The sequence below is a fragment of the Thalassophryne amazonica genome, chromosome 17 (genome assembly GCF_902500255.1).
Source record: "Thalassophryne amazonica chromosome 17, fThaAma1.1, whole genome shotgun sequence".
NCBI lineage: Eukaryota > Metazoa > Chordata > Actinopteri > Batrachoidiformes > Batrachoididae > Thalassophryne > Thalassophryne amazonica.
Window position 1 is genome coordinate 26,289,678 of NC_047119.1, and position 59,042 is coordinate 26,348,719.

At 40.3% G+C, this 59,042-nt stretch overlaps 4 protein-coding genes and 2 non-coding genes across 7 annotated transcripts in view; 1 reads left to right on the forward strand and 5 right to left on the reverse strand.

The window, feature by feature from the left end:
• rgs3a (regulator of G protein signaling 3a) overlaps positions 1-4,036 on the reverse strand; it is a 288,184-nt gene extending 284,148 nt beyond the window's left edge. For both annotated transcript variants that reach the window (XM_034192752.1, XM_034192750.1), the window contains exon 1: positions 3,991-4,036. The gene's annotated coding sequence lies outside the window, so the exon portion shown is untranslated. The remainder of the gene's footprint in view (positions 1-3,990) is intronic.
• Positions 4,037-29,306: 25,270 nt separating this feature from the next.
• On the reverse strand, positions 29,307-29,380 carry trnan-guu. Its single transcript has one exon. It is a non-coding gene; the product is annotated as a tRNA-Asn (tRNA).
• Positions 29,381-31,196: 1,816 nt separating this feature from the next.
• Positions 31,197-31,270, reverse strand: trnan-guu. The gene has a single exon. It is a non-coding gene; the product is annotated as a tRNA-Asn (tRNA).
• A 4,299-nt stretch (positions 31,271-35,569) lies between these two features.
• LOC117529938 lies at positions 35,570-38,528 on the reverse strand. The gene is made up of 2 exons (XM_034192844.1): positions 38,134-38,528; positions 35,570-36,154 (listed from the first exon to the last, which is right to left on the reverse strand). Exons 1-2 carry the CDS (start codon positions 38,441-38,443, stop codon positions 35,574-35,576), a joined length of 891 nt encoding a protein of 296 aa, XP_034048735.1. The 5' UTR covers positions 38,444-38,528; the 3' UTR covers positions 35,570-35,573.
• A 1,356-nt stretch (positions 38,529-39,884) lies between these two features.
• On the forward strand, positions 39,885-48,042 carry rabepk (Rab9 effector protein with kelch motifs). Its single transcript, XM_034193046.1, has 8 exons — positions 39,885-39,950; positions 44,747-44,801; positions 44,886-45,040; positions 46,191-46,346; positions 46,744-46,908; positions 47,318-47,467; positions 47,582-47,731; positions 47,812-48,042. The coding sequence occupies exons 2-8, from the start codon at positions 44,749-44,751 to the stop codon at positions 48,033-48,035; spliced, it is 1,053 nt and encodes a 350-aa protein (XP_034048937.1). The 5' UTR covers positions 39,885-39,950; positions 44,747-44,748; the 3' UTR covers positions 48,036-48,042.
• Positions 48,043-48,645: 603 nt separating this feature from the next.
• hspa5 (heat shock protein 5) lies at positions 48,646-52,853 on the reverse strand. Its single transcript, XM_034193045.1, has 9 exons — positions 52,698-52,853; positions 52,116-52,264; positions 51,798-52,029; positions 51,583-51,717; positions 50,734-50,846; positions 50,259-50,649; positions 49,952-50,189; positions 49,706-49,873; positions 48,646-49,585 (listed from the first exon to the last, which is right to left on the reverse strand). The coding sequence occupies exons 2-9, from the start codon at positions 52,229-52,231 to the stop codon at positions 49,023-49,025; spliced, it is 1,956 nt and encodes a 651-aa protein (XP_034048936.1). The 5' UTR covers positions 52,232-52,264; positions 52,698-52,853; the 3' UTR covers positions 48,646-49,022.
• Between the last annotated feature and the right edge of the window lie 6,189 nt (positions 52,854-59,042).

The following is a 59,042-nucleotide window of genomic DNA, read 5'->3' on the forward strand; positions in this document are numbered from 1 at the left end:
ACTTGCAAAGCTATTAAACACTGACGGTGGCTCAGACATATCTTTTATATACAATACCTACAATAATTTTTGTTTGGTCCATTACATTAGAGTGTCAAAAAGCCAAATTGTCATAAACTCTTCCACATATAGGGCCCCTTCACACATAGTACGAATTTGGTCAAACTGCGCATAAAGCAGGAATCGTATGCAATACGTGTAAAATTGTAGCTGCCTCTAATGCCTCGTACACCTGTTGCTACAACTATTTGCGCACACCAGTGGCTGAAAGACAGTGTGCGCGCTGTGAGAGCCTATCGAACCCTCTTGCGGCAGGTGTCAGCCAAATTCCAGCTGACACACACAAACATCTAACACCCCTTGCTTGGCACTTAGAAAATGTGTGGCCATTCACACTATTAGCACGACAACAGTCAGCATACGGTCACTGTCAAGCTGGATGTGAAATCTGTCTAAGTGCCCCACGAGTGTGGCTTTTCAAACAGACACAGTAACACGTTAGTGTGTGCACTGAACTGACAGGGTGTGTCTGCTGACAGGAGCAGCTCTGGAGATCTGTGGTTTGAATACATACTGTGTTTGGACGGACATGAACTAACAACTGCCCACTGTGACGCACGTGTGTCTGCCTGCTGTCCTCATGTGGACATACATAAAAGATATATCGCTGTTGCATTCGGATGCAGCGAGCGCATGCATGGCGCACACATTGACAGGCTACCCCGGGTGAAACAGACCATCAGATCATAACATGCAGGGGTGAGCTAAATGTCACGTCACCCACGTGAGCTCTGTTCCACGATACAAAGACTGTCCTGCGATGCACCATCCACAAGACACGCATTGGGCAGGACACGTACGCGGGGCCGGCTGAACATGCCGCCAGCAGATGTGGACATAAGAGCACACTGCTCCATTCATGTCATTTCATGACGGTATGTCTGTGACCATGGGTCATCTACAGAGAAACAGACGGATCATACTTGTATTGCCTGCTTAATAAGAGGGATTCAATAAAATGTGGTGTTTTTATATGGTGTGTGGTTTTATTTTTTCTTAAATACATCCATGTCCTTCTTGATAGCAGGCTTTTTCCTGCACCTTTAACAGGACAGCGATGGTAGCTCAGTGGTAAAGTTTCTGGCTGGCAATCAGAGCTTTTGGAAAGTGCAGGTTCGAATCCCATGGGTGGCATGTATTTTTTTGTGTGTGTGTTCCCGCGTGCACAAACCCGTCGCAGCATGTATTTTTTATTTATTTTACCTTCTATTTATCTTTTCTTTATTTTATTTTCACAGGTGCTCGCACTGTGTTCCCCACACCGTTGCAGCGGTATCATTCACGCATGCCCGTCGGCTCGATGTTTTACAAGCTGTTCTGCCATGATTCACCCGGAGTTGCACTTATTCGAACTATGTGTGAAGAGGCCCTCATGTTTGTTGCTAAAGTCTGTAGAAGAAACTAGGAGAGGGTACAACTGTAGAAATAAGCTGTGAAAACTATTTGAAAGAAACCACAGAATGTCTAATAAATATGAAACCAAAAGGGAAATCTGCACATTTCACAGAAACAGCTATCCAAACAATGTGAGTAAATCAACATTTGCTCCATCCCCCCCACCACCACCACCACCACCACCACCACCACCACTTCCTAACATCACTGCCAACAAAACAATTTTACTCTGGGTACTGCATTGTGTTGCAGTCTGCAGATCTTTGATGGGAAATATGATTAAACCTCACCTTAAAGATAAGATAAGATAACATAAGATAAGACAACATAAGATAAGATAGGATAAGATAAGCTTTATTTATGCTGAAGCAAAATATTTTCATTTATTTTCAAATTATTTTTCATTTATTTTTTCACAATAAGTACAACAGATTTATGCAAAATGACTGGAAGACATTTGCACAAAATGTTTGACAATATTACACATAACTCTGAATAAATCATCATTCATTATGTATTCATCCTGCAGAAGGGGGAGGAATTACGAGGTCTGTTAGAAAAGTATCCAACCTTATTATTTTTTTCAAAAAACATATGGATTTGAATCACGTGTGATTGCATCAGCCAAGCTTGAACCCTCATGCGCATGCGTGAGTTTTTCATGCCTGTCGGTTGCTTCATTCGCCTGTGAGCAGGCTTTGAGTGAGGTGTGGTCTACCCCTCTCGTCTATTTTTTATTGCGAATAAATGTCTGAACGATTTGGATCTTTGCTGCATCAATTTGCTGCATCAATTTTTTTCCAGTAACTGTAAGAGACCTCCAGGTGGACACCGTTCGAAAAATTAATATGGCTTTCAGGGACGATTTTATGGGGATTAAACAGATTACAGGGTGTTACTGCCCCTTTAAGGACGGCCCACAACTGCTGAGCGCAGCGCGCTTCCAGCGCCGATGGACAGGCTGACACCCCACACAAACAACCAGATCATTTCCAACATGAAAGCTTTGTTGATCCGGGACCTCGTCTGACTTTCACAAAAAGGCAGAAGATGTGGACATCAGCACTTTTTCCGGCACATTCCACCGTTACAGGAGTTGTTTTTTTTTCAAGAAGCCGAGGGACGCGCCACGGAGCCGTTCATTACGCGGGACAAAACCACCTCGGTGTTGGTCTCACAGGACAGCTTAAAGGTGGATTTCAGACGGATTCCGGTTGCTTTCCAGTCGTGTGAATATCCGATTGTGATTGTGCATGAGCTGGACATGCCAGAACATGTCCTGTGAGGCTTCATCACGGCGTTTCTTTTCGCCATGCAGCTCCGCCGCGACGCGCGGAACTCCTCCGCCTTTGTTCCTCTTTCCATGACAAAAACTCCTGTAACAGTGAAATGTGCCGTTCATTTTTAAACTGGACGCTGTTTTGATCCGGTATGTCCTCTGACTAGCACAGGAATTGTGAAAAGACGTGGACATCAGCACGTTTTCCGGCACATTCCACCGTTACAGGAGTTTTTTTTCATGGAAAAAGAAGCCGAGGGACGCGGCACAAAACCACCTTGGTGTTGGTCTCTCAGGACGGCTTTCAGACAGATTCCGGTTGCTTTTCTGTCGTGTGAATAGCCGAGAAATTGAGCTTGAGCTGGACAAGCCCCAACATGTCCTGTGAGGCTTCCTCACGGCGTTTCTTTGCGCCGAGCGGCTGCACCACGACGCGCCGAACTCCTCCGCACGTCTGTCTTAATGTGCCGAAAAAGTGCTGATGTCCACGTCTTTTCACAATTCCTGTGCTAGTCAGAGGACATACCGGATCAAGACAAGACAAGTGAATACGCGAAGGGAAATTAAATCATGACCAATGATGGCGTAATGCAATTCACAACCTCACCACTAGATGACACTAAATCCTACACATTGAAGCTTTAATATTTTGAAATGATGTTCCTTTCACACTGGAAAGACAAAAATATCCTCATATAGAAAATTCTTGAATTACATTTCCCAGTGGATTATCAATGTGAAGGTCACAGTGTGTTCAGCTTGTGAGAGACCAACAAAACAAGTACTGACAACAACAACAAAAAAGTCTAGATTGGCATCTGATGAGTAAACAGCAAATAATACACAAATGACTGGGGCACAATAGATGCTCAGAGTGAAAATAAAGAAATGCAAACAAAAGAAGGCAGTTGCATAAGCATATTTTTTCATTATTATTTATTTTTTATTATTATTATTTGAATGCATAATGTACCCACCTCTGTATCTCTATTCTCAGCGTTGGTGATCTGTAATTTGCCATATGTCATGATGACCATTTGGATTATGCAAATGATGTTGCCTGCCATAATTACTTTGTCCATAGTGTGTTATTTTTAGATGTATTAATTATTTTATATGAGTTACTTCAATATTATTTTGCCAATACTTCAGTAAATAGTCATATCTCAGGGTTTCATTCAGCTCCACAAATTCACTGAACAAATATTCCTCTATTACAGCATCCCTTTGAATAAAAGCACATAAAAGGGACTCACCACTAACAGCAAGCAGTTCATGTTCTTGGAGGATTGACAACTTCAGCTGGCCTATTGAAAATGAGAGAAAAGCGATGACATTGTGCCATGCATTGGCATTTATAGAACACTAAATTGTACACAGGGCCTTCTTCATCTGTATTTCTGGTCGCCATCTTGTGGCCGTAGATGACTCATTTCATTCATTCATTCATTTTCTATACCTGCTTACTCCAACAAGGGTCACGATGACTCATTTCTGTAGGCCTGTTTTTTTAGTGTTGCTGTCACCGGCTCTTCGGACATAATTGTAATGCTCTGATATACTATAAGTGAGAGTAACAAAGAGTTTTGGTACATGGCTGAATAAATTATACAAAAAGAATCATGTACAACACAACATTCGGTGAAACTAAAGTGCATCTCCCGTAACATGCACGTATGCACGTGCACACAAAAGTTTTTTTAAAGGGATTTTTCTGCTCCTTCAAATAAATTCACATTTGCTCAGGACATTTCTGCAAAATTTGCTGGCAAGCATCTTTGCAGTCATAAACTAATGTCAATATTTGGATAAAAATGGTTATTTCATGCCTTAAAATGTCTTGGAGAGTATCTTGTACCTGCTTTATAATTCATTTGTACTCATTTCATTAATGAACAATGAAAGGTTTTTACTGTTTTCTAAATTTAAATTGCATTTAAAGATAAAAATGCTATTTTTACTAATAACAATAAATTATTAATATTGCCATCATAACTGTATTATTTGCATTTTTCTTTGCAATATACTGGTTCACTGGTTTACTTTTAAAAGGTCAAAGTAAACATAATTATGATCTTAAATTCTTTTTTTTTTCACAACATATCCAGAAGCCTCTGCCATACATCATTCTAACACATGATTTATTTGATGCAATTTTCCCAACATAAACTGTTGCAACATCAGATCTATATACTTTATAGCCACTTGTGGCTATCAGATAGAACAAATACACGTGGCTTATGTGTTTGTACAAAGTATTATCGGATAGACTAATATAACAGGCAGTGCTACACCTTTGCTACTTTGGCCTACAATCATTCGCCATGCTAGCTTATGACAGTGGTTAGTATATTTTCTAGCTACTCCTCACAATCCAATCATAGAAACTGTTAGAAAGCCAGATCACGTTTTAAATAAGTTTTATCTACACTAGATAGTATAAATACACTACCTTCACATAGTTGTTAATTAATTATTGGACTGTAGCTATGCTAACTAGCTAACTACCATGTCCCACAATGGTTATCCACACCATGGAAATATAGACCTGGAATGGACGTGCATCCCTGAATCTATTAGCGTCGCTCAAAACAGGGCAGCGCCATTGCTAAGGGTGGAGATCTGCAGATCATAAATAATAAACTGACCGCTTTTTTCGCACTAGCGTCACTATTTCCTAACAAATTTTAATAAATGTAGGCTTGTTTTAATGCCCTTTGAAAGCTCTTTCCAATGAACCTATGCATGAGTGGGTGAAAAAAAAAAAAACTTTTATGTAAAATGCAGAAATTTGGGGGAAATTATGACAAACTGTGCTGCTTTTCTCACTCTATTGTCGCTATTTGTTTACATATTTTAATTAAAGTAGGCTTGTTTTAAAGCCCTTTAATTGCTCTTTCCAATGAACCCATACATGCCTGGGTCGAAAAAAATGTTTTATGTAAAGTGTGGAAATTAGGGGAAAAATATACCATTCTTTTCATTTACCGTGATGTTGTTTTTTCTCTCATCAAAATTCTTGATGGATTTTTATAAATGAAGCCTTGTAAGTTGTATTCAAGCTGGTTAAAAGCTCTAATGAACCCATACATGCCTGGATAAAAAATCCTTATGTATTACAATATAAATCTGAAGTATGCCTTGCCATTACGGTCATTTACCTTGCTACTTTTTCCACTGTAATATTATTGCTAGTCTTTTAATGACAACAACATATATATGATTTTTACTAACATTTTATCAAAAGTAGATATAAAGCCATTCTGAATTTATGACTTTTGACCCTCAGAGTAAAAAGTACCTCCTCCATCCACTCCAACCACACTGTTAAAATTTAAATGCCGCCTGTGACCACCATGTACATATCATATTAAACAACAATGCAAGTATATATACATAAATATATTTAAATATTTTTGTTTCCGTATTTGTATGCATATGAATGCAGCTAAATGAAAAGAACTTATGGCGTTGAGTTATAATCTCAGTATATCTATATTAAATTGCGACATGACAACTTTAAAATAGACATTTATCTTACATAATTACATTAAGGCTCTTGTACAGTTCATTTTAGTATTTGAGAATTTGTTTTTGTAGTTGGTGCAGTTGATGGTAAAGCACTGGCTGCCTTTTTTCCCCTCATTTCGCTTCTGTTTAACAGGTGCCTTAACTGGCTTAAGGCGCTCTCTCCACCCTTAGTAATGAGTAATGATCCACACTAGTTTATTATGAGTATGGTTATCACATTAGTTATCGATGACACATAAGTAAGAGAACTGTCTAAAAACAGATGGATATAGTTTGTAGTCAGGTGTAAGACAATGCTGAATAACTATCTTCAGTGAGTTGCTAAATCATTTTTGGATACTGATCTAGCATGGCATGTAACAGCTCATCGGGCTAGCTTGTGACAGTGGATATCATTAGCTAGCCATGTCACGTAATGCATTCCTATAAAATTCTGCCTACCTGTACATGAAATGTTGTCAAAATCTCAATCTATTAATATAGTTTGCAGTCCATTTTCAATATTTTGTAGTCAGTTTGCAGATGAAAATTTGGTACATAAATCAAATCTGTTCAGAGATTGTCTCCCACGTAAGGGCATAACACCCTTTCCTCAAGGTTACATTTACTTTAGAGATGAGATTGGGTTTAAAGTCAAAGTACAAATGTGTCTGTAAATTATGCAAGTATGTTCGCTTTGTCACTTCTGTCACTTTTCCCCCTCATTTGCACTTTATTTCTGGCAGCTTCTCTCATTCTCTCCTTCTGTTAACAGCTCCAGGAGACTTGTTAGCCGTGTTGACACAGCCACTGCTAACATTGGCTTTGTGCAATCTTAAATTAATCCTGTTCAGTCTCCTAAAATGTGGGAGTCTCATTGTGTGATAATGTTTGCTGGCACTTCAGACCTTGGGCACAAGGAATGTTTGTCATTCCCACACTGAACTTGGCACACTTTCAACTGCAAGAGGCCGTGGAGGAAGAATAACGGGTTTGAAATCTTGCTGTACTTCTGAACCTGCCTGATAAGAATGTGATTACAGAGCTGTCCCAAACCTACCTGTCTCCGTCGATATCACACTGCAAGTAAATCAAGTGGAGTGCGTACAAGAAGGAGTACTGATGACTGCCAATCCAATGTTTCAGGAGAATTCCTCAAATTCCGTTGGTTTATTATTGGAAGAGAGGTGATATAGATTCAAAGCCTTGGGTCGCCATCCTCTCTTCAAAGGATCCTTGGGTACCATTGGAATGACTGTTTCAAACAAACTGCTGCTTTGGGAGACTAGATCAGGTGTGCCACTTGCACTGTCAGGCAAGGTCGGTTTGGCCACATGAATGTGTTAGTTAAGCAGTGGTAACACAGAAAAAAGATACCCAATTTGACTGTTTATACATCATTGCCTTCTCTCTAGGTCTACTTATTCTTAGACCGACAGATGAATAAATGCATTTAAAAGGAGGGAGACATCAATGGCCAGTGGTTTACATGGCCAGTGAGTCAGGTAGGACAACCCCTTAGCAGACTGCCTACTATAGTAGTGACACCAACACCAAGATCCACAACTCAAGTCGGTAAAACCCACCACCTGGTGGTTGTGGTAAATACTACAAAAACCTGAATCACAGGTTACATAAGTTGTTTGCTCGTGATCCCAGAACAAATGTAGAGAAACAGTTTTCCACAAGTGAGATGGTATTTAAGTCTGGAGCCCATAGACATACCTACACATCCAACTATGTTTTTTTTTTTGTTTTTTTTTGGTCATATTTCTATTATGAGATCAGCAACAGAATGTTACAGAGATTTCATTCAACCACTCCCTGAGAGAATCCTCAAGGCTGGAGAAGGTCACATGGGTTTGTGTGTGTCTCTCTCTCTCTGCCTGCTAGAGTGTGTAGGCTCTCTCCATGGAGGATTCACACACCACGAAATGCTCATGAATGTTAAAAGATAAGTCCTGCCATCCTGAAAATACTATTTCATTTAATTAATTTTAATTTAATCTTACAGACAAAGAAAACTGTTGTGGTCAAACATGTATAGGGATTTTGTGAGGGATTTTCCATATTTATGGATAGTCCTCGATAGACTTTAGACTAAAATCTAGCTGGAGCTGGAGACTGATTTCATTTAAAATATATATATATATCTCATTTTGAGCATGGTGACTTAGTGGTTAGCACTGTTGCCTCACAGCGAGAGGTCATGGGTTCAATTCCCGCCTGTGGCCTTTCTGTGTGGAGTTTACGTGTTCTCCCCGTGTTTGCGTGGGTTTCCTCCCACATCCAAAGACATGCGGGTTAGGTGGATTGGAGTCTATAAGTTATCCGTAGGTGTGCGAGTGGGTGTGAATGTGTTTGTTTGTCTGTTTGTGGCCCTGTAACAGACTGGCGTCCTGTCCTGGGTGTACCAAACCTCGCGCTCTATGATTGCTGGGATTGACTCCAGCCCCCCGCGACCCTTAATTGGACTAAGCAGTTGAAGATGAGTATGTGTGTATGTGTGTGTGTGTGTGTGTGTGTGTGTGTATAATTTTGAATGTGTTTCTTCCACTGAGAATTCCCTGTGGGTGGAGCTGCTGTACTGCACCAGACATATTTTTTGTAATTTATTTATGCATCATTTTAAGATTGTTTTCATATTTTACACTACTTTTGTGACGTAAAGATGTGGGAAACCCATTTCTAACACCAAAACTGTTCATCCATATGAATAAAAATGTACATTCACTGAAATTTAAAGAATCTTGACAGAAATTTCATATTTTCAGCTGTAGAACTAAATTATTTCTCTTTACCAGCCAGTCTGCTCTGTGTATGCCTGATCCCATCATATCTCAGAAGCTAAGCACAGTGGGTCCTGATTAGTACTTGGATGGGAGACCTCTTAGGAAGTCCAGGTAAAACTGGAATTGCATCATGATGGGCATGTGGTGAAAAACTTGTGCCAAATCTCAATGCAGACCTGTACTGGATCCGGTTTGTGCTGGTCAAGAGGTGGGGATGGACTGGTTATCTGCCTGGGTGGTTGCCATCTAGAACCCAAAGTGGTTCCATAGTGTGGTGGATGCACAGTAGCCATGTATGCTCATAGTGCTGACATGGTATTGTGTCATGGCCCACTGCAGTAATTTGTGCACTTAATGAACAGTAATAAGTGTACGATGTGCACTTAGCAGTTATTTTGTACTTAATAAAACTCTTTGACACACTTGTCTTAAATGGTTTAACAGCAGAGGAAAAAGCAAACGGCTTAGTTATAATGACAAATGAAGTCAAAGCCTTTGTGATATTGCTTGGAAATTAATTTTACTGAACATGACAGGGGGTGGGGGTTCTCTCTGTCTTTCAAAGGAAAGATGGCTAAGCAGCAAAAAGCAGAAGTTCTATTTATCCAAAGGGAATTTTCTTGCATTTTTTGAAAACACTGGAAACAATAATGGGTACCTGGAATTATGCATGTCACAGATTGCTTTAAATTATGAGGTGCATAAACTTTATAACAAGCTTATACAGTAAACAGTGTTGCTGCCAGGTAAATACTGCAGTATTTGGAAGTGTGAACTATGGAGAGCAAACAAGCAAATTCACTTAACGAGAACAGAAAAATAAGGAAAGTGTTGTAAGCATGTGACCTGTAAATATGGAATGTATTCCAGCGATGTGAAACAGAAAATGAGTGCACATACAATCTGTGAACAGATGCTTGCTTGGCTACAATGCACCAATCAAATTAACACCGCCTGCTAGAAAGTACATCACATGCATCTAATGTGAACTGGTACTGGTTTTCTGAGAAAACATCGCTGCATTCTGCACTAAACAAAACTGTCAGGGAGCACAAGAACAGACTGATTTGATTAGTATGTTAGTTTCAGCAAAATACTTTAAAAAGGTACAAACCTTTAAAAAGAAACAAAATGCAAAAGAAAGCCAAAAAATAATTACTTAACAGAATGCACGTCTGTTTTCAGTCATTACCACAACATAATGTGTTCATCTTCTCGATTATTTCACTTCATTACACCCATGTGAACAATAAAGAAGTTTGATCTGACTTGGATAAAACTTGGTGGAATGCTTGCGAGTCAGTCAAGGACAAACTGATTTAATTTTAAGGTAAACCAGTTCAATCAGTTAAGGTCATAAGCCAAGAGAATGGGTGAAAAATACTATTAAACACCAATATGAAGCCATACATCACATTTCTCTTGGTCACATGACCTTTGACCTTGAATGGTCAAACTAAGAATGGTTACTTCAAGGACTTGGTTGAAGATACGCCTATGGTTAGCAGGAAACATCAATATGAAGTTCCATATCGACTTGCTCTTACTCACGTGACCTTTGATGTTGCATGAACATGAAAGGTCAAACTCAAGCTCAGCTGTTTACCTCAAACAGTTTGGGGCCCATACAGATTAAACACAGTGGATGGATTTGTCTTATAGTCAACAATAAATTGGTTTGATTTTGGAAACAACTGATCAAATGTCAAGGACAAATAGAACCATGTCCTATAGTGTCACTGAATTACAAAGAAATAATGTTCAAGAATTAGTGTAAAACATGTAAGGCATGGATGCTGAACAATTTCAGTTTGTAATGTCCAAAAGACTGGAGTCCCAAAAAATATGCACAGTACTATTTTGAAAACCAAGTAATTGCTGAATTCAATTATCTTTTTTTTTTATGTTACATTTTCACTCTCCCATTTGAACATCCTTAATTTTTCAAGCAACATGCAGGTTAAAAACATAACTCATGTTTCAGACGCATATTGTAACTACTTATATTTTATGACTGAAACTAGACGGATGAACCTGAAATCTAATCTGTTACTAATTCTCCATACATGGAAACATAATTCATGAATTTTAAATTCAGTTCTTGTGTCCAATCAGTCTAAAAGTAGCTCTGTTGTGCCAGACAAGAAAAAGTTTTACATGTTGCCTTGAGCATCATATCGCTGTACCAGTGTCCCTGTCAATGAGGCTGTCAATCAACATGATGCTGCGCTGTCATGTACCACTGAGACTGTTAGAGTGCTGATAATACTGAGGGACATCGCCAACCTGACACGTCCTTGCAGTTTACCACACAAAGACACTATTCAGGAATGAGATGAATGCTCTTTAATGTTTTCTCAGAAGTGAGGTTGACAAAGAGGTAAAGCCCTTCTGCAGTGTGCAACCAGAATACCAAATTAAAAAAAAAAAAAAAATCTTGCAGGGCAGCTGAGACACACCAAACCCACCTCAGCTTGCTCTGGGCTTTATCTTCAACTGGTTACACTGACTGCAGTGGTCTCAAAGCACTGGCCTGGGGGGCTAGATGTGGCCCACAAGCCAAGCTTGTAGTGTAGCATAGCTATAGTACAGTGCAGCTTACAACATGCCGTATTTATTGTTTAACCTTTTAGTATCCACCAAATGTTCCATTCATTGTTTTATTCTGGTTTTACATTCCCAATCTGTTGAGTAATTTCATCCCATATTTGGTTGCGTAATTTCTCCGCATGGTTGCCATCTTTAATGGCAAACAGGTGAAGGCGGGTAGGTTGCAGACATCTATGGGATATTACATAGGCAGAATGAAAGGCATGAGGGGGCTAATGCAAACATAATATGAACAAATACGACTTCCTTTTATAACGTCATCATGACACCACTTACGCCAATCAAGCACATATATTTTGTTCATCAGTATAAATACGAGGTCTATTAGAAAAGTATCCGACCTTATTAAGGACGGCCCCCAGCGGCTGTCGGGTGTGCCGCGCTCCGAAGCCGCCATCGACAGGCTGAACGACCATTTCATTTCTAAACGGATGGCTCTGTGGAGCCGGGACCGTCGTGTGCACTTTCTCTGGTTATCACAAGAACTGGACATCAACCATTTTCCGGCAGATTTCACTTTTAACAAGAGATTTTGTCATGGAAAGTCGAGCGAAGGCTTCGCACGTCATGACCGATTCGCTGATCAAGCAACACAAAACCACCTCCGTTTTGGTCTCACAGGACGACTTTGAGATGGCGTTCAGACAGCTGTCGGTGGCTTTTCCATCGAGTGATTATCCGAGAAATTGTGGATGTGCCTGGACATGCCAGAACATGTCCCGTGAAGCTTCATCATGGCGTTGCTGTGCACCATGCGGCACCGCCGCGACGCGTGAAGCCTCCGCTCCTCTTTCCATGACACAAACTCCTGTAACAGTGGAATGTGCCGTTCATTTCCAAACTGGACGCTGTGTTTTATCCGGGACGTCATCTGACTAGCACAGGAATTGTGAAAAGACGTGGACATCAGCACGTTTTCAGCACATTGAGACAGACGTGCGGAGGAATTCCGCACGTCGCAGCGGTGCCGCATGGCGCACAGCAACGCCGTGATGAAGCCTCACGGGACATGTTCTGGCATGTCCAGGCACATCTACAATTTCTCGGATAATCACTCGATGGAAAAACCACCTGTCTGAACGCCATCTCAAAGCTGTCCTGTGAGACCAAAACAGAGGTGGTTTTGTCTCGCTCCAGTAGCGAATCCATCGTGACACGCGAAGCCTCCGCTCGGCTTTCCATGACAAAATCTCTTGTTAAAAGTGAAATCTGCCAGAAAATGGTTGATGTCCAGCTCTTGTGATAACCAGAGAAATGGCACACGATGGTCATGGATCCAGACAGCCATCCGTTTAGAAATGAAATGGTCGTTCAGCCTGTCGATGGCGGCTTCGGAGCGCGGCACACCCGACAGCCGCTGGGGGCCGTCCTTAAAGTGACAGTAACACTCCTTATTCTCTACCAAGCCCGTAACATTTTCACCGAAAGCCAGATAAATTTTTCTAATGGTTTCCAGCTGCCAGTCTCTAACAGTTTCTGAAAACATTCTGATGGGAAAAAAAGCCCAAATCATTCCGCCATTTCCTGACAGTGAAAATCCGCAGAGGGGGTGGACCACTCCTCACTCAAAGCCTGCTCACAGGCGAATAACGCAACCGACAGGCGTGGAAAAACTCACGCATGCGCACGAGGGTTCAAGCTTGTCTGACGCAATCACACGTGATTCAAATCCATATGGTTTTTGAAAAAAAATAATAAGGTCGGATACTTTTCTAATAGACCTCGTATGCCCAAAGATAGGTGCACCAAGCTTGTGGCATCATATACAAGAAGACTTGAGGCTGTAATTGCTGCCAAAGGTGCATCAACAAAGTATTGAACAAAGGGTGTGAATATTTATGTACATGTGATTTCTTAGTTCTTTTTTATTTTAATAAATTTGCAAAAATTTCAATAAAAACCTTTTTCACATTGTCATTATGGGGTGTTATGAGTAAAATCTGAGGGAAAAAATCAATTTATTCCATTTTGGAATAAGGCTGTAACACAAAATGTGGAAAAAGTGAAGTGCTGTGAATACTTTCTGGATGCACTGTAGTACCTACTTAGTGTCTCTCTCGCACTATTGTTTTTTTTTTAATGTTTTTCCACCATGTTTTTGTTGACCTTGACAGTTGTCCAATCCCTTCCAAATGTAAAAAAATTAAACCCCCCACTATATCATTACAAGACCTTAACACATCTGCATTTTTACTGTACAAGCCATACACTGTGGGGAACTATAACTTTAGGAGATCAGTGGCTTTGGCATGCTTGCATTATGATGTCATAAAGATCTGATGGGTAAAGTAATATTTCTGGCTGCCTTCTTCTATTATACCATAGGCCTACAGTATATCAGCCTATAGTACATATACAACATTGATTGTACGGTTGATCTCTTTTGTAAAGTGAAACTAAACCACACATAATTTATATTATGACATAACATTATATGTATGATTTCGACACAAACCTTCAAACTCAGTGGAAAATTCCCAAATTCCCAAAGTCACTCAAGTCATTCCTGCTTTACTGAATAAATAATAATAATTGCGTGCATCTGCAGTAAAGGAATAACTGACTTTGCGGTCCATCTCTTAAAATGACTCAAAATCCCACTTGCCCTTACAGCTGCTTTTCACTGCACACACCATTTTGCTGCTACGTGCACCGCTCTCAGCCAGTTAGTGTCGGCCCTTTTCATTGTGTTCTAATGCACACCACCAACATGTGCATGCACCATAAAGTAGCCATTATAAAGAGAAAGGAGAGTGTAACTTTAATTGAATCTATGGAACTTTTCATAGGAGTAGAGGGTGTATTTTGAAAAGCTGAAATGTGGTGTTCTCTTATAGGTTTTAAATTTTCATTTGAAGCTAGGGCCAATTAATTACATTTAATCTAAAGAAGCATAAAAGGCGGGTCTGCTGAGACATCTAGAATTTGTCCTATCTTAAATTTCTTTTAATAGTTGAATCTATAAAACTTACTGCTCCATATCTTCCACATTAGCTGCCAAAAAAAAAGAAGTGCTGCTTTATCTGCTCTATCTGCTCAGGGAGTAGATAAAATTTATGGTGTCCTCTGAAATTATGCAGGGAAACACCCTATAAACAGCACCAATACTTTGACAGGCAGAACAGTAGGGCATTATTCAATGGCTTTAATAGGGAACTCCAGAAAATTTAATAGGTGGGAAGACCATACATTTCAAAAAGGGCTTGAATCATGTTTAATATTTAATACTGAGAAATGTTCTGTGCACTTTACTCTTAATAGCAAAGAATTTCCAACAATTCCGCACAATCACTGGCAAACTGGATGTTCTAAAATGAGGTAGAGGGGTCGAGAGGCACAGAGGAAATTAAATAAGAAGAGAAAATACTAACAGGCACTAACAGAAAAAGAAAAAAAAAATCCAAACACTGACTCAATTGTATTTTTGTGATAAAATGCTTTTGGAGTAACTGAAGCAGTAACATTTAAAGAAAAAGGCAGCAAGCAGACTAATTTGTGGGTACGGAAACAGGATTAATAGATCCCGCTTCAGAAAATAAATAGCCTTTTACTGCAACGGAGTCTAAAGATGACAGAACTTTTTCAATCCCCACAACCAGTTCTTCTACAACCCCTGGCAAAAATTATGGAATCACCAGACTCGGAGGATGTTCATTCAGTTGTTTAATTTTGTAGAAAAAAAGAAGATCACAGACATGACACAAAACTAAAGTCATTTCAAATGGCAACTTTCTGGCTTTAAGAAACACTATAAGAAATCAAGAAAAAAAGATTGTGGCAGTCAGTAACGGTTACTTTTTTAGACCAAGCAGAGGAAAAAAATATGGAATCACTCAATTCTGAGGAAAAAATTATGGAATCACCCTGTAAATTTTCATCCCCAAAACTAACACCTGCATCATATCAGATCTGCTCATTAGTCTGCATCTAAAAAGGAGTGAACACACCTTGGAGAGCTGTTGCACCAAGTGGACTGACATGAATCATGGCTCCAACACGAGAGATGTCAATTGAAACAAAGGAGAGGATTATCAAACTCTTAAAAGAGGGTAAATCATCACGCAATGTTGCAAAAGATGTTGGTTGTTCACAGTCAGCTGTGTCTAAACTCTGGACCAAATACACACAACATGGGAAGGTTGTTAAAGGCAAACATACTGGTAGACCAAGGAAGACATCAAAGCGTCAAGACAGAAAACTTAAAGCAATATGTCTCAAAAATCGAAAAATGTACAACAAAACAAATGAGGAACGAATGGGAGGAAACTGGAGTCAACGTCTGTGACCGAACTGTAAGAAACCGCCTAAAGGAAATGGGATTTACATACAGAAAAGCTAAACGAAAGGCATCATTAATACCTAAACAGAAAAAAACAAGGTTACAATGGGCTAAGGAAAAGCAATTGTGGACTGTGGATGACTGGATGAAAGTCATATTCAGTGATGAATCTCGAATCTGCATTGGGCAAGGTGATGATGCTGGAACTTTTGTTTGGTGCCTTTCCAATGAGATTTATAAAGATGACTGCCTGAAGAGAACATGTAAATTTCCACAGTCATTGATGATATGGGGCTGCATGTCAGGTAAAGGCACTGGGGAGATGGCTGTCATTACATCATCAATAAATGCACAAGTTTATGTTGATATTTTGGACAATTGAAAGGATGTTTGGGGATGATGAAATCATTTTTCAAGATGATAATGCATCTTGCCATAGAGCAAAAACTGCAAAAACATTCCTTGCAAAAAGACACATAGGGTCAATGTCATGGCATAGGGTCAATGTCATGGCATAGGGTCAATGTCATGGCATAGGGTCAATGTCAATGAACAGATCTGATTTGATGCAGGTGTTAATTTGGGGGATGAAAATTTACAGGGTGATTCCATAATTATTTCCTCAGAATTGAGTGATTCCATATTTTTTTCCTCTGCTTGGTCTAAAAAAGTAACCGTTACTGACTGCCACAATCTTTTTTTCTTGATTTCTTATAGTGTTTCTTAAAGCCAGAAAGTTGCCATTTGAAATGACTTTAGTTTTGTGTCATGTCTGTGATCTGCTTTTTTTCTACAAAATTAAACAACTGAATGAACATCCTCTGAGGCCGGTGATTCCATAATTTTTGCCAGGGGTTGTATATGGCACTACTGAGTGGTGATACCCCATCACACTAGAAGCCCAATGAGCCCAAATGCCAGCCGAATGAAAATTCTTCCTCCATTCATGCAAAGTCGAGGTGCAATCAAAAACCTCCGATAGCATTCTGAGTGTACTCCAAACAGTAGAGCACAGTCGTGCACCACAGCTCACTCTGCCACTCCCCTCCCCTTTCTTGCCTTCCACCCAGACCTTGAGTAGCACTTGAACCACACTCATACGGCAGTCAATGTGCATTCTTCTTATTCTTACTGCAATCTGACAGCAGTCTAATGCCCCGCCACACATAGCAAGAATGTGCAGGAACCAGGCCGACACCCCAAAAATTTCCTTAATCAGATGCACTCGGGAGGGAAAGAGGCGTGGTCAGCAGTGTCAGAATGCATCCAGATGATCTCGTCCACACCTGCACGATGGCATCCAAAGAGTATTTGGACAACAGGTTGATGACAAAGACTGCTGTCAGATGGCCATAAAAGGCGCTGAAGACTGCCCGATGTCCAAACATCTGGATGGCAAACATGGGACCGGAGTGGGAGGGAGCACTGTGTTCCTCCCTTTGCACAGTTCCTGCCTGTACTGGACACCAGAGTACAACCAAAGTATGGACCGGACTCACGCCATATGTGTCCAAATTGCATCTGAACTCATGGGGTGACTGCTTGTTCCACTGCCAGCAAACTTTCAGCAAAGCTGTCCAGTGGCATGCGTGCATCCGCGTGCACGCTTAGTGGCTTATGGAGCCATTATGAACACACACGCACAGAGCTGAGTGACAATTCCAGCGTGTGCGCGCAAGTGCACAGCGTGCGAGTGTGCACGGCACATGTGCGTGCGTGCCACTGGACACTTTTGCTGAAAGTTTGAAGCAGTCACACCATGCGTCAGACACACACTTTCCAGTGAACTTTAATTAGTTTTTTTCTTTTTTGCTTTCTTCAGGAGCACAACACAAGTCTGCATCATGATGTCGGTTGGATTATCAAATGGGATTTAATTTTTGTATGGTTATTTACACCACACAGCAGCCAGGTGAGAGGCTTTTCACTACAGGCTGTGGTTTGGACAGTCCAGTCTCACGATTTTTTTTTCACGCTCCCGTCACAAAATTAGTCAAATTTTCATGAAGAGGTTTTTTTAAAACTCACTATTACTAACCCTACTCCTACCCCCAACCCTAACCTTAACCATAACCTAACCTTACTCCTTCCCCCAACCCTAACCATAACCACCCCTGACCCCCCGCTTCACTTTTAATTTCGTGCAGCCATCACGGAATGAAGCAGAATGAATTTGTGCTGCCATGACGAAAATGAGGCACTTTTCGTCACAATATCACAAACCAATAGATTAATGTATATTTCGTGCTGCTGAATCACGACTTGCCGTAAGACCAGGTTGGGTTTGGATCCTCTGCGCTCTGCGCTGTCCTGGTTCCATGCTGGAGGTGAGTTTCATGTTTAATAATTTTGTCATGGCCTGGTGATACAGTTCCAAGTGAACACCTCCTACAGAGTTTAGATGGTGTCGGGTAATAATGTGTACATTACAGCGGTGAGATCCATTCAGCTCCGTGCCTAACGTGCACTATAACGCATTACTGCGCATGAGACCACAGAGAGGCGCAGCGGCACACGGTGCTTTCGGTTTGATTGCGGCATATGTGTGATGAGGGCATAAGTGTTCATACTGTGTTTAGACTATATTTTGACTGCATTCGTGGCATGCACACAGACTGTGCATGATTCAGTAGAGGCGGGTTCCACCCACATTCTAAGTTTCAACTGGCATTCGTACACGGCTGTCGGAATATCTGTCCCTACCAACTGTGCCTCGATGTTTGGTTTTATTTCCCATTCAGCCTGATTCATGCCCATTTGTGCTAAGTGTGACGGGCCCTAAATGTCGGCACACACTGACACTACTTTAGCTGTATATTAACAGTATTTTGTAGTCAGAACAATAAAGTCTCCTCCCCTCCCCCCAAAAAAGGAATGAGTAAAATTATCCCCAATTAACAACACTATATGCCAATTAGTTATTCAGAAGATTTTTATTCCATCGATCTCTAGAATCTTCCATGCCTTTTGAAGAGGCAATCGGCTTTGTGTATTTAAACAACAGAAGCACTCAAAACCTAATACTTTACCCATTCTTGTTTACTCCCATAAGGTCTGGTGTTGTTTGAAGTACTTATTTCTTGTGTAATGAAGAGGAGTTTTACACAGAACTTCAAAAGGACACATCAACACACTGTTTTCACAACCTCTTGCTCTCTCGTCATTTAAATTGTTAGTCAAAAATTTCTTCCAATGATCACTTTATTCTAAATGTAAACATATCATAATAAAATCCACTTTCCTTTGATGTTTTACGACACAACAAAGGAAAGCAATCCTTCAAAAAGCCTTTAAACTCTGTGTCTGTCAGAAACCTCCCCCTACCACCACCCACCCACCCAATCCGATTAAATCAAACACAGAATCCACCTTCAAACCTGTAGCCGCACCCCTGTAATACCCTATTCATATTCATTAGTGTGGGCAGATAAATACTGGATCATAGATAAGTCTTTAATGGGGCAGGTGCACCCGCCGCTTGTCTCACTAATACCCTTCATAAATCATTCAGAGTGTCACCAGACAAGGAACAGCTGCCTTGTTACCACAACAGTCCTTGCTGCAAATAATATACTTCTATGGCTCGATATAACAGAGTATCGAATGTGTGCCGCAGTCGTTCAGACAGTAACAACATCTCTCTCTGGGTGATATAGATGCATGTCAAACATGTAATAATAAACTACTACAAACCTGACAGAAAGTGCTCAATAAAACAACATAGTTTGAACTGCAGACCATTTTCCTCAGCAGAGGAAGCAAAGAAATCCTCACCGTGTGTCCTGAGGAGGAAGGACGGCGTCTCGGTGGACTTGACAGGGTTATTCCGCAGGTGTACTTTGAGACAGGTCATTTTAGTTCACGCATGTGAGCTGCAGCTGTAGTCTGAGCAGCTACTGCAAAGACAAGAAACGAAACTTGATGCTGGTTGGCGAGCGCGCGTTCACGCGTGTGTGTAGGAATCCACATAAAAGACAAAGAAGTTGCAAGAAAAAGACAAAAAATGATCAATTTACATTTCATGATGTGATCAGGGGAAACCTTCAGTCATATGATCTTAATATAATAATGGACAACCCAAACTAACAGAACACTTTTTGGTAGATGTTGAAGGGACCGTATTGTGCAAAATTTGTTTTTTCCACTTTTTTCCACTCCTTTCTGCAATGTACAAAGACATCCTGGATGAAAACCTGCTCCAGAGCGCTCTTGACCTCAGACTGGGGCAACAGTTCATTTTTCAGCACGGCAACGACCCTAAACAGGCAGCCAAGATATCAAAGGAGTGACTTCAGAACAAGACAACTCTGTGAATGTCCTTGAGTGGCCCAGCCAGAGGCTAGACCTGAATGTGATTGAACATCTCAGGAGAGATCTGAAAATAGTTGTGCACTGACGCTCCCCATCCAACCTGATGGAGCGTGAGAGGTGCTGCAAAGAGGAATGGGCAAAACTGCCCAAAGATAGGTGCACCAAGCTTGTGGCATCATATACAGGAAGACTTGAGGCTGTAATTGCTGCCAAAGGTGCATCAACAAAGTATTGAACAAAGGGTGTGAATATTTATGTACATGTGATTTCTTAGTCCTTTTTTTATTTTTAATACATTTGCAAAAATTTCAATAAAAACCTTTTTCACGTTGTCACTATAGGGTGTTGTGAGTAGAATTTTGAGGGAAAAAATTAATTTATTCCATTTTGGAATAAGGCTGTAACATAAAATGTGGAAAAGGTGAAGTGCTGTGAAAACTTTACGGATGCACTATAGTACCTACTTGGTGTATTCAGCAATATTCGCTTACAATTATAAGCACAAGTTGTACATAATGCAATTTTTTTGAATGGGCAGAATTTCCTCTATTTTGAAATCAGGATGGAAATTTGGGCTACACCTCAGCAATGGGAGGCCACTCTTACAGAACTTGAGTTATTTTAAAGAGTATTATTATTATTAAATGCAATTTCTCTCATATTATACAACTGTCAAAAGTGAGGAATCAGAGGATTTACTAAAAAGTGAATTTGTCCTTTAAGGATGCTGCGGGGTATTTTATTATTTTACTTTAATTATTTATTTATTGCCCCAAAATCTAATATCTTTTAAAACATTTGGTGACCTATATTATCTTAGTGAAAAGCTATAATACGACCCCTTTAAAGAAGTGGATCAGGGTGTGACAGGTTGCCCTGGCAGGCAGCAACACAGCAAAGTAACCATTTTCCTTTTCCCAAACATCCTGTTGGATCTGCCACTTCAGAGTGAGGCACAATAATTGCTGGAATTCCTCTTTTCCACCTGCATCCCCAGTAGCCCAACCCAACTCGGAAAAGAACCTATTATATTGGCTGCAGGTGTACGTGCACAACATGCAAAAATGTCAACTTTGTTATTCTAAAGACTCTATTAGATACTCTGTCAGTGACTGTTTATGCAAATGGTGTAAGCAGCGTAAGATGTCTGAACAAGGACTTTGATGACTGAGTACAGTAGTTCCAAAAGTGTGGGCCGCAACCCGCCTGGTGAGCCATAAAGGCACTGTTAATGAGCAATGAGAGGTCATTAGAAATTTTTGTTTTAAATGTTTTTCTTTGATTTTCTATTTTGTAATTTTGATTATTGTAATCAGAAGTCATAATTCAGTCAGCGAACTGTTGTATCATTTGATTTAGGCACATAACCCAGTCACAGCGTGTCAGAAACTGGACATAAACTGGCTCCAAATGCTGTGTGAACAAAAGCCCACTTACTGCATTCTCCCAAAACAAGGTTATTTTAGAAGAGCAAAACTCGTTTCTCCAGCCACCCCTTTGTCCTGCCTTGTGTCTCGTCCTCAGGACTTCTGTCGTTTTCCTTTTTCCTCTCATTCTGTGAAAGTCCCTCATTCATTTGCTTCTTATCAGTCTCAGCAACATAAAAACAAAGGAGTTCCCAAAAACACTCTGCATCCCTCAAGGGGAAACCGGGCACATAGTGCCACTGTGGTGCTGTTTCTGGGAGGGAATAGACGGACACAATGTTAACATTTGCTAAAAAAAAGTATGAGACATTATTTTTGCTTTATTTTTGACTCCATTCACACTACATACAAAGAATAAGTGTCCCATTTTTATTTTTTGTTATCCCAGGGACACTCATATTTTTGGGTACTTTTTAAATATCCCAACATGTTTTGAAAAGATTATGATTTGCTTTGTATTGATTCATTTGTCTCTTTCAAAGGGACAAGTTCACTTTTTTTACCTTTGTCATATTAAAGCACTGGTACCAATCAAGCCTCCGAGGACTGTCTCACCTTTGACACCTGAGACAGACATTCTTATGTTCCAAAAATACATTTTAAAAATACAGAAAAGGAAAATGGATGGGTATGAATCTCTAGATCTCTAAATGAACTCATATACTGCAAAGTGTGGTTATTAGCATGTTCTTGCAATTTTCTAAAATTCCTGGTGATATTTTTAAATTTGTATAGAGACTATTTACTGTGTTACATCTGCAATAAACAAACTGGCCGGACCTAATTTTTTTTAGACTGATCCATGACTGATATAAACCAGCATTTGAAGAGCTGAGCTGATGATACATCTTTTCCATGATTACCGAGTATGTTTGCAGTGTCATTTTTATTGCCATTTTGGGCAAACAGTGGATTCTTAGGTTGTCCTACGGAATCACCGGTGGTGTTTGTGTGAGTGAGAGAGATTTGTATTAGCATAACAAGGAATGGTACATCCATAGTATCTATCCAAAAGGTGCTATGTAATGCGAAAAGGAAAGGAGACCTAGCACAGAACCCTGAGGTACCCCATATTTCACTGCAGACAATTTGAAAGAAGCATTGTACAAGACACGCTGCAGTTGGTTGTATAAATATGATGCAATCAAGAATGGACAACCAGAAATTCTAAAATAGTTTAAATCTGTCTCACAGCAGCACTGAAGTGATATCTCTACTCATAAGAATCATTAGAATAAGTGCTGAACATTGACTGTGGTTCACAGAGATTATCTGACAAATTAGCTTGGATGTGAACGCATTACAGCAAGGAGAAATCTTTACAGAAATGTAAAAACTTCATGCTTGTGTATCAGACTCCTTTGAGAGTTTCTTATGATTACAGAAATGCCTTTTAGCTGCCGGATGTCTACAATCAGAAGCGACACTACAGTGCTCAAAACCAAAGAGTCCCAAAGCTAAATAAAATACACATATCCCTAATAACGTCATACTGGATAAGACCGTGTGAAGCAAAGACACTAGGTTTTTGCAGAGCACAGAAGCATTATCAGGGGTAGCATCAGGTGTGACTGGAAGCCATCAGCAGGGGAGATTAAATTAAGATGGGAGAGATATTGTAAACGGTAGAATGGGGTGCTTTCCTTGAAGACATGAGTTTTCAATTTTCTCTCGAAGATGGGAGATGACTGCACAGATCTGACTGGAGGGATTCTGTCTTTTTGAAGTGAGGAGAGGTACGATTTGACGTTGTGTCTCGTGAGGCACCAAATGCAAGAGGTCAAAGTTGAGTCTCATGCTGCGGGGCACAGCTATGTAATGAAATGACTGCGACATTTTATAAACCAATCATATACGCAGCCCATAAACATCAGACAAGATCAGGATGCGAGCCAGTGATGGACCAGGAACTACCAACTGGGATCATAAGAGGGCAGGACCTACTGTTACTGACCCATCAACAAAGTATGGACCTCTAATCTGAAAAGTAATTATACAGATTTTAAGTACATTAATACGTAAACTGCTGTGTTGAACTTTTATCAGATTGATGACAAACCTATAAAATCTATTACGCATTAGTTTAACAAAAAATTATTTATCACTGAAAAAAAGTGAACGTTAAATGAAGCAGTTTTTCTCCAATAATCCAAATAAGCTGTGTTCAATCAGTAAAAATAGTATTTTGTCGCCACCCAGTGGAGAAAAGGAAAATCAGAAATATATATCTGTTTTTTTTTTTTCTTTCTTTCTCAACTGGAAAAAAAAAAAAAAAATTACGGCCCAGGTGGGCTTTTTTTTTTCTTGAAGCCACATTGTGAAATCGCTGATCATTTTTTTTTCAATGTCAACGTCAATGTCAGCTTTATTTATATAACACAGCCAATGTCCTCCCAAAGTGCTTTACAGTAAAACAGGCACACTAGAAATAATAAAAGCAATAAAAACAATAAAACAACTCAGAAAACTACGAGACTGTGCTTGTTGACATATACCAGACAGATAGATGATTTATTTTGTGATTTTTTTTTAATGTTTTGATTGTTTACGTATACATATATCAAAAAAGTGTTTTTGTTGCATTATTTTAAATAAAATTAATGAAGCATAAATAAGTTATCATTATAATAAGTCTTTATTGCTCCACAAGGTGAACATTCGCAAGCTTTCCAAGTAATATGTAAAATATACACGAATAAATTAAAACATAAAGGCGTCAAAACTTAAACGTGTACTCACTTGTCGTCTGTCTGGCAGAAAAGTTCGTGTATTTAACAAAAAAACAACTTTTAAATGAAGTCTGCGGTTAAACATAACTACTTTATCTATTAATAATGAAGTGGCGTTCCAAAGCAGACAAACATGACGTAACCTCACACCCGCACATCTCATTGGCTGACATTATCACAGGTGACTCGAAGATTCTGCTGACTGATTGGAAGCTTCAGTAAAATGTATTCTGATTGGGTATCTGTCTGCATAGAGGACTTCCGCTGGGATGGCGAACAGGGCGGATGGCTTCAGCTAAGTAACACATTTATCCCGACTGATACTGGAAAAGTGCCTTGCTTTAAAACTGAGGTAATCTAGCCTAACTAGGACTTTACAGTGTATTGCTGGAGCACCTTTGCTTCGTGCGCGCCGTAATACGGTATTTGTAATGAAGAAAACTGATGCTAAGCTAGCAACAGTGCCGGTATCAAGCACGTGTGACCACTATTACTCCCTGATGGACGTCAATACAAACATGAAGAGAAACTCTTCTGCTGCCCCACAAAGACTTCATTTCCATCATTAAAAATGAAAAATGTGCAGGAATCTTCAGCCATACCAGAGGAGGCTCTGGTTGCTACCATAGAAAAATTGAACTTCGGATACCAGCTAAGAGAGAACTCAGCCATGGTGTTGACTGTTTGTCAACTCGTGGAAATTAGAGGTGGGCGGATCGATCCTAATATCAATACCAACGCTGGTATTGATATTGAACGATCTTCATGTAAAAAGATCGATACTCAAGCTTTTTTTTTCTCTCTCTCCCGCACGCACTGACTGCTGCGCAAGCAGATTCATTAAAGTTTACTTTATGTCAAAGCGTGGCGCTGTGTCACACAACACGGAGCAGCGCACCCTTGTATTGTGGTTTGTCAGCTCTCTACCTCAGGAGATTTTTGTTTTAAATTGTGTTGAGTGATATTTTTTAAACAAAAATGTTGATTGTGATAAAGTATTTTGTTGTCACGTACAATGTTTGGTGAAATTCTCTCCTAGGTCTTTTGGATCCTTTGGATCTATGAAGCTTAAATATGAAAAAGTATCGATATCGGCGATACTGGGCCTGTATTTACTTGGTATCGGATCAATACCAAAATTCCCGGTATCGCCCACCTCTTGTGGAAATGAATGCACGTGAGATGAAAGAATGCAAGGTCAAGATTAAAGAAATACCACGTATCACCAAGGATAACAAAGGGCTGAGAGGAAAAAGTGGCAGAGCTGAAGTGGTATAAGCGGTGATGGAACTTAAAAAAAAAAAAAAAAAAAAATTAAGGTTTGAAAGAAAGACGACAAAAACATACGTGAAATCGTCACCAGTATCCTGTCCAAGATAGCACCACAGTGGGCTGCAACAATGGAAATGGTGGTCGACTCTGGTCATGGACTGGGAAGAAAAGAGGAGGGCAAACATCGTCAGGTGACTGTGCAGTCATAAGATACCACAGGGATGCTTTCTGGAGGATGACCAAAAACTGTAAGACCTGCAAAGACCTGGGTGTTCTCTTCAAGCAAAACTTCTCTAAAGCTGACCAGGAGGCTCGAGCGGAAGCCTGGCCAAAGATGGAGCAAGCCCGGGCTGCAGGGAAGAACGTCTACTTTAGAGGACATGTGGGCTACATAAATGGTAACAGGGTTCTTTTGGATTAGTCTGGTTAAAACAGACTACACTTACTTTTCACTTTTAAGTTGTTTAAAATACTGACTCGTAATGGTTAGTCTCATTCTTTAAAATGTTATTTTTACAAAGATAAGTTTATGAAACTGACTCATGTTATCTCAAGTCTACTTAAACAATTGTATTCCTGCGTATTACTTGAGAAAAATGTAAGGAAGATGCTACTTTTTTCTTATCCTTTCATACCTGGATGTAATCAGGTTTATGATGTTCTGTAAAGTTCTTATTCATACTATACACTGTTTATAAAAAATTCTGATAAGCTATGCAAAAGATCTGCTCCAAGATATTGGTTTTTTGTTGTGTGTGGGTTTTTTTTGTTGTTGTTCATTTGTTTTAGATTTCTTGAAAGCCTTCGACACCATTGAGCACGAGTTAATGTTCCACACTTTGGAATTGTTGTTTTGTTTTTAGAATTTCACCTGAAATCCTCAGTTTTATAATAATTGGAAAATCTCAGGGGCTTTGTTAATACTTAAGTCCCTTTCACACCAGAGCTTTTTCAAGTTGTTTCGTGTGGCGTCATGACGATGCAGGAATGTCTGCATCAGGTGCGCCCAGCAGGGGGCAGAGGAGGTGAGGATGCAGCCTGCAGGTTCTCTGCACAGAGGAATCAGAGTGCACAGTTTGGCTGCAGCCAGACTGTGCACTCTGATTTCTCTTCTAGTTTATATCTGTTCTTGTGCTGAGCTGCAGGTCTGCGCTCTGAGTTCTGTTATAGTTTATCTTTTCCTCCTTTGACCGAGAGATGCGCACACATGCACGCGAACGAACCGTCCGTGAGTAAATGTGGAGATGTCGAGTTATACTTGATGTGGACATGTCCTGTCTGGCAGTCAGTCTGTAAGTAGGACTTGTGTCCTTTTTCGTCCTTTATTTAACAGAATGATGAGAGTTTGAGAGAAGAGTGAGGAACTGCAGCAGCCAGACAGTTTTTTGTTGTTGTTCGTTCTTTTAATTGTTCATGTGTGCGCGCGAACAAATCGTCCGTGAGTGGACTGGAGATGTCCGGACTTTTTACTGGATGTGGACATGTCCCGTCTCTGACAATCAGTCTGTGAACAGGACTTTTATGGACTTTATTTAAACATATTTGTGAGAGAATTTAAGAGCGAGGAGCAGCAGCAGCTGCAGTCAGCAGCATTTTTTTCTGTGCTCTTTGAGCGTGTAGTTTTACTGCATTGTGTACACGGTATAAAATAATCCTGCGTGATTTATACTTTGAGAACAATGGAACACCAGCAGGAATCATAAATTGGCATCGGGTAACGTTGTATTGTGAGGGTGTGGCTTCCAGTCATGTTGAGTACCGTCGCATTGCTCTGACTTGTGCTGAAACCACTTAATTTCTGCGTCGAGCACAGGACGCAGAAAAAATTTAAAATGTTTAGTTTTTGGCGTCTGGTTGAGTTCATCGTTTGCGTTCCTCGCGCTGTTGTGGCATTGAGCTACATCGTCTCGGCACTGGGTTGCTTCCACGTGGTGTCGTCATGACGCCGCACAACGCAACTGGAAGTAGGCCCGGTGTGAAAGGGTGTTTAGCTCTAGTACCAGCTTCTTTAGATCTGTACTCTCGTTTCCTTTTTTCCCTCCCCCTCTTATGTCTTCATTATATTTTGTGTGCTCTTATGTTTCACTTTTTATGGATTTAGGAGGTATTAGCTTCCTCCTTAAATGCGATTTTGACTCTAAAAAACTGCCTATTAAAGTTTCTTCTTTTCATCAACAAGTGTTACTTTACTGGAAATTAATATTTAAGCACAATTTTAGTCCCCACAACACCCCACTCGAACTCTCTGTGTGTTGTTTAGAAACAAATCTTTATTTTACAGGAATTGGTTGAATTGAGGTATATGGTCAGTGATGCATATTCTTGATGATTCTGGAAATGTTCTTCCTTTTGAAATTTTTTCTTCTAAATTTATGTTAAATGACAGAAATAATATAACACTGTAATCAAAGCACTTCCTCAGCCATTGGTCCTGTTGTCATATAATTTACTCCTCATCACTAATACAAATTTGCCCAACACCTTCATACGTTGTTTGTCAGAGAATTGCATCCTGTATCATCTCGCAGATATCAGATTTCTAAATACTTTCCAAAGAGCAAGTGAATAAATTAAGATGTAAATATATAAAATTTTCTATCTCTCTAAAAATAAAGGAAGTTCATTTCAAAATGATCAATGACATATATCCTTCCAAAAAAATTTCTGAGGCTTCGATTTGGTTTGGAAGAGAATTATTGCACCTTTTGTGAATGTGAAATTGAGACTGTTGATCACTTGTGGGTTTGTTGTTTGTTTTTGTGTGTGTGTGTGTATTTCTGAATGTTTTCTGGGAGGACTTCTGTTTCTGGTATTCATCAACATTTGCATCTCCATTGCATTTGGGCAAAGAATACGATAGACGGCAAGATTTAGTTTTGAAAGTTTTGTTAATGATGGGGAAATTTTTCATTCACAAAAACAAATATATGAAGACCAAACCAAACTGTTTTTCACAAAGCATCTGCGGTTTGCTGTGTTTTATGTTTATTTTGTGCTTGATTGTGTTATTAATGTTGTTACTTTGTTGTTCTTGAATTGTCAATAAAGTTAGCCTTTAAAAAAAAACATTCTGACAGGTAGGTCGGGTGAACCGAGGAGCAGCCATCTTGGCACTCCCTTTTATATATCTTCTATCTTAAAAAATATTTAGTACTAAACTTTGTTTAAAGTCAGTTTTCTTCGCAAATAAAGGTGAAGTCTAAATTAATTTGGAAGCCATTCTCTCAGCGGATCTGCGAAGCGAGATTAGTGGCTAAACCGACATAGGAGGATGAGACGACGTTTTTCATCAACTGTATTAGGTTGATATTTCCACAAATGTTTGTTAAACTCTGAACACAATATTTATAGGACCTCGAGCTGAGATTTCTTTTATGATCTAAGATACACTGCTGTCGTTTTAACAGTTATAAAACCCCGTCTTTGTTTTCTCGTCAAATCTGTGAAGTATGTTGAGATGTCCAGCAGAGGGCGCCACGCATTCGGCAGAAGTTGATGCAGCCAGTTAACTGATTGTTTTTATCTTTCTTTATCCGTGTAATTACTTGAATTATTGTTGCCAGTTAGTCTGTTTGTATGTTATCAAATGAAAAATAACGTTTAGCGCTTTAAGGAAATGACTAAAAGGAAAACAAAAGAAACCGTCCCTGGGTGGGCTCGAACCACCAACCTTTCGGTTAACAGCCGAACGCGCTAACCGATTGCGCCACAGAGACTTGACAAGTGTCGAGGTTTGTCCTTAAATCTATGAACCTGAACACATTATTATTATTAAATTAATAACTAGAAGCGCTCAGAGAGTGCAAATCTCCGCCAAGGCCATGGGGTCACTGACGCCATAACATCTACACGCCGTGGAATCATTGAACCTAAAAAAGTCTAACAATGATGTTTGCTCAGTAGTAAAAAAAAGTTTCATCTGCTGTGACTGGATAGCATGTATCCTTAGCGCTTGGCATCACAGTTTATTGCAACTTGCACCTTTCCCAGAAGCTACTGTCATCTGAGCACTGATATTGATATTGCATGTGCTTATAGACAAAAACAAATAAGAGACAAAATTCAATTTATTATTCAACTAAACTGCAAATATATGAATTTTTTAACATTTATGAAACACTTCTCTAAACAAGGCCATAGGGTCACTGACCCTAAAGAGATTCCCTCCTTGGCACAGTGATCTATTCAACAATTCAGTGTTACAACCAAAACTATGATACATACACTTTTCTTTCCTTTATATTTAACATCCTTGACCATGAAAACACACCACTACAACTTGGAATCACTTTTATGTCTTTATTAGTTCAAACGTTATTGTATAAAAACGGTTTTTCAGTAATGGCGGTTTTCTTCTGGCTCTAGTTCCATAACATTTGAAGCTACATCAAATCTGATGACACCTTACTGAATCAGTACAGATTCAGCTACAATTTGGTGTTAGTTGTGCATCTCTAGCTTCATTTGTCACCTCACACTGACACATTTTCTATTTTCCCTATATTTTTGCATATTCTGGATCAACAGATCCGGAATACGGATCCGATCATCACCAAACTTTGTTGTTTGATAGAACATTTGACTATGTTAAACCCCAATTGAGTTAGAAACTAGAATGTCAAAATTCCCCCTATCCCGCAATGGTGAAGAATCCTTTAAAAAATTCCTGGATCCGGATCACCACTAAAATTTAATCACTTCCTCTTGTCATTTCCAACCACTCCACAAAATTTCATCGAAATCCGTTCAAAACTTTTTGAGTTATCCTGCTGACAAACATTCAGACAAACAAACAAACGCGACCGAAAACATAACCTCCTTGGCGGAGGTAATAAATTTAACAACTATTACAATTTGAAAACAAATGCACCCGAACGTGATGACAGCTGCAACTGCTTAATGCTAACTTTTAATATTGAAAATGCCATAGACATGCTAACGCGTTAGCATCGGGATCGATCACCACTAAAATTTAATCACTTGTTCCTCTTGTCATTTCCAACCCCTCCACAAAATGTAATCAAAATCCGTTCAAAACATTTTGAGCTATCCTGCTGACAGACAGACAAACAAACAAACGCGACCGAAAACATAACCTCTTTGGCGGAGGTAATAATAATTCGTTTCAAGTTATGGGCAGCACACAAGTTTCGTGGGTAGCACTGTTGCCTCACAGCAAGAAGGCCTTGGGTTCGAGTCCAGCCTGTGGCCTTTCTGTGTGGAGTTTGTATGGGTTCCCTCTGGGTACTCGGGCTTCCTCCCACATCCAAAAACATGCATGAGATACTGCTGTCGTATCCTCCTTTGTTTTCTCATCAAAAACTTAAATCTGACAGTGTGATAAGATATCCAGTAGAGGGCGCCAAAAACTCGGCAGAGGGTGACACAGGCAGTTTCTGGTGGGTTTTTTCTTTCTTTCCCTTCTTTCTTCACGTGTAATTACTTTAGTTATTAATATCGGGTTAGTGTGTTTGCATTGTTTCCTGTTGAAAAACAACGTTTTGCACTTGAAGAAGGAAAAACAAAATTGCTCGTCCCTGGGTGGGCTCGAACCACCAACCTTTCGGTTAACAGCCGAACGCGCTAACCGATTGCGCCACAGAGACTTGATAGGTTAGTTTGAGGTTTTTCTTTAAAGTTTGATGACAGGAAATTCAACATTTTACATGTGTTCAGGTGATTTTATGATGTTCTTGAAGCTTGAAACGTGATTTTCCAGCTCGGCTCCCTGTCGTTCGTAAAGCCCACAGATTTAGCGGTTACAAGTTAGTTAGTTAGTTAGTGCTTTTATTTCGAGCAAGTGCCAAGTGCAGGCCAAACAAAACTGTAACAGATTAAGTCCAAAATGAACTTAAATCTGAACTTATATCAGACAACACAACAATAGCAATATTACATTGATGCTTGAAATCATAATGATAAGTCCTTTATTATCGAACTACATTTTACGGCCAAATGTGAGTACACAGAGCAGAAGTCAACCACAGGAGCATCTACTGTGGTGATTTAGGCTAGAGGTGTGCGGATCGATCCTAATACTGATAATATCGATACCAACGCTGGTATTGATATTGAATGATCCTCGTGTAAAAAGATCGATACGCAAGCTTTTTTTCTCTCCTGCACGCACTGACTGCTGTGCACGCAGATTCATCAAAGTCTGCTCTCTGTCTGTAAGAGCAGCGCTGCGCTGTGTCACACAACAGGGAGCAGCGCACCCTTGTATTGTGGTTTGTCAGCCCTCTACCTCATGAGATTTTGTTTTAAGTTGTGTTAAGTGATATTTTTTAAACAAAAATGTTGATTGTGATAATAATGTGTTTTGTTGTCACGTACAATGTTTGGCGAAATTCTATCCTACGTCTTTTGGATCCTTTAGATCTATGAAGCTTAAATATGAAAAGTATCGGTATCAGTGTCGATATTGGTGATACTGGGCCTGTATTTACTTGGTATCGGCTCAATACCAGAATTCCCGGTATCGCCAACCTCTACCATAGGCAGCGGAAGGTGGGGAGCTCAGAGGGCACCAGCCCCCAAGTTTGACTAGTTTAGAACTGAGTTGCAGATTTTTTATGACAGAACCGTGAGAAGACGATCCAGATCTAGGGAATAATTTACACACAGTAATTGAGTGGTGCATTTCCTCACAGCACTATAGTTGCTTCGTTATGTCCGCCAACAATATAATAAAATCACATTTATTTATTTTTCTGTCTGTCTGACTGTTAGCAGGATTACATGTAAACTACTGCACAGATTTTGACAAAATTTTCACCACAGATAACTATTAGGCCATGGAAGACACCATTCAATTTTGGAGATGATCCGGATCCACATCCACATTCTGCACCAAGAGATCCCTTTATATAGGCTTTGAAAGATTACTTTAAAACTACTTCACAGATTCTCACCAAATTTGCACTACAGATAGATATTAGGGCACAGAAGACTTCATTGAATTATTAGAGGTGATCCAGATCTGGATTGGCAGATGTCAGAAATCTCTGATTGCTCGTTTTATGTACATTTGACAGTGGAGTGGAATATTGGCTGTGCACCGTGTGACCACTTGATAATTTTGGTTTCTTTAATTGTGATGTTATATTTTCAAGCTGTTTTGTCTCCATGTGGTTAACATCCAGGACCCAAAGCAACTCCATAATGTGGTACATGAGGTGGTGTGAGTTGTACAGCAAAAGTATGAAGACTGGGGATATAGTAGTTCAACCGGTGTCTGTTCCATTATTACTTACCCAGCTTAATTTTGGAGTGAAATTTAACACAAGAAAACAGATCAAATCTAGGCTAGTCTCCCATGTGACCTCTGACAAACCGTAACTACGCAATAAGAGCCTTTTCGTTGTCATTTGTAAAGTCATACAGCATAGTTTGTCCTCTGTTTAACCTATCCTAATAGTATAAAGCCCCTTTCACACCAGTCTTGCATACAGTTGCATTGTGATACGTATGGAGTACGCTAGAAAATTGCAGAACTTTGGCTTCGTCTCTGTATGTGGTTGCATTGCTTGTCTTGCTTTCAGTTGCATACTGCCACATATGTAGCCCTCAGTGTCCACTCTTGCCTTTTTTTTTGACATTGTGGATACATAGAGAGAGCGAGAGACCGACTGACCTTGGGAAAGGTTTAGCTCCAGATGCTACAGACCGACACAGGTGGATTTGATACACTGGAAAAGTCAGAAGACAATATTTCCAGGAGTTAATGGACTTTATTAACGTGCCCCAATCGTGAGAGAACTGGAGGAGGTGAACATGAAGCAAAGCAAAGCAGAGCTGCTTTTGGCGGCCGCACGCAACCCACCATGAGAAGTGGATGGTGGACATGTCCCCCTGCTGCCGATTGGTCCGTGAGCAGGCGTTAATGGACTTTATTAATGTGCGGCAATCAAGACAGAACTGGAGGAGGCCCATGAGGAGTGGACGTGGAGTTGCGGAGTGTTGTGTAGACTTGCTTAAAAATGGCGTACTTTCTGCATCCAGTGCTCTACACCAAAAAAAATAAAAAATAAACATTTAAAAAATTAAATGCATTTAATTTTTTTGCATCCACCTCACGTACCCATCAACATACTGCTGCGTAGGGAGCAAAACCTTGGCATAGAGCTGCTTAACTCAGCCTCGTCAGTACGCCGTAATACGCAACTCTATGTTGGCCTTGGTGTGAAAAGTGCTTAAGATGCAAATATGGCCAAAAATGTTTCAATGACTCCATTAATGAGTAGATTTCACAGCATTATTGTTGTAAAACAAACAAATCCTTATCGTACAACCTGTATACTTGAGCCAGATAGAAACAAAATGTAAATGAAAAACGTCAAATGTATTACATTTATACAGAACGGATAGGAGCGCACTCTGATTATTTTGCTTAAGAAACCAACCAACATACAACATTTTTCTATCATTTGGATTGATGGTCGCTGTGTCAAGTCGATCAACATTTGCATAAAATAGACTTCTCGTCTATTTTGTCATCGCCTAGATTGCAGCATAGCAACCTCTAGTGTCTGTAAAAGGCAGATTCAGAATGTCAAATGGGACCAAAATGGACAAAATGGGACAAAAGTGACCAGCTGTCAAATGAATGACAGTCGGTCACTTTCCCCGTCTCTTGTAGCTAATCTGACCCAGCGGTGATGGGGGTCCCAGCTGGCTTGACAGCATTGTGAACAATATACTATTGGCGCACCATCTGCTGGACAACCTCTACAATGACATTTCCAACAACCAAAGTGTTTTTCCGCATTATTTATTTGGTAAAATAAAAGTTTTCATATCAGCAAAAATAATCTCAAAATTGATATGGTATGAAAACCTAATATCAGCCGCTGCAAAGTATCATGGTCACAATTCACTGGCGGCTGAATTCTACAGTAAATATATATTTTTATGTAAATCACAATTCATTAAAAAAATAAAACATTTCATCACTAGAAACATGCATTAATATCCAACTGTTTTTGTTTTTACATAAACAAAGGGCATCTTCACAACAGATATTCATATTACTACAAACAACAGAGGTGACTTTCAGCAAGTCCTGATAACAAGACGTAAACCGATTAAAAAATTGTGTATCTTTATGATTAAGAACACTGTACCTTCGTATCTGTCTCAAAAATTACAATCAGATTAAATAAGACTATTCGAGCAACAAATCAGTCAAACTGAAACTATAAATAAGCATGAAAAATTGAAATAGTTCAAGGCTATGACACCTGTCAACACCGACAGGTTTTAACTTGAACAAAGAATTGTATGTTCAAGAAAACAGTTTTTACAAAACCTGTATTTTGGACATTTATTTTGTGCCCATGTATTTTCAAATTTGAAAGGTCGATAGTTGAATGAAGTCATTCATTAAATTATTTTTGTACAGTAACGGTATCTCAGGGCAGCACGGTGGCTTTGTGGATAGCTCTGCTGGCCTCAAAGCCAGAAGGTCCCAGGTTTGATTCCGACCCGGCCCTTTCTGTGTGGAGTCTGTATGTTCTCCGTGTGTATGCCTGGGTTTCCTCGGGGTGTTCTGGATTCTTCCTACTTTCAAAGATCGAGATGTGAATGAGTTGGTCTGTCCAGGGTGTATGCCCCCTCTCACACAAAGACCTCTGGCATAGGCTCCAGGACCCCGCCCCCAAACAGGCAGATGGCTTAAACTGTATATTATTAATGTACAGTTAATGCATTTTACTTAATTCAACACACACAATGATAAAACAGTATCCTGTTACTGTAATGACAATTACAACTCTGTGATTACTTTCAAGTTGCTGTGATGACATTTACCGGAAGCATGCTGTAGAATGCACTCCGGCCACCTACCAGCTAATTGCTGCCAGTTCCTGTATGCTTCACAGTATTCCTCTGACATTGTGTGTGTCAAACTTATTCGAAAGCCGCTCGACTCATCTTAATGTACCTCTGTATTAACTGGAGGGACTCGAGTTGGAAGCTGTCCCATAAGTCATCTGACACATTCATGAGAGCAGATGCCATCCACTGCCCCCATACCGACCTCTGATTGGCAGCGCCCCTTATCACCTCATCGACTTGTTGCTGCAGCTGCTGGGCCCCCATTGAATTTCCAGAGAGTTTGGTCACGGGCATCTCAAGCTCCTTTTGGGTTTTCCCACCATTCACCCTCTGACTTTGGGATGTGACTGACCTGACAAATTCGGGAGCCAGTGCATGTGGTGCGTCCTGGGTATCCTTGTTAGAAAGGGAGACTGGTGGTGTTGGACCTTCTTCATCAATGTTGTTGTCGTCCTCCTCCTCTGTGACGGGAGGCCAGCCCACTTGCCTGCTTTCACTACGCAGGATAACGTGCGATGCCAGGAACTGGAATGCTGCCATGATCCACCGTTGCCTGGCCGTCCACCTCTTGGTGCCCTCACCACTCTCCTTCTTCTTCTTGAGTCGGCCAAACACAGTGCGCTTGGACTTAAACCAAACCATTATGTCAGACCCTGCAAAGATGTAAAAAAAAAATACAAGTTGCATGCTGGTGAAGCACAGGTTCTGACCAGACATGGGGTCAAATACTTTGCATTGTATTTAAATACAAATACTTTAGATTTTCGAATTCCAAATACAAATACTTTGTAGTTTTTCAAATACAAATACTTTATATTTTGAGTATTTCAAATACAAATGCTTTCTATGAACTATAAACAACAAATCAACACAAAAACTGATAAACCGGTGACAATTTATTGTGAAAATAGCATGACCAAATACTATTGATTATATTATCAATATTATTATATTATTATTATATTATATATCAATATTATTATATATTATATTATAATATCACAGGCAATAATCAAACTATCACAATATATATTCTGTTTCCATCAATATTGCATCCTTTTGTATCCACCATATCACAAAACAATAATAAAATGTCATATCTTCTCGTCTCAGCATATTGTATTATTGTATCTTAATCACAATAACACGGAGCTTATAGTTTTCTGGCGTGTCTCAACATGGTGTCACAGAGATTCCCAAGTTTGAAAAGTATTTGTAAAAGTATTTGGAAATACTTGGGATCGGCGATGTATTTGAAATACAAATACTTTGAATTCAAAATCAGAAAATACAAATACTCCGAAAAATGTATTTAAGTATTTTCAAATACAAATACTTTTGTATTTGGCCCCATGTCTGGTTCTGACTTGTTTGCATGTGCCTCAGTCCCTACTAAGAGGATCCAGAGGCATGCCACCCTGCACAATTAAAAAAAATCTATAGCCTTTTTTCTGCATTGTAAATCATACTGGGAAGCTAAATACTGACCAATTCATTTTCTACACCCACTTACTCTTTGTTTTTTTTTGTTTTTTTTTTTTTTTGGGGGGGGGGGGGGGGGGGGGGGGGGCTGGAGCCTATCCCAGCAATCACATTGCGCAAGGCAGGACACCAATCTATTGCAGGATCACAAACATTCACACTCTCATGCACGCCTACGGTCAATTTCAATGTTTCCAGTTCACCGAACCTAATTTAATATAATATAATATAATCTTTGGAAGTGGAAAGAAGTCAGAGCACCCAGAGGGAACCCACACAAACATACAGATTCCACACAGAAAGACCCAGGTGAGAAGCGATCCCACAACCTTCTTCCTGTGAGGCATAAGTGTTAACGACTAAACCACCACGTTGCCCTAAATACAGACTCTTGTTGTAATTTTTCATACACAATTTGACTTTAAAACACTGAAAATCTTCAAAATCTGTATGCTGCACCATTTATCAATCAGACTTTATTCATGTAATACCTTTTCCATTTGGCCAACAGTTCAAGGTGGGTGGGGGGGGTAGAACCCCCTGAACTCCCTTCTAGATCTGTGTGTGTGTGTGTGTGTGTGTGTGTGTGTGTGTGTGTGTGTGTGTGTGTGTGTGTGTGTGTGTGTGTGTGTGTGTGTGTGTGTGTGTGTGTGTGTGTGTGAGAGGAAAACTATGTAAAATGACTTTTTTTTTTTTTTCCAAAATAAGTGTGGCTGTATAAGCAGGAGATGACTGATGTGTAAAGTGAATTTGGTTGATATGAAACCTTATAAGCTCATCAATATGTATGCATGGCCCAAGCAGAGGGTCACCCCTCCTGAGAGGGAGTTTTTCCTTACCACTGCTGCTCTGGGGGTTAGTAAGGTTAGACCTTACTTGTGTGAAGCGCTTTGAGGCAACTCTGTTGTGATTTGGCGCTATATAAATGAAAATAAATTGGGAAAAAAAAATATGTATTAAGTGTGTTTCTTCGTTTGTGCACTTTGTGGACGGTCCCCGTGTTGTCCAGCTCAGAGGACGCTTCAGTTGGATAAAAATGAGGTTGTAGTTCGCTGACTGCCTTCCTGAGTTTAGAAACTAGTGTTGGTTTTGTTTCTACATCATTTCTTTTATTGTTTATTGAGCCTTGAAGCTCTGTGCGCTCACTCACCGCTGACCCGCAGCTCTTTGCCCTTCTCTTTCAGCAGCCTGTCTTTCTTCTGGCGATTCTTGAAGTCCTTTACTGTTTGATCATAGAATAAAGGATGACTTCTAAACCATTCGGCCAAATTTTCTTCCTCTGCTTCTGAAAACACTTCAAACTTCTTCCTGGTGGTCCTGGCGGTGTCCTCCCCGTCAGAAACCTCTTCCCCGCCACCTCCTTCCTCCTTCACCGTTTCTTCTGCAGCTTCTGGCTCGAACTCTCCGTGGTCTCTCTCCCTCTTTACCCCCCTGCTGCTCGAGCTGCTTCTGCCCGGCATGCTGTAGATCGGATGTTTTCGGTTCTGCGACTCGTCCAAGAGATTTTGTCAGTGTCTGACACTGAACTATACAGTTCAGTGGTTTCTGACCGCAACTCTGCCGCAAAACGTACGTCCCACTGTCGTGCGCCTGTGGCGCAAAAAGAAAACGGCAGAGATCTTCTTCTTGTTCATATAGTTCTGGCAGTGTGAACGCTGCAAAGCATATTACCGCCCTCTGCAGGATACAGAGTTAACGGTCAACATTTACAATTCATATTTCAACAGCTTGTTTTGGAGGTTGCAGTTCATTCGTCTTAACAAAACAGACTGTCACATTTTAATGGTTGTTTTAATTAATATGTCTTAAACAACAAAGGAGACTGTTGCTTGGCTGTCAAGTGTTTTGCATATTATACAGAACAGGTCGGGCATTCTGTGTGGCTTGTTACAGTGTGTCATTGCGTGTATGCTCACAAGAGATCTAGTACCGACATTGTGGTATGTCATAAAAGATTTTTTTTTCCAAAATCATTGCAACAGCTACCGATATCACTGGCACCACTGTGGCACTACTGCGGCATCACAGTGGTACCACTATGGTACTATAGTGGCACCACTGTGGCATCACCGTGGCACCACTATGGTACTATAGTGGCACCACTGCGGCATCACCGTGGCACCGCTATGGTACCGTAGTGGTACCACTGCAGCACCACTGTGGCATCACCGTGGCACCACGGTACCATAGTGGTGCCACAGCAATACCACATTGGTGCTGCAGTGGTACCACTGTGGTGTGGAAGCGATTTCACAGTGATGCCTTAGTGGTACCACTGTGGCACCATAGTAGCACACTTCGTTAACACCAGTTGCCAAATTTTCAAAGAAGTCACAGAGCATGTTTTGGACATGTTCAAAATACCAAATGCCAAAACCTTTCTTTTTTTTTTTTTTTCTGCGGCAGTCAAGCACACACCTGTGACATTTTGTCATGATGAACCTGTGGCGGGGTGGTAGTCATCCCTAATGTGGCTGGGCCTTATGTTAATGTGTGTCTGTGCTGCGTGTGCGTGTGTGCATGCATGCGTGCGTATGTATGTGTATATTTTGCTTTTGATTTGATTTATAGTTTGGTTTGATTTATAGTAAGAATTTTATAATTTGTATCATTTCTGTTATTTTTTTAATAAATCTTTATTGAACGAAAAAGCGTCAGCATACAAGCAATGAATACATAAATATTAAATAAACAAATCTAAAAAAATACATGAATTAAATTAAACATGTCGTTACAAACGACCGTGTTTGTTTATTATTTATTTACATTAAAGACAAATTCATCATATGCAGATCAAATTCCACAAGAAACTAATTTCTGTTCTTTACGCTTCTAACCACGCCCACCCAACATTTCCAATCACATAGCGCAACGTCAAAACTCACGTGTTTACCATGAACCAACTAAGTCAAGCCTCGATATACTGCTGGGTGTTTTCGGTACATGTTTCAGAGCTTCATTGTCACGGTAGAGTAACTACTTTAAGCATTCCGACTTTAATGTAAATAACAAAGATAATGGTTAGTTCCTCTCTCTTCTTGGAAGCATATCTTAGCTTCCTGGGAAGGAAGCTAACATATGCCTGTATACCGTTAGCTAAATTGCACGTACGAAAATAGAAATCACAAGCTAACTAGAAGGGTTCTCAGAAAAACACACTCTTTCACCAAAATTAAATAAATCCTCGTATTTTTTTTTTTTTAAATGAGGTATTTCAGAGTGAGCAAGCTGGTGACTGATTATACTACTATACCTAAATGTAGGCTTGTTTCAAAGCCCTTTGAAAGCTCTTTCCAATGCACCTATGCATGTGTGGGTTAAAAAAAAAACTTATGTAAAATGCAGAAATTTGGGGAAATTACTACAAACTGTGCTGCTTTTCTCGCTCTATTGTCGCTATTTGTTAACAGATTTTAATCAAAGTAGGCTTGTTTTAAAGCCCTTTCATTGCTCTTTCTAATGAACCTATACATGTCTAGGTAGAAAAAAATGTTTTATGTAAAGTGTGGAAATTTGTGGAACATATTCCATTCTGTTCATTTACTGTGATTTTTTTTTTTCCTGTCATCATAATTCTCGATGGATTTTTATAAATGACGCTTGTAAGTTGTATTCATGCTAATTAAAAGGTCTAACGAACCCATACATGTCTGGATAAACAATCCTTATGTATTAAAATATAAATCTGAAGTATGCCTTACCAATGTACTCATTTATCTTGCTGCTTTTTCCACTGTAATATTACTGCTAGACTTTTAATGACAACAACATATATATGATTTTTACTAACATTTTATTACATGTAGATATAAAGCCATGCAGAATTTATGACTTTTGACCCTCAGTCAGGGTAAAAAGTACCTCCTCCATCCCCTCCAACCACACTGTTCAAATTTAAATGCCTCCTGTGACCACCATGTACATATCATATTAAACAACAGCTGCAAGTATATATACATAAATATATTTAAACATTTTTGTTTCCGCATGTGAACACAGCTTAATTAAAAGAACTTATGGTGTTGAGATATAGTCTCAGTATATTGACATTAAATTGCGGCATAACGACTTTAAAATAGACATTTGTTTTACATAATTACATTAAGGCTATTGTACAGTTCATTTTAGTATTGGAGAATTTGATTTTGTGGTTCGTGCAGTTGATAATGAAGCACTGGCTGCCTTTTTTCTCCTCATATCGCTTCTGTTTAACAGGATCAAGGTCTCTCTCCACCCTCAGTAATGGCTGCCGTGGGGCACGCCGCTAATCACGTGACGTCCATTCCAGTCTCTATTTCCATGGACCGGCCAACTGACCATTGCCTTCACCCTTCCCAGCGTGTGTGTGAAACGATTTTTAACCATTTGACTATTGACTTGACCCTGAATTTAAGAAGATGCACACATGCATTTGTTATGATATGAACATGCGGAAAACAAATTATTATTTAGCAATTTATTTTTAGTGCAAAATAAATTTTCACTTACAATTTCAATATGAGCATCCTGTCCTGCTTCAAAGTATAAAAAAATGTCTTTAAAAATAAATCTTTCTCTGTCGTGTTATTGTTATAAAAGTGTATAAATTAACAAAAATAAATAATGCAAAACAATGTAACAGTGAAAGTCTGAAAAAGTAAACAATACTTACAATACTTATAGCTGTTGTCGCGCACCTTTTCCCATTTGCCCATGTATTTTTGCTTTCTTTTTTGTTTTGGTTTTTTTTTCGAGAAGGAGTAACGACGTTACAGACATTGCTGTTCGTAGGCGTATCTGCAGTGCCAATGTCGGTGTCTGTGTCGGTATCAGCCATGCTGCTATGGTCGTCCGACGACCATCGTCGGCTCATGACGTCGGTATCTTCTTGCGAGCAGATGTCCCTCGACCAATGAGATAAGAGTGATTCTGTATTGTCAACTCGTGTCTGTCAGCTCATTGGTGAAGAGCAGGAGAGAGGCTGGGATCAAATTTACCGTACGTTTTCCATATAAAGCGCCAGTCAATTCCATTGACATTTTACAGACTTTTTGATTCTCACAGAAATACGGGACAAACTGCGTCCCGTTTCAGGTCAATACGGAACGCACACTTTTATTTACAAATAAGGGACGATTCTGTTTTTCAAGGGACGGTTGGCAACCCTACATGTATGTAACTAAATATTTCAGATATTGTTCACAGACAGATTTGATACACGTACATGCATAGAAAGAGTAATATTGCAGAAAATCAGTTACTCATCTGCCTTTCATAGTGGAGTTTGTTACATCCTCAGCATCTTGTAATTCAGTAACTGAATATGTAGAAACACCACAGCTGTCCTACGAGAATCAAAATTTAGTCCAGTTTTTCTGGATTCCTGCTTATCCTGAGCCATGCACTGAATCGATCTGCACTCTGTGCAGCCTGCTCACAGGTATGGGAGGTGAATTATTGGAAAAGTTTGACCAAACAAGGCAACACATCCAGCTGCATGTAGTGCATGACCCAGGCCGTAGCAGTCGACACAACTCGGCATCGCAGTGCTGTCGAATTGGACACTCACTGGTACTGTAAAAAGCGGAAATGGTGAAGTCAGACCCTGTGTCAAATCAGCCAGGCTTTTATCTTGAAGTAACATCTTTTGCATTCACCTTGACAGTGGTCCTTAGTCACATGGTCAATTCTCAACCAATCATGCAACTCCTATTTTTGGCAAATGTAGTTTTATGTTCAGCTTCTGCCTTAGCTGCAAGAGACAAATAGCAGAAGATGGACAGACATCAAAGGTATTGTGCATGCAGAATTCTTGTCTCCTTGTCCCCAGCTAGTAGGTTGAAAAACCCACTCACTCATCTTCAACCAGTTACTCCATTTAAGGGTCGTGGGGGGCTGGAGCCTATCCCAGCAGTCATAGAGCGCGAGGCGGGGTACACCCTGGACAGGACGCCAGTCTGTCACACACATATAGACAAAAAAACATAGTCACACCCGCACACACACCTACGGACAATTTAAAGTTTCCAATCTACCTAACTGGCGTGTCCTTGGATGTGGGAGGAAGCCGGAGCACCCGGAGACAACCCACGCAAACACGGGGAGAACACGTAAACTCCACACAGAAAGGCCACAGGTGGGAATTGAACCCATGACCTTCTCGCTGTGAGTCAACAGTGCTAACCACTAAGCCACCATGCTGCAGGTTGAAAAAACCATAATTGTAAATTAAATATTATTTAGACAATACAACATAATTAGTATTTTATAACTGCGTTAACTTCCTTGGACACCTTCTAATTGGACAGCGCGAGTAATCCAACTCAGGAGGGTGCAGCTTTATTGGATACTGAGGGAGAGCTGGATATGTGGTATCTGCCTTGGCCAGACTTTTGAATTTTTCAGCTGGACATCCACAGGGTGTTGATGGGAGAGGCACTGTTTCTGTCTCCTCACTTTCAAGTGTGGCTGCCAGCACCTCCTTTCTGCTTTTGCAAATGAGTAATTTGTGCAGAGCTGAAATTTTCAGTTTGGCTCATTTCCATCATTGACTATAAGCAACATGGTCGTTGTTGTGTCCCACAGCAGCCAGCAATCAAGGTTCTTGAAATGGAGCAATATCACCACTTGATGGACACTTACCATTAGTACAATAGAATTTCACCAAGAGCTGTTGTATTAACAAGTTTCACAGAAAATTAAATACATAACAATGGACATTTAATTAAGAAAAAAGACAACAAAAATACATATACAAAATACTTTTTTAAGATGCATCACCAGGTACATATGGGGTATTACAACTACAAACGTATTCACTGCACTGGTAATTGAAATATGTGAATGGCTGGGTTACTCCATCCCAACCAGCCAGTGTGAGCCATAACTCAAAAACAATAAATCATATCATTTTGTAACTCACCAAATTAAAATAGCACACAATGAGGGTGAAGTAAATGGACTGTGATTAACTTTGATGCACTGGATCAAATCACAAAGCAACTTTGTTTTGCCAATATATTATCCCTAGATGTCACTGCCATCTGCTGAATGTTACACCTGCCTTCAGCATCCACTAACAAACTAGCAACCAAGGGTGAGAAGTATGACCTGTGCAAATAAAGGATGAAATACACAGCAGAATGGGAAAGTAGAACCAGAACTAAAGATTCCATAGAACATATGGCTAGGGATGATACCAAAACTATTCCTCAGTACTTAAATTAGTGCCGGCAAATTCTGTTCTAGAATATTTCAGAACGTTAACACCTGTGTGTCAGACCATTGTTCCAAGTCCATATCAAAAGGAAAAGATCCAGTGCTGTGCTCAGTGGGGCCTTATTACACCAGCTGTTTTCAGATGATTTGGACACGCTTAGGGTCTGTACATGCAGTGGCATCTATATTCCTTGTTATACTAGCTTTATGAAAATGTTTCTAATGTTAGAAATGTTTATATCTCCTTATATGTATGACCCAGTAACTTAGGAAAAGAAGTGTATTTGTACACAGCCAAAACTCCAAAATGGCTGTGCAACATTATTATACATTTGCAACCCGTTTTATACAATACAGTAAGTTCATTCCAGCACCATTCATCTTTCACCTGACTAGGTTTCAATAAGATCAGAAGATTAAGCTGTTTTTGTTTTCTTTTTAATAAATCAGTTCCATTACTATTAACATAAAGTTAATTACTATAGGTCACAAGTTTAATAATTAACAAGAGAATTATAATTAAGGAAAAGATGTATTAATATTTGGTTCATTCATTTGTCTCATAGCCATGGAGCTTTTACCAATCCTTGACCCTCTGGACAAACCACGAGAAGGAATATGGTAAGTAAAATCAGATTAGTCAGTCACACTCTTGGCGTGAACTTTTTTTTATGCTAGCTCTGTTATTAAACATTTTCCCTGCAGGTATTGCTTGGCACCCAGTGGAAGTGTTCCAGGTGTTAGTGTGGGCCATACCTGCATCTTTATTCCATCTGAAAGTGGAGGAAAGGGGCGAATCCTTATTGTTGGGGGAGCCAATCCCAGTGGCACTTTCTCACATTCCCATATCATAAATCTAGGTAAATATGCATTTGCCAACAAAGGATGTAGACAGTTAGGACGTGTAGAACTATAATGGTTCATATATACTGCACTTCTAGGATTTGCTTTGGCATTTAACTTATAAAATGCAGTTGGTGAATGAATCCATCCCCTCCAGCACAACATAATAACTACACCATAGACCCATCTGTCATCTTCCAATACTGCAGTTTGAGTTATCTTATTTATATATTCATAATTGTTCTTTTTCTGTTGTGCAATGGTTGTCTAACATACTCCTTTAATTGCCAAAACAAAACAAAAAAAGAGTTCAGTGCACGTTTTAATTTATTTAGGGTTTTCTGAAATAATTGATTGAAATCAAATACATTGTCTGCCTGGGTGGTTGCCATACAGGACCCAAGGTATTTCTATGTTGTCATCTGACCTGAGCTTTTTGAAATAAGCTCAGGGTCCCAATTATATGTATACCTAATATTTGGCTGAATGTTCCTGAGTCAGTTTCTCCTTGACCAGAAACTTGTGGAAGCCAGTAACAAATTTCAGGTTGGTTATTTGATGTGTCTTCTTGGAAAAATGGATTTAATTCAATCAACTGAATTTAATTGATTTGTTCTTTGTGTTCAAGTAAATGTGTTTGTTTCCTGGCAAGGACTTGACTTCTAAGGACAATCTAAATACTTCCAGTAGGTTTGAGGTCCCTGAAAAGGCCCAAACCTTAATGTTAGACTGCTTTATCCATTCCAAAACCAACAAAACCTGATGATTTCAGGTTGTGCTGAGGTTTTGCTGAAGAATTCTGTGGTAGTCCGCCTTCCGTATTATTATTCCAATCCACTGTTCAGTGCACCAGTACCACTGGTAACAAAGCAGCCCCAGAACATGATGCTACCACCACCAGGCTTAACAGATGGTATAGTGTTCTTGGGGTTCAATGCCTCACCTTTATGCCTCAAAACATATCTCTGGTCATTGTGACTAAAGAACCTAATCCTTATCCCATCTGATGAGAAAGCATTTGATTTCAGAAAACCCAGAATCACTAAAAGGCAGCCCAATTACATGTCTGTGATGAAACTGTTTGTGTTTGGCGGAGTGTTTAGTGTGTTAAAATGTGTTAGTTTCATAGTGTATCATACTATTTTCTATTGTTTCTGACTCTACCAGATAATAACAGATGGGAAATGCCAGAATGGAATGGTTTGGAGACACGATATGAACACTGCAGCTTTGTGCCCGAGAACAACCCACAGAGCCTGTGGGTTTTTGGAGGTGCACATCAGAGCGCCAATCGCAGTTGTATCCAAAACATTCAACTAACAGGTAAATCACTTGTAATCATGATGTGTTCTCTGTGTAGTACGTAGATGTGTGATTATCATCTAAGATTATTACAACTAAACAGTACCTACTCTCATCAGATAAGTTTGTCATATAGTTCATCACTACAGAATGTAATTAAAGTGAAAACAATATCTTCTCAGTTGTTTTGTTTTCCAAGAAAGTGTGATGTAACTTTTTACAAAAGACAAGCGATGTGTTAAAAAAGAAACATTATGATGATATGCAAACATATTATGATAATATGATTTAGGTGAAAGAATAACAATGCTGCTTGGTTTAAACTGGCATCGCTGTGCTCATTGCTATGGTATGATGATACAATATGGGACAGTAACTTTATGTATAAAGACTTTATGTTTTATGTCTATCTGTCCAGACAGTGGGTCTCACTGGAAGAATGTTTCTGTAAATGGGGAGCCTCCATGTCCCAGGACATACCATACCAACTCAGCCTGCATTGGGGACAGACTGTACATTTTTTCTGGAGGGGAAACAGGAGCTACACCTGTCTCAGACCCAAAAGTTCACATATTCGATACAGGTTTGTCTTGAATAAACTGCTTGCTGAAGATATTTGTTTCCAGTTGTTGGTGGCCAAGTGGTTAGTGCATTGATTTTGTTTTGTTTTTTCTGTTCTGTAGCACTTTGGTATTGCTGAAATGTAAAGTGCAATACAAATAAAATGTATTATTATTATTAGCCTCTGGGCCTATATATGTGGGATTTTACAACCAACTTAATCAGTTTGTTTATTTTGCCTAATAAAATATGCCAATATGGCCAAAAATAAGGGGTTCACTGGTCCTCACCTGTATCTACCAGAACCCAAAATTTCAGTTTTTATGGAGTTATGGAACAATTTTGCACTCACTATCTATATTAATCCAATGCTTGCCCTAGAATAGTACTTGTTAAAATAATAACCACCTATCTGGATTTTAATTTTTCAGTTTCCAGCTCCTGGACCCAGCATGAACCACAAGGCAGACTCCCTCCAGCGAGACACGGACACATCATCATCGCTGTGGGTTCAAGGATCTACATTCATGGAGGCATGGCTGGAGACACATCCCACAGTGACATGTACTGCCTCGATACGAGTAAGTCTGATCTCTCCTGCAACATTTGTCACTTTGAAGGATTGTTTCACTGGACTGAAATTTTAATTATCAGTCATACTGTTTGAATATATGTAACTATGGTTCTGTTTAAAGGGAGCATGAAGTGGACCAAAGTGAAAATGAAAGGAAGCATCCCACCAGGAGTAGCGGCCCACTCGGCTGTGGTTCTGGGAAAGAATATTTACATCTTTGGTGGGATGACAGCAGAGGGAGCCAGTAACCACATGTACCGATTCAACACTGGTACATAACTTCAAACATACACTCATGAGATGTCCTATAATTTGTACAGCTTTTCAACATCAATACTTTAACCTTTGCAGATACAAATCACTGGCTCCAGATGAAATTTGAAGGGGATGTGCCACCCAGTCGCCTAGATCACTCCATGTGTTTAGTGCCGTGGAAAGTGTGCAGTGAAACAGCAGCAGATGAGCAAACTGAACACCCAGCTGCTTCCCAGACAGTATTTTTAGCTTTTGTATTTGGAGGGATGGATACTCAAGGTGTCATACACAATGACTGTGTAGTGACTGTAGTGACATGACAGCCAAGAGGTGGTATTGACGCCCTTTACTGATGCCATAATTTCCCCCTTGTCTTTGGTTCAATACAGAGAATTTTGATTGATCAGGTAGCAGGTTATGATTAATGTATTTCTAATTTTGATAGCCTCAAACCACAGGTCTTAAAGGATTATCAACCAATACAATTATTTAAAACTTGAAGACTCAAAATATGTAAGGATCTGAAGATGTTAAATGAGTGTCAGGATGAGTTTCTGAATTATCCTGACAGCAAGTAGTTCAAATTCAATGAAACTTGCAAACAGCCAATTGAGTGCACTGCAACACCACATCCATATTTTAAAGTATCAGGCATGTAGAAGAATGTTAAAGAACTTAATGAAATTTGATCCAGTTTGGAAATACAAATCACTTCCTGTTAATAGGAAGTGTGACCCACCTGTCTGATCAAAATCAGGTTTGGCATCCTTAAGCATGTGTAGATAGCAAACAGTCACACACCAATCAGCTTTAAGTTTAAGTGCAGAGGGGGAAGGGGGGGAAAAAAAAAAAAATCCACGTCATTGAAGTGAATGCATGGTGTCTGCCATTTAGCATTTGTAACAAATGTTAAATCATTCAGACAGTTTATAATTTTGTATCAAACATTTATTTCAGTATCTGTTAACATGTACAATGACCAGATTCAATAAATAACTTTTCAGCACTGCTTGTGAATGTTGAGCCCTTGAACCCATAGATGCCCCACAAAAACCACACCCACCCAACCCACTACAGAACTGCCTGAGAACAGCAGCAAGCCTCAAATCTGGGCTGATGAATTATCTCCGCCCTCCAGCGAAGGACACCTCTCACACTGAATTTTAAAGTCTTTTCAGAGGATCCAGTATGGTCAGTTGTTACTGCCACCACATTACAGCCATTAAGCTCACTATTGAGTCCCATCAGTCCAATATGTACATCTAGATGCCACTACCAGAGAGGCCTTGAGAAGAATGCACACCTGCCTACAACTCATCCTTCTCTTGGTCAGTTTCACCTTCAGGGGGTGGTCCACCCGCACTGCCATAAAGCTTACTGATAATCGGCTGGACCACCTCCTCCAGCTCTTTCTTCTTAGCCTGGAAGTCTTCCAGCTCAGCATCTTGGTGGGACTCCATCCACTCAATTTTCTCCTCTACTGCCTTCTCAATGGTTTCCTTGTCTTCATTTGACAACTTGCCACCCAGCTTCTCTTTGTCACCCACCTGGTTCTTCAGTGAATAGGCATAACTCTCCAGCTCATTGCGGGCATCAATTCGCTCTTTCAGTTTCTTGTCTTCATCAGCGAAACGCTCTGCATCATTCACCATTCGCTCAATATCCTCTGGAGTCAGGCGGTTCTGGTCATTCGTGATTGTGATCTTGTTCTTGTTGCCTGTGCCTTTATCCTCAGCAGTAACTCGCAGAATGCCGTTTACGTCAATCTCAAAGGTGACCTCAATCTGTGGTACACCACGGGGGGCAGGAGGAATCCCAGTCAGGTCAAAGGTGCCAAGCAGATGGTTGTCTTTTGTCAGGGGACGCTCACCTGGAGAGACAGTTTACAAAACTCAGTATTTGTCATAGTGCACATTTAACAAAAACACAAACACTAGCCAGAGTTGCAATTGTGAGTTTAGAAATATTGGCATTTCCACAAATTCCTTACCTTCATAGACCTTGATGGTGACTGTAGGCTGGTTATCAGAGGCAGTAGAAAAAATCTGAGACTTCTTGGTGGGTACCACAGTGTTCCTGGGGATCAGCTTGGTCATGACTCCTCCAACAGTCTCAATACCAAGGGTCAGGGGGCACACATCCAGAAGAACCACATCACCTGCAAGAGAACCCATTAGTCAGGAGGCCCATGTTTGTACAAGTTGAGGAAGTTACTCATCTAACACTGTTGACCTACCAGGGTCTTCCTCTCCAGAGAGGACTCCAGCTTGCACAGCAGCACCGTATGCCACAGCCTCATCAGGGTTGATGCCCCTAGATGGCTCTTTGCCATTGAAGAACTCTTTCACCAGCTGCTGGACTTTTGGGATACGGGTCGAGCCTCCGACCAGTACAATCTCGTCAATGTCAGACTTCTTCAGGTCAGCATCTTCCAGCACCTTCTGTACAGGTTTCATGGTCGAACGGAACAGATCCTGAAACAGGAAGCAAGTTAAACTTGTTTTTCTTGTTGAGCTTTAGTTTTAACAGTCTGGATAACCTACCATATTGAGCTCTTCAAATTTGGCACGTGTCAGGGTTTCAGAGAAGTCTTCTCCCTCAAAGAAGGACTCTATTTCAATGCGAGCCTGGTGCTGAGCAGACAGCGCCCTCTTAGCCTTTTCAACCTCACGTCGCAGCTTCTGCACAGCACGGTTGTCTTTGCGTACATCTTTACCAGTTTTCTTCTTGTACAGCTTGATGAAATGCTCCATGACACGCTGGTCAAAGTCTTCACCTCCAAGGTGAGTGTCACCATTTGTAGCTACTACTTCAAACACTCCATTATCAATGGTCAGAAGGGAGACGTCAAAGGTACCGCCACCGAGATCAAACACCAGAATGTTCTTCTCGCCATCCTTCTTGTCCAACCCATAGGCAATGGCAGCAGCAGTTCTGGAAAGATCAGATTGAAGACATGTCAAATATGATACAAAGTAAGACAGCTCACAGGAGTTCATATTTTTGGGTGATGCGTACGGCTCATTGATGATTCTCATGACATTCAGCCCAGCAATGGTTCCAGCATCCTTAGTGGCCTGTCGCTGGGCATCATTGAAGTAAGCAGGAACAGTGACTACAGCATGTGTGACCTGATGAAACAAAAAAGTTACAGGTTTAAAGATAAAATCAACTTTTATTTCTTTTAGGCATTTAAACTATTACGTATGCACACATACATATAGGGTACTTTTGAGTGTTACACCCATACCATGCTTAGCGTCAGTTCAGTTGCAGATACCACACAATACCACATGGTTCTGTGTGGCCTTGACATTTGATTAAGATATTAAACAGTTATGACTCTGAACTCTCTAAAGTCATGTGGGTAGAGATTTGGCTGCATATTAACTAATCAGGACATTTTGAACCCATTCGTCAAAGATGCACATAAGTGCATCTTGTTTTGACCTTTGCTTTAAACCAGTTTCTCAAAACAGTTTGTACTTGCTTAGGCCACTAGGTTTGGGCTAAAACAAAAGTTTTGAGTTATTGCGTTAGAATTATCCTGCAACACTTTTACAAATCTCAAATACCTCAGGGTGAGACAAATATACCCAGGTATAAAAGTAACTGCTCATCAAAACACTGACTATAAATCATAGGTGTCAAACTGATTCCAGAAAGGGTCAAGAGGGTGCAAGTTTTCTTTGCTACCATGCACTCCACCAGGTGATTTCCCTGATTAACATCACTTCGAGAGATGGAATCAGTTTCATTGAAATCACCTGGTGGCAAACAAAACCTGTACCCTCTTGACTCTTTCTGGAATCAGTTTGACACCTCAGCTCTAACTACTCTGTACTTCATTTGTTGTAGAAACACTACCTTCTTGCCCAGGTACGCCTCAGCAGTCTCCTTCATTTTAGTCAGCACCATGGCTGAGATCTCCTCTGGAGCAAATGTTTTCATCTGACTGCCAATGTCAACCTGGATATGGGGTTTGCTTTTCTTCTCCAGGACCTAAAGAGCATCAGCAACACCAGGTCACATACATGCATGTATAACTGAACAAGTTAAGACTGACTGAAGTATATACTCACCTTAAATGGTAGGTATTTGATGTCCTGCTGCACGGAGGAGTCACCCCAAGTGCGGCCAATCAACCTCTTGGCATCAAAAACTGTGTTCTCTGGGTTAGAGGTCAGCTGGTTCTTTGCAGCGTCACCGATCAGACGCTCACCCTCACTGGTGAAAGCGACGTATGATGGAGTGATGCGGTTTCCCTGATCGTTGGCGATGATCTCCACACGGCCATTCTTGAAGACTCCAACACTAAGAGCATTTTTAAATGTTAACTACTGATTTGAGGAATGCCATACATATGCATCATTGCACTACACCCCCACAGTGACTCTTACCATGAGTAGGTGGTCCCCAGGTCTATTCCAATCACGGTCCCCACACTATCTTTTTTATCATCGTCATCGGCAAACACGGTGCCGACCACGAGCAACACAACCCACAACAACTTCATCTTTGTGTTTGAATCAGATCTCTGAATGGAAGTCTGTGGAACAGAGACAAAATGTGGTCTTCCATTATACACGTGCGCCCTCTGCCGGCTAAACGCTATTAGGATGAGCTGTCATTTACTGCTATCCGGACGAAGGCCTGAGACAAAAATGTAAAGGATTTAAAGTAAAATTATTATTGCGGCTGAACACGATGGATTATTTGGGTAATTCGGTCATTAGTACTCACGATTTAAACGCTTAACACTCACCTGTAGTTAGCTGATCACTTTAAAGTAGAGTAAAAATCTAAACGAGTTCTTGACAACATATAGCTATGCATATACAGGGAGAACAACATAAACACCCACTACTGTCCGAAAATGCTCCAGATTTAAAGAACACCGCTAATCCATCGCAAGATAGCGAGACCGTTATTAAATGCTGGTTTGAAGCCACAAAACTGCATAAACAAATATTTACACGTACCTGAACAGTGATGCTCCTTTAGTAATCAGCGGCCTTGCCGTTGCTATAAACGTGCGTAGCAAAGCGTCGATCTTTTTAATCTTATCTCTCGTGGTGGTTCTGTGAAATGATGCTGAATGAAAAACGTTGTGTCCATATATAACCAGTCGCTTGTTCCCCGTCGTGGAGCCCTGTGATTGGTCGAGCAGCTGCTCGTTGGAACGCGCTCATTGGCTCCATCCAGCACGCTGGCCGCCTCTGATTTGCACACTTTCGGAATGATATGACCTCATTGCCAGTCGCCGACTGTACCGATGCTGATTGGTTATCTGTCAAGGAGGACTCGTGAAAATAGTTGGCGCGACGACACGCCAATCTGGAGTGGAAGAAGAGGAAGAGAGGGTTCCCTGATTCTCGCCCCCCCCCCCCAACATTTGAGCTGTTTCATGAGTGATGGAGTGAATTCAGTGAAACGACATAATGATTTTACTTTGGTTTCGAAGTGTGTGTTAGCGTGCGCAGTGCGACGTGTCATGACTTAATGATGAGTCATTATTATGAAATCATGTGTAATACACATGTAAACAGCCTTAAAGCACTTCCATCCTATAAACTGGATTGACTAGAAATTGCGTCAGATAACAAACAATCCTGTAGTTTCTGACATCTACAGTAAACTTCAAGGACATATACCGGGACAGATACCGGGAATTTTGGTATTGATCTGATACCAAGTAAATACAGGCCCAGTATCGCTGATATCGATACCGATACTTTTTCATATTTGAGCTTCATAAATCCAAAGGATCCAAAAAACTTAGGATAGAATTTCACCAAACATTGTACGTGACAACAAAATACTTTATTATCACAATCAACATTTTTGTTTAAAAAAAATCACTCAACACAACTTAAAATCTCCTGAGGTAGAGGGCTGACAAACCACACTACAAGGGTGCGCTGCTCAGTGTTGTGTGACATAGTGCAGCGCTGCTCTTACAGAGAGTAGACTTTGATTAATCTGCGTGCGCAGCAGTCAGTGCGTGCGGGAGAGAAAAAAATCTTGAGTATCGAACTTTTTACACGAGGATCATTCAATATCAATACCAGCGTTGGTATCGATATTAGGATGGATCCGCCCACCTCTTTTGGGGAGTAAGGGAATATGTTTAGTTACTATTCAGATGTTGTTGCAATATAAAATGAAGGTATTCAGAATACAGTTGCATTCTTAGAATGAATTGATTATTTTAAAGAACTGATTTCTTAGTTCACGTATTCATTCAGTCTCAAATTAAATTTAATTAATTGATTTCCTTGAATGAAAACTGCAACATGCTAGATTTTACCTGTTTACTTTGTTTCTTGTGTTTCATAGCTTTTGCTCCTGTACAACAAGTGTTATACGAGTATATTCAAGGTTACTGAAATGTCTTGAATCAAATGATGTAACCGAATAGTCGAGTAAGCAGTAAACTTGTGAATGCCACTTATTGTTCCATAAAATGTAAAAAAATTTCAAAGTAATCCAAAGTATTTAGGATATGTTACTCACACTGAGCGATCTGATGGAATATGTTGCAAATTACATTTTAGGGCATGTATTCTGTAATATGTAGTGGGATATAGTTTTAAAGTAACCCACCCAACACTGATTCCCGGATACCATATTGTGAAGTGGATAAGATTCCCTTGGGCAGGATGCCAGTCCATCACAGGTTCCTTCCCCAGCCAAGACTGGTACCATTTACATCTGGACAGACTAGGACAATACATATGAAGTGTCTTGTCCAAGGACAAAAATGGATAGCGTGAACCATACACAGAAAATTGAACCCATATCTACATATTGTTAGTCCAGCGCCTATCAAGGCTATCTGCTCTGCAAGTAGGAGCCTCGTCTGAAATGACTGATGGTACCACAAGCAACTGTTCAGACTATTATACAAAACAATGTGAAGCTTAGAACATACAGATCTTGCATCACTGAGGAAGTAGGCCAAAACATACAGGAATTAATGGACTACTGCTCTGTAGGCACACCAAAATTTCAGGATCACCACTAAGGAAATGATGAAAGAGTTTGAGACCTACATAATTTTACAGTTGATCATCAGGACAAAGGTCAAACTTTTTTAATGTTATTATTTACGTATCTCTTTATGATGTCTCCAATGCTTTCATCGATTTCTTTGTTGTGTTTCTGAGGTTCTGACAGAAATATAAACCAAAGTCTATTGATTTATGACTGTTAATTTGGGTATCCATCCTCAATGATGTAAAATCTGTATGATTGCAGCGGTATTATAGTTTTATAGAATATGTTGTACATTTGTTCTTGAAGATCCATTTATTTGTGGAATTTTCTGGAATTCTCCATGCTGTGTAGAGGCATTGTAAACTAGTGAGCCACTGAAAACCAGAACAGTCCAGAAAAGCTGAGATAAATTTTATACATTAGGATGGAAATACAACGTTGAAGGCTCTGCATGAAGTTTACTGTAAATCTCATGTAACTATCATTTGATTTAAAACTGACAGTTAAGTCAGAAGCTTTAAAAGCAATGACATCAATTTCTGGAATATTCCAGAGAGATCGAATTTTTAAATATCTATTGTGAAACATTTATGAAATCGTACCACAGTGACATCTAGTGGCCAAATGTATGTATTGCTAGGAAAGAACGGAACCAACAAAAAGTTAAAACATTTTTGGACCTGGTGTAAATTGATTTTTTTGTGATTTTTTTTTTAATCTTGTGTATCTGTATACATTATTATGACGTGTTAAAAGCGTTTGGTTTGGTTTCATGTGATATATTTGGCAATAAAAGTGCATCAAACAAATAGAAGAGTATTTCACAGTAAAGCAAAAACATTTGATTTCCATTGTGGTTAGCAATGGCATTACAAGTCTTAGTACAAGACAAGAAATTTTAAACAAAACAGCTTGTTTTCAGCATCTGTGACATAAAGGAAGACCACATCCGGGCCTCCCCTTGTTGTATGGAGGTGCTTCTGTTATGTGGGCCGCTGAAGAGGAGGTACTGCTGGCCCACCACCACCAGAGGGCGCCCTGCTTGGAGTGCGGGCTCCAAGCACGAGAGGGCGCCAGACCCAGAAGAAGTGACAGCTGTCACTCATCACACCAGCTGTCACTCATTCACACCCCTACATAAGCTGGACTGCAACTCCACCTCCCCGCCGAGAAATCAACTACCGAAGAGGTAATATTCTCTGCTGTATCCCTACTGTGACTTACGTCTGATCTGTTTTGCAGCCGTTTTTCCTGTGGTGCACTCTGCTGGGTTGGCGTGTAGTGAGAGAAGCGACGTCTTCGCATCTCACTCCATCCAGATAAGTGGTAACAGGAGCTGCTAGTGTGTTCCTACTTGGAGGTGGAGGTTCTCCCTCCTGACTGTGTACAGACTGTGGGATTACTGAGTGTGTGAATTCACACTCATCGATCCTGTCTTTGTTTTCTGCCAGCAGTACCAGGGTCGACAGCCGAAGACAGAGGCCACCTGGGGACTCGGGACTTGGCGGCTCCGGTGTTCTTCAGGCCATTGGTGGTGGAAGCCGTGTGGGACGCGGCTCATCTCTCGTCGGGGGTCTTCTATCTTCGAGCCTGCCCACACGTCACCTGGTGTTAATTGTCTATTTATATCTTGTGTGAATTTAGTTGTGTATTGTCACAACATTAAATTGTTACTCATTGGCTTATTCATTGTCCGTTCCTTTGCGGCCCCTGTTGTGGGTCCGTGCTACGACACCTTCCCAACAGCTTCACTTTAGATTAGATTAGATTAGATTAGGTTAGATAGAACTTTATGAATCCCTTGGGAAGACTCTCTCAGGGAAATTGAGGTTCCAGCAGCATTGGACAGTAGCACACAGGGTAAGAGCACACAGAGTATCAAAAGTAGAAGTAAAACAATTTGCAAAAAGTAAATACAAATATAAATACCAGAACTACTGCCTTACTGGCTACAACCGTTCCTCTCCTTCCCATCCTCTGTCTTCCTGTTACTCCTCCTCCCCCTGAGTGAGGAGTTGCAATAAAACATATCTCATACATTCTTGGTTTGTTAGAACAGTCTTATACAGAGCAATGCGACTTGTACTATAGAGGTGTATTGCATCAAGAATTCAAATTTCTTACACTTTGGTCCCACTAATTGGATGGACATAGTGGATGTGAGAAACACAATTTTGTTTTTATGTGACAAATGGAGGAATCTTGAAATTGTTGACAGTGACTTCATGGATGAAGCCCTGTGACCTTTGATGAAGCTCCTGCGACCTTTGTGGAGTTAATTGATACCCTGATTGCAGCACTTGAGAAGCTGAGTGAGAAATCTGAATGTCTGGCATTGCGATTGTTCACGATCAAGACTAAGACCCAGGCTTTCAGTGACTTATTGGACTCAGCCATCAGAAGCAGATCTGTATGCGGTGAAAGTGCTGTCGTGGTGCACCAGCTAAAATTTCCACAACAATTGTGGATTTTGTGATAAATGCATATAATTTGGTACACATATAGCCAAAAGTATTCCAAATAAAACTGGATATTGGGCCATCATGAATTTCCAATATGTCACCTATGACAGCCATTTTATAAAATGAAAGCTGAAAAATGCTCCAATCATTGTCTGATTGCCTCTACTGGTGGTTGGCTCTCACTGCGGTATTGTATCACTTCCTGTTCCGGAGCACAGCGGTGTTTTTCTGTATCTGTTAGCTGTTTAATCTGTGCAGTTAGATTGATCTAGTTATCTAGATTACGATTTGTTTCCCAGTGTAATCTTTACGTGCCTTAACTAAAGCACTCCTTCTGCTGAATCACCTCTAAATTATTTACACATTATTCACTTTGCGTGTTTTTAGGAATCCGCTAGCTTAGCATAGCTACTAGCTCTTAGCCGATTTAGCATGGCGGCTTCTCCTGTCTCTCCCGCACTTTTCTGCTCTGGGTGTGAAATGTTTAGTTATTCCTCGGCCTCCTTTAGCAGTAATGGTACTTGTAATAAGTGTAGCTTATTCGTAGCTTTGGAGGCCAGGCTGGGCGAATTGGAGACTCGGCTCCGCACCATGGAAAATTCTACAGCTAGCCAGGCCCCTGTAGTCGGTGCGGACCAAGGTAGCTTAGCCGCCGTTAGTTCCCCCCTGGCAGATCCCGAGCAGCCGGGAAAGCAGGCCGACTGGGTGACTGTGAGGAGGAAGCGTAGCCCTAAACAGAAGCCCCGTGTACACCGCCAACCCGTTCACATCTCTAACCGTTTTTCCCCACTCGACGACACACCCGCCGAGGATCAAACTCTGGTTATTGGCGACTCTGTTTTGAGAAATGTGAAGTTAGCGACACCAGCAACCATAGTCAATTGTCTTCCGGGGGCCAGAGCAGGCGACATTGAAGGAAATTTGAAACTGCTGGCTAAGGCTAAGCGTAAATTTGGTAAGATTATAATTCACGTCGGCAGTAATGACACCCGGTTACGCCAATCGGAGGTCACTAAAATTAACATTAAATCGGTGTGTAACTTTGCAAAAACAATGTCGGACTCTGTAGTTTTCTCTGGGCCCCTCCCCAATCGGACCGGGAGTGACATGTTTAGCCGCATGTTCTCCTTGAATTGCTGGCTGTCTGAGTGGTGTCCAAAAAATGAGGTGGGCTTCATAGATAATTGGCAAAGCTTCTGGGGAAAACCTGGTCTTGTTAGGAGAGACGGCATCCATCCCACTTTGGATGGAGCAGCTCTCATTTCTAGAAATCTGGCCAATTTTCTTAAATCCTCTAAACCGTGACTATCCAGGGTTGGGACCAGGAAGCAGAGTTGTAGTCTTACACACCTCTCTGCAGCTTCTCTCCCCCTGCCATCCCCTCATTACCCCATCCCCGTAGAGACGGTGCCTGCTCCCAGACTACCAATAACCAGCAAAAATCTATTTAAGCATAAAAATTCAAAAAGAAAAAATAATATAGCACCTTCAACTGCACCACAGACTAAAACAGTTAAATGTGGTCTGTTAAACATTAGGTCTCTCTCTTCTAAGTCCCTGTTAGTAAATGATATAATAATTGATCAACATATTGATTTATTCTGCCTTACAGAAACCTGGTTACAGCAGGATGAATATGTTAGTTTAAATGAGTCAACACCCCCGAGTCACACTAACTGTCAGAATGCTCGTAGCACGGGCCGGGGCGGAGGATTAGCAGCAATCTTCCATTCCAGCTTATTAATTAATCAAAAACCCAGACAGAGCTTTAATTCATTTGAAAGCTTGTCTCTTAGTCTTGTCCATCCAAATTGGAAGTCCAAAAAAACAGTTTTATTTGTTATTATCTATCGTCCACCTGGTCGT

Bases quoted from the DNA above. Each gene is read 5' to 3' on its own strand.
- LOC117529938 (XM_034192844.1), bottom strand. From the start codon at position 38,443: ATGCCGGGCAGAAGCAGCTCGAGCAGCAGGGGGGTAAAGAGGGAGAGA. The intron at 36,155-38,133 runs GTGAGTGAGCGC...ACATCTTTGCAG, and splicing joins CAAAGAGCTGCGGGTCAGCG to GGTCTGACATAATGGTTTGG.
- rabepk (XM_034193046.1), top strand. From the start codon at position 44,749: ATGGAGCTTTTACCAATCCTTGACCCTCTGGACAAACCACGAGAAGGA. The intron at 46,347-46,743 runs GTAAATCACTTG...CTATCTGTCCAG, and splicing joins CCAAAACATTCAACTAACAG to ACAGTGGGTCTCACTGGAAG. The intron at 46,909-47,317 runs GTTTGTCTTGAA...TTAATTTTTCAG, and splicing joins AGTTCACATATTCGATACAG to TTTCCAGCTCCTGGACCCAG.
- hspa5 (XM_034193045.1), bottom strand. From the start codon at position 52,231: ATGAAGTTGTTGTGGGTTGTGTTGCTCGTGGTCGGCACCGTGTTTGCC. The intron at 50,650-50,733 runs GTACGCATCACC...TGATCTTTCCAG, and splicing joins ATGAGAATCATCAATGAGCC to AACTGCTGCTGCCATTGCCT. The intron at 50,190-50,258 runs GTAGGTTATCCA...TTCCTGTTTCAG, and splicing joins AATTTGAAGAGCTCAATATG to GATCTGTTCCGTTCGACCAT.